This window comes from Hoplias malabaricus, chromosome 5, assembly GCF_029633855.1.
Source record: "Hoplias malabaricus isolate fHopMal1 chromosome 5, fHopMal1.hap1, whole genome shotgun sequence".
NCBI lineage: Eukaryota > Metazoa > Chordata > Actinopteri > Characiformes > Erythrinidae > Hoplias > Hoplias malabaricus.
Window position 1 is genome coordinate 50853567 of NC_089804.1, and position 60948 is coordinate 50914514.

At 38.7% G+C, this 60948-nt stretch overlaps 6 protein-coding genes across 7 annotated transcripts; 4 read left to right on the forward strand and 2 right to left on the reverse strand.

The window, feature by feature from the left end:
- Window positions 1–1048: 1048 nt before the first annotated feature.
- mxra8b (matrix-remodelling associated 8b) lies at window positions 1049–13744 on the reverse strand. Of its 2 annotated transcripts, none has more exons than XM_066671561.1 (10): window positions 13505–13744; window positions 9161–9187; window positions 7710–8012; window positions 7515–7616; window positions 5828–6340; window positions 3917–4075; window positions 3766–3787; window positions 2776–2852; window positions 2585–2662; window positions 1049–2453 (listed from the first exon to the last, which is right to left on the reverse strand). In XM_066671561.1, the coding sequence occupies exons 1-10, from the start codon at window positions 13521–13523 to the stop codon at window positions 2428–2430; spliced, it is 1326 nt and encodes a 441-aa protein (XP_066527658.1). In that variant the 5' UTR covers window positions 13524–13744; the 3' UTR covers window positions 1049–2427. The 2 variants fall into 2 exon arrangements, with proteins under 2 accessions (XP_066527658.1, XP_066527657.1); XM_066671560.1 differs by having other exon boundaries at window positions 3757–3787.
- Window positions 13745–15252: 1508 nt separating this feature from the next.
- Window positions 15253–17771, reverse strand: aurkaip1 (aurora kinase A interacting protein 1). The gene is made up of 4 exons (XM_066673009.1): window positions 17644–17771; window positions 16727–16807; window positions 15897–16360; window positions 15253–15380 (listed from the first exon to the last, which is right to left on the reverse strand). The coding sequence occupies exons 2-4, from the start codon at window positions 16776–16778 to the stop codon at window positions 15267–15269; spliced, it is 630 nt and encodes a 209-aa protein (XP_066529106.1). The 5' UTR covers window positions 16779–16807; window positions 17644–17771; the 3' UTR covers window positions 15253–15266.
- A 7025-nt stretch (window positions 17772–24796) lies between these two features.
- On the forward strand, window positions 24797–33606 carry slc25a33 (solute carrier family 25 member 33). Its single transcript, XM_066671882.1, has 7 exons — window positions 24797–25027; window positions 28959–29132; window positions 30490–30567; window positions 31263–31363; window positions 31506–31572; window positions 32088–32368; window positions 32701–33606. Exons 1-7 carry the CDS (start codon window positions 24987–24989, stop codon window positions 32901–32903), a joined length of 945 nt encoding a protein of 314 aa, XP_066527979.1. The 5' UTR covers window positions 24797–24986; the 3' UTR covers window positions 32904–33606.
- Window positions 33607–34799: 1193 nt separating this feature from the next.
- Window positions 34800–47975, forward strand: tmem201 (transmembrane protein 201). The gene is made up of 11 exons (XM_066672655.1): window positions 34800–34993; window positions 36315–36435; window positions 36656–36850; window positions 37758–37937; window positions 38631–38998; window positions 39087–39290; window positions 43047–43261; window positions 45299–45361; window positions 45638–45928; window positions 46399–46533; window positions 46705–47975. The coding sequence occupies exons 1-11, from the start codon at window positions 34884–34886 to the stop codon at window positions 46800–46802; spliced, it is 1980 nt and encodes a 659-aa protein (XP_066528752.1). The 5' UTR covers window positions 34800–34883; the 3' UTR covers window positions 46803–47975.
- A 4224-nt stretch (window positions 47976–52199) lies between these two features.
- Window positions 52200–53529, forward strand: LOC136697940 (forkhead box protein D3-like). The gene has a single exon (XM_066673301.1). The coding sequence runs from the start codon at window positions 52290–52292 to the stop codon at window positions 52683–52685; it is 396 nt and encodes a 131-aa protein (XP_066529398.1). The 5' UTR covers window positions 52200–52289; the 3' UTR covers window positions 52686–53529.
- Window positions 53530–54833: 1304 nt separating this feature from the next.
- On the forward strand, window positions 54834–56702 carry LOC136697785 (forkhead box protein L2-like). The gene has a single exon (XM_066673042.1). The coding sequence runs from the start codon at window positions 54915–54917 to the stop codon at window positions 55566–55568; it is 654 nt and encodes a 217-aa protein (XP_066529139.1). The 5' UTR covers window positions 54834–54914; the 3' UTR covers window positions 55569–56702.
- Window positions 56703–60948: the final 4246 nt, after the last annotated feature.

The window sequence follows — 60948 nt, forward strand, 5'->3', positions numbered from 1 at the left end:
ATTAATTATTAAAAAATATGAAAGTATATCCAGTGTATTTATTTCATTATGAACATTTTAACCTTACGTATCTGTGTTTCAGTTGTACTCTTCTAACAGCAGGTGGCAGCCTCACTTTACGACTATAATGTTGTTAAAGCTAAGCCCACACAGAAAAAACTTCCTTAAGCGGAAGTGTTATCCTGCAAAGTTCATTTAACAGTTTGACACTGTTCTTACACACTGCCTGTAGACGCTGTGGTGCGGTATTTAATAGCTGAATAAAAAAATGAAAACACAAGCTACACCCAGTAAACATTTAGCCGTTGATTCAACGTTGAAATAACGTAATGACTGCCGTCTAATCAACGTTCTCTTAAGGTTGAAAATGAAAGTTGAAAAGACGTCGAAACACAGACATTGAAAAGACGACTATTAGACGTATTTTGGACGTCCACTGACGTTATCGATTGGTCACTACTTGATAACTAACTTATTAAGATGGATTTTGGACATCCATTGACGTTTAAAATATGTCCTTGACGGACAGACTACTTTTAGACCTATTTTGAACGTCCAGGGACGTTCATTGTTTACTGGGCAGGCAAATAAACTTTAAAAAAATAAAAGAAAATAGCAAAGAAATAAATAAATGCAAACTAGGCTACACAGGGAGATTATACAGTCTGAAGTGGGTAGTAAATAGCTAGGTACATTGATTCAAAGTTCAAAGATATTTACGTAAAAGAACACACACGTAGTTCTGTAATTAAAGACTGTATTCAATCTGTTGCTCTGCATAGTTTGTTAGTCAGAGACAGCAGCTCATCTGTTGCTGCACAGACCTTCTCTAGCCCCTTCATCAGAGACCACAAGATCATGCCCACTGCAGATTGTTTGATATTATTGGTTGGTGGATGACTTTTAGTCCAGTGTTTAAATACCCCATAAGCATCTGACTGACAGAGATCAATAACAATACACAGGGGTCTATATAATAGTGCTTTAAATGAAAGAATACTGAGAAGATTATTTCAAAATATAGTTTATTTAGTTTGATTGTTCACTACAATTTGTAAAATGCCCATAAACCCCTCACAATCTCTGCTGCCTCTCCAGTCAATGATATTTCAAATCAATTCTTTTAAACTACTGCTGCTAAGAACGAAAAAAAAAGCCCAAGATGTGAATATTTAAGTCATTGTCGTTGTTTCCCAAAACCATTCCAGTCATTGTAATGCCATTGTCATTTACGGGCATCTTAAAAATGACCACTGCATCAGATCATCGTTTCTGGAAAACTGGGTCGCTGTAATATAAAATCAATGATATAAAGGAACAAGTACAAAACTACATACACATTGGATTTTCTCCAGTTTAAGCAACATACTCTATACATTTCTATACCTAAACATAAAATGATGGAGCATGAATGAATAGGAAATGATCAGTTACAAATGAAGCCAGTTGCAGTTCTATCAGTTTGTCCAGCTTATGTGGCAAGAAAGATAAAGTACATGGAGCTGTGTGCACATACAGACAGATATTACAATGTATATAGCGATAAAAACCAAGAAGTCCTGAAATACACAGAATAGATATGTACATATAGATGATGCGTGAGTAGCTCATACCACTAACATAATATTTAATAACAATAACTGACATGAATCTGCAGGTTGTTGAGGTTCATAGTCCTGGAATCATAAATAATTTTGAATTTCCTGAGTTCTTTGGGGTTGAATATAGTTATTTGATTTGATTTCAGCAAATAAGTAAATACCCAGAATAATTCAGTAAATCTGTACAAGAAAGTACCATTAGATAAGAATTATAGCAGGGTTATTGTTGGTTAAACTGCTATTCAAATTAAAATCTATATATGTACTAGCTAACAATCTGCATATTATCATTTTAATTTTTATTGGTTGCCCATATTCATGTTCCTCTAACTTATTTTTCAGTTTTATTGCTATTTTGAAAACACAACATTTATTCAGTACTGATTTACTACCAATGCTGATCCTAACATTATGTATCTCACCCAAAGCTTTGCAAGATGCCCTCCCACCTCCCACCTTCAAGATACATCAACAGAATGCTTCCCTAATCCTTAAACCTGAAAATCTGACTTTAGATCAGTGCAACACTACTGTGGGAGGTGAGTAGGCATGTTCACAAAGGTGTACCAAAGGATAATGGCTAGAGTGTCCCTTTAACAACTGACCTCCAAATGACACTACAAGTGTATTTCAAGGATTTTAAAAAGAAGTCACAAAATTAACAAACACTACAAATACCATTTAAAAATTCTCTGTTGATGAGCATTTGAGTTATGACAGTCTCTCATCATCCTTTGTGATAGCACAGTAAAGATTCCATGTGGACATCTGCAGTCTTCTTTATTGTATAAAGAACGCCCTGGACCAGCCAGCAGCTTGCATTCACTCATTTCTGTGACAGCTTCTCCATTTCTGACACAGAAAGAGACAGAGAAGGCAAGAAAGAGAAAATAGAAGAATCAGAAACAAACAGACAGATGTATTTTACCACCTTTCATTAACACCTGCAGTAATACTAATATGAATACTGAAAGTGTAATTACCTCTGTTAAGATCTATCATTTTTGGAGCAGAATAATTGTTCATCTCAGCCCTCTCTTTCATTATGTTGTTTTTATAATCTGAAAAAAAAGTTTATAAATTAACTCAATTTTATTATTTTAAAATAAAATTAAACATCAATTATTAAACAAAAAATCCCAGTTCTGACACAGGATGGAAATATTAATTTTACCAAGTTGAAGGTCTTCCTGAGTGTAGGGTCTCAGATCAGTGGCTTGCATCTCCAACTCAATTTCTACCCTCTGACTCCTGTTCAGCAGGGCAGAATTGGCACATCTTAGTAATGAAATTAGTGTCACTTATCCAAACAACATGTTTCTGCTGAGTTTTTAAATGGGCAAGATTCTATTTTATCGTAGTTTGTTTGTTCTTCTTCAAAGTTAGTATTTCTGCAGCCGCTTTAGTGGTTCTTCCATCAGCCATTGAACATTCATTCTTTCATTCATTCATTCATTATCTGTAAGCGCTTATCCAGTTCAGGGTCACGGTGGGTCCAGAGCCTACCTGGAATCATTGGGCGCAAGGTGGGGAATACACCCTGGAGGGGGCGCCATTCCTTCACAGGTCAACACACACACTCAGATATTCACTCACACACTCACACCTACGGACCCTTTTGAGTCACCAATCCACCTACCAACGTGTGTTTTTGGACTGTGGGAGGAAACCGGAGCCCCCAGAGGAAACACACGCGGACACAGGGAGAACACACCAACTCCTCACAGACAGTCACCCGGAGCGGGAATCGAACCCACAACCTCCAGGTCCCTGGAGCTGTGTGACTGGCCATTGAACATAATGGCACAAAATATATTTCTTTCTCCATCTAGTATCAAATCATACTAACTAGAAGAAATGTGTCACACACAGGCAAAACAAGCCCAGACTTTACCATTCTGCCTCATTAAACACACCTGATTCAACTCGTCACAAAATTGATCAGGGCTTTGTGAGTTCAGAGATTTAAATGAAAGAAAACATGAATCATGAATAAGTTTAACATATCTGAACTAGGACACTGTTGAGCTGTTAATGAGCAATGAGGGGTGAAACTCTTTTATCGTTGTTTTCCATGAGTTGTGCTCTAAGCAGCTGCATAATTAAATATTTCACCAATATTAAGAATAAAAGAAATATGCATCTCAGTTCTTACTGCACAGACCTCCGAATGTCAGACTCCATTCCTGAAAAACAGATTAGCATCTTGTTAAAAGACTGAAAATGAAATGATGCACCGATGCACTGTGTTGTCTAATTTGTCTGAGAATCTGTTTACACTAAGCATATTGAGATGAGTCACATTATGAAGATACCTTTCTTTCTGCACTGCTTTGTGGTCATGACTACTACTATAAGTACTAGCAGTAGCAGGAGGAAAATAGCCAGAATGTAGCCAGCTTGGTGTAGGAGGTGAGTTCGGTTCTCCGGCAGAATGACATTTAAAACGTGGGGCGCCTCAACCACATTGATATCTGCACCAGAGAGAAAGGAGAAAATTAGTACATTAATAAAAACTTTTCTATTAAAGGAAAACCAGGCTCTGAGAACATCTTCCCTAGTGCTCTTCTGGATGAAGGGAACAAAACAATTAGGTTGGCAATGGTTCAGTCACATTCTTCAAAGTGATACTGCATTATCCTATTGCTTTTTATGGATAAGAAGTGCAGGCGGTTTGGTTTACCCCTTACACATGCGCGCCAGCGAGAGGAACAGTGTTCCATGTCAAAATGGCTCAGACATAATGAGTTCCAGACCTGAAGTCATGCAGCTGCAATGGATAAAAACACACAAACCAGCACAGCAAGGGAAAGCAGGAGGAGGAACGTGTTGTTTGTGGTTAGACTGTCTGTAGACCTTTTCCACTTACTTCTTGCCACTAAAAACTGAAAAATCGTACTTGGTGTCAGATACGTTAAGTTTGGTCAGTTTCGTTTTCAGGCATGCACTAAACCGGGGTGGTTTTTGTTGAATTATGGATTGACTTTTCTCTTTAGTCCAAAACTATGAAAATAATGCAGAACTTAGCACCATATTATCGAGAAAAAAAAAATCTGTCCCTCAACAGCATTTAGCACTGTGTCAGCAAGTCTGTAAAGGGTAAATGGTGAGTGGGTTTATTGGCGAGTCATGAAAAGCTAGCTTTTGGAACCAATTATTACCATCAGTATCTGTAATGCTTTACACAGGAAACATACTATTACCATCACCCTGCTAGTCATCCAGATTTCAAGGGGCTTATTCACATCTGGACAAAGCAAAGGGAAAAATAATAATAATACAAAACACAATACTGTTACAATACTTAGCTACAATGCTATATCACCACTACTTTACTATATTCTAATATAGCTGCACTGTAATAGGACTGTAAGTAATAAGAGATTTGCTGTATGGTAGTATATATATATAACATATTTATAGACCTGAATAATATTCAAACATACATCTGAACAACCATTGGCCTTCAAACCTTCAAAAGGAATTCACCTTAAAGAGGAATGCTGTAAAACGTTAACAGACAAGAAAAGATGTGAATCTAACAAAAACAACCAGCTCCTGACACCACTTTTAATGTCACTGAGAGCCAGCTGTTGTACAGATGTACCAAACTTCCCTTTAACACCGAAAAACAGTCCAGACTGGCCACCGTCATAGGCCCAGAGGCTAAAACAGAAACCGTTACTTATTGCCTCACTTATCTGGAGCAAAGGTTTTGAGAGTGAGTTATTTCATTATTTATTTGAGGGAAAACAATTATTTGAAACAAATTTCTTCTAAAATGATCATTAAAACAGCTGTGTATTAAAAAATGCAGAAAAAAAACCCCAATACAGCCATGGTAATATTAAAGGGGAATACTATATATAAACCATCATTCTTAAGCTACATAACCCACCCCCAAAGCCAGGCCAGTTTGAGGGGAAAGCATTAATAGCATTGAGAAATGAAACACAGGAAATACTTTCAGCAAGGAGGCCAGGACACACTGAGTCTACATAATGAAAAATGTAACTTGCACCATAACACGCTGAAGCCATTTTGTTGTCTTTAGAGCTACAGTTTTTAAAAAAAGCTTATTTTAAAGATGTGTAGATTTTAAATAAAATATATATATGATAACAAACAATATTCAAAGTATCTTTAGTAAAATAACAGCCCTGGTTTTAGAAAAGAAGAACTAGTATCATATCCAGTGCTGAGTGAAATTATACAGAAAAAATTACCACGGTCATGGTCCTGGTCCTCTGGGAGTTGTCTGGAGGTTTGTGGATGAGTAGGAACAGTAGGCTGAGGTTCAGTAGGTGTGGCAGCCGGTGGCAGGCCTCGCCCAGCAGGCTCCACGATCAGGCGGTAGATACGTCTCTCATGCAGTCCACAGTAGTGGTGGTGCAGGTGACAGGAATACAAGCCTTTATCAGAAGGCTGGATATCAGCAATTGTGAGAGAGAAGTCCCCCATGTAGAAGGCACTGGCTGAGATGTTCATCTTATTGAGGAGGAAAAGTGGGCCATATTTCCTCTTCTCCCCAGAGGCATACAGGTCTATGAGGCGGTCAGCGCGGTCACGGGTCACTCCTGGAGCCTGAAAGTCCCAGTGGACAACCTGCTGCTGACCCTCCTCCCGAAGTCCTTCCCTCCAGAGAGGACGCCGGTTCACACAGGGCAAAACCACACTGCTGCCCACCAGCACCACAAAAACAGACTTCTCCCCATCCCAAACTCGCTTTTCCTTACGAGCTGCAAAGAAGACAAAACTATTCAATTTTGTATGCCAGCAATCATAATCATAATCATATGATGTCAAATATGGGTGGCATGGTGGCGCAGCAGGTAGTGTCGCAGTCACACAGCTCCAGGGACCTGGAGGTCATGGGTTCTGTGAGGAGGGTGGTGTGTTCTCCCTGTGTCCACGTGGGTTTCCTCCGGGGGCTCCGGTTTCCTCCCACAGTCCAAAAACACACGTTGGTAGGTGGATTGGCGACTTAAAAGTGTCCGAATGTGTGAGTGTGTGTTGCCCTGTGAAGGACTGGTGCCCCCTGCAGGGTGTATTCCCACCTTGCACCCATTGATTCCAGGTAGGCTCTGGACCCACCGCGACCCTGAACTGGATAAGCGCTTACAGATAATGAATGAATGAATGATGTCAAATCCTAATAGCATCACAGGAGAAAGCAAAAACATTCTTCATTTTTAATAAACCAGTGTAATACCAAGCTAACAAACTTGCACAATACAATGATTGCTTATGGGTTGTATACACCAACAATTAAAACTTCAGGATATTACAGTTTTTTTTGTTGTTTTTTTTTTGCCATGGAGTAAGTGGTGCTTTTCTAAAATGTATTTTATTTTTCTGATATTCAAAATGTGTATACATGTGTTCCTAATATGGACATAGGCCAACCTAAGAAGATTTTATATATATCATACATTCATTTAATGTCCAGTTCTGGGTGGCGGTGGGTCCGGAGCCTACATGGAATCAAGGTAGGAACACACCCTGGAGGGGGCGCCAGTCCTTCACACACAACTATGGAAAATTTTGAGCCGCCAACCCACCTACCAACGTGTGTTTTTGGACTATGAGAGTAAACCAGAGCACCCGGAGGAAACCCATGCAGACACAGGGAGAAGACCCTGGAGCTGTGTGACTGCGACACTACCCTAGCCACTTCGCCTGGGGAGCAGTTGGGGGTTAAGTGCCTTGCCCATCAGTTATGACCTACTGGTTCTGGGGATCGAACCGCCAACCTTCCGGTTCCCTAACCACCAGGCCCCCTTGTCTAATTGTGTGCTCATAAACTTTTTGCACATGAAAAATTACTAAATTTGAGATACAACTTGTTCTGAAAACAAATATGTTTTAAGATGACCTTTAGATCACAGGGGGAAAAAAATAACTATTTCTTACGTGATTTAGTCACATTCAGCTGTATTTGGATGGACTGATGAATCTTGCAGTAATGGTGGTGTAGATTGCAGGTATATGTACCTTTATCATTCATGTCCACATCTGCAGAAAACACAATGAATCAAAATGAACATTTTGATTTTTTTGAACCGTTTTTGTTCTTCAAAGCACAGGTCAGATTTGAGAAGATCTTACTGTGGATGATGAGAGAGAAGTTGCCATCACTGAAGGCGTCTTTGGAGACTGTAATGCGGCCTTTGTTGTAGGCATTGTACACACGTTCGGCTCCTCCTGAGTACATGTCTAGAATTCGTTCTGTTGTGTAATCTGGACGGTTCCTGTTCAGGTCCCAGTGCACCACACGCTGTCTGTCACGGAGGTGGTCCTGCCTCCACACCATGTGCTGGTTGTGACATGGCAGGACAGCCTTTGATCCAGCATAAAGCGAGAGGTTCCTTGCCTCTACCACAACACTCTGCCCACTGGCCTGAGCCCACACTGTAATCCAGAGATGCACAAACAGATTTTCAGATACTGATGCTAGTGTACATGTCTGACAATGTAGATACACAATATATATTGCCACTCCTCCCTCTCTTTATTCTGGTAGAATGCATTGATTATTAATCAAAAGAAATAACTGTTATTAAACATGTGTTTTTGTGTTTATTGCAACTGTAAAAGTAAAATCCTACAATCCAAACTCCAACCTGATGAGATTCAGGATGTTAAAAATCTGTTACCCTCTGCCCTCTAAAGTTGCAACTGACAAATCTAATCAAGGGCGTATATTGTGTCTCAGCCCTGATAGGGACACAACCACCTCTTTGCTACACCAGTAAGTACAATATTTTCTCTGATGTAATGTCATTTTTCCGATAGCCCCCTTTCCTTTCAGCCAGTCAAATGCTATCATGTCTTAAGGTTGTCTGAATTATCTGCTCTAAAGTCAATGATAAAGAGTTTGCTCAAATCTTTATTGGGAAAATTCTTGTCACCCAAAATTGTAGTAGGGAGACGTCTCTCCCAACCACATGCGAACCATTAAAAACATTACTCTCCAATGCCCCTAAAGGTCAGTCTGAAGTGAATTTTAATATTCATTCTTTCATTCATTATCTGTAACCCTTATCCAGTTCAGGGTCGCGTAGGGTCCAGAGCCTACCTGGAATCATTGGGCGCAAGGCGGGAACACACTCTGGAGGGGGCGCCAGTCCTTCACAGGGCAACACACACACACTCACTCACACCTACGGACACTTTTGAGTCACCAATCCACCTACCAACGTGTGTTTTTGGACTGTGGGAGGAAACCGGAGCACCCGGAGGAAACCCCAGCAGACACAGGGAGAACACACCAACTCCTCACAGACAGTCACCCGGAGCGGGAATTGAACCCACAACCTCCAGGTCCTGCTGCGCCACTGTGCTGCCTCATTTTTTATATTAATCAAGTATTTTTTTAAATAATTTTTGTATACTTCTGACCTATTTACATTTTATTTTTTCATTCTGTGAAGTTTTCATGCTGCATTATTAATAGAGTAATACTAATAGCAATAATACAACTAATAGGACTACTAATAATGTCAGATAAGTCAGACACAAACAGTTCATTTATAGTGATTTATTTTTAAATTACTTACCACATGATGTGAGAAGGGTGGCAGCAACTAAAATGCAAAGAAACGTCAGATGATTAGTGTGAATCTGTTGAAGCAGTCGATGCTGTAAAATCCAGCATAACACATGGGTTACATAATGTTTTTTTTCCTGACACCTTGAGAGAAAGGCTGCTTGAGAGAAAGCGAGATAAAAAAAAATCAGGACCATACATTGCCATGGCTTACGTACTTCTTGTGGCTTTGTGTGTGTTTAAGGTCTCAGGGGGTGCACTTGTTTCTGCTGTTCGCTGGTTTGCCAACATATTACACAGCACAGAGACTCTATTCATCCATTGCTTACTTTAGTCAAAGCCTATGACCCAGAACCTAAACACAGTCAACATTCACAAAGCTAAAGCTGAAGACTGTCTGCTTCAGAACAGCAGCTGAACCAGAACTGTAAAGATGACAAACTATTATCCACTCCAATTCAAGCACCGAGAGCAAATAACACCAACCAGCTTTACTCTGTCAGGGCTTTTTAACCAACTCTGTACAAGAAAAGTTTCATATTTAGCAATGAGCTAAATGCAGACAGGTCAAGAGAAGTATTTGACAGAGGAATAAGTCAAAACCCACCTACACTCAGATTCTTCTAGACCAGGTGGTTTTGCAATCACTTGACAGCTTCAAAACACTGCTCACAGCTGAAAGATATTATTCCTGAGGGAGGGACGCTTGCTCTAATTAAGGTCCAGTGTTTTGGACATTATATATATATATCCCATTCCATAGTCTCTTCCAATAACAGTACATGTTTTTGTTTTCTGACGTTTATGGAGTACACAGAAATAATACAAGTGACACTGCAACAAGGATGTTCTGCAGCAGTATAAGGTCACCATAAGGTCAGTGAGGGAGCTCCATTCAGTGCCTTTGGATGTTTTCGTAACATAATTTTATTTTTTTTTTGTTTTGAAAGTGTACCCGAAAGCGTTCCTAGAAGAACAGAGACTGCTACTGCAAAGAGTGACAAACAACCTCTCAATACCCTTGATTTCAGAAGAAGCATTTGGCAGGAGTGTGTTAACAAAGTTTTGTCCAAAGAGTGCAGATATCAGCCAAGATTTGACATGTTTATAATTTTTCTATTAGTCTTACAAATCCACCACAGAAATGAACAAGCGATCAGACATGGCTTGGCCAATCTAATAGGGCTAGGGTATGGATTTTTTTATAGCTCCCATTCCATATCTTCCACTACGAATATCATTTCTACATCTGTGGAGTTTACATGTCAAGCAACAATATAAAAACATCAAGTTAATTAAAAAGAAATTAATTAACTCATGAAGTGTACTTCACTCACACAAGGGAGTGCAAAGGGACACAATGAGGCGTTCAAACAATGACTACTGAAGGACAGAGAAATCCCCTTGTAAACTCCAGTGCCATGTTGTCAGGCAGAAAGAAAGTGTGGTTCTTATAAAAGAGGGGATCTTGGTAACCACTGGACCTCAGGACTGGACCAAGCAGAAAAGCAAAGCATGACCTCGCTGAGGAAGGGAAAAACCTGATATTTATACCCTGTAATTTTCTTTATAAGTATTCCACCATGAAGCAGTGCCTCACAGAGAAGACTTGGGCACTTAACAATGCATCTGAAAATTGTCACACAGAAGCATGGAATTAACACGGATGACTCAGAAACGTGGCGAAGAACCCACACAGATGTTTTTCCCCATGTGAATCAGTCTGGAATAATATCAAGGAGGGAGCAATTGCACTTCTCTGACACAGAAGTCATCAAATGCGCAGGGACATAATGACTCACTTTCAAATTTGATGGGATTTTCAATTCTGACATCAACATTTTAATTTTTAGTGACTTATGAATATTACATTTTATTATAAAGAGCTGTGCTCTTAACTATTTCCCACTCCGGGTGACTGTCTGTGAGGAGTGTGGTGTGTTCTCCCTGTGTCTGCGTGGGTTTCCTCCGGGTGACTGTCTGTGAGGAGTGTGGTGTGTTCTCCCTGTGTCTGCGTGGGTTTCCTCTGGGTGACTGTCTGTGAGGAGTGTGGTGTTTTCTGTCTGTGTCTGCGTGGGTTTCCTCCGGGTGACTGTCTGTGAAGAGTTGGTGTGTTCTCCCCTTGTCCGCGTGGGTTTCCTCCGGGTGCTCCGGTTTCTTCCCACAGTCCAAAAAAACACACATTGGTAGGTGGATTGGTGACTCAAAAGTGTCCGTAGGTGTGAGTGTGTGAGTGAATGTGTGTGTGTGTCGCCCTGTGAAGGACTGGCGCCCCCTCCAGGGTGTATTCCCACCTGCCCAATGATTGCAGGTACCCACCGCGACCCTGAACTGGATAAGGGTTACAGATAATGAATGAATGAATGAATTATAAAGAGCTCTGACTATATACTATACGGGTTAGTCTGGTTAATTAAAAATAAAATTTCCACTTTTTGGCATTCAGCACATTTGAATAACACTGTTTACAACTAGTGGAGCCTAAAGCAGTGTCTACAAATAAAAAAGCTTGTTGGTGGGAAAAAGTCAACAACTAAAGCAAATACTTGAAAACAAGTGCTCTTTGTCTCTTATTCAGATAAAACAGAACACAAGATCAGCAGTGAGACTGAGCAGAGACAGTGACCACTGGAGTGAGAGGACATACTTTCAAATGAAAAAAAAAAACATTATCAGGCTCAGTTTTCCACAGAAAACATCCGCTGTGATTAGCAAGCCCAGGCTCAGCCTGTCTCCTACTGTAAACTGAAAGCAGCAGAATCGCTGACTGCACACTTCTAAAAAACCCAGCAGTGTCTTAAAATGAGGTTGGATGAACTCCAGAGTCCACTAATGCCTGACGAATGCTGTGCCTCTCAGGGACGAGTCATATCTTATACTGTAGTGATTCACAGCACACACTGCGATGTTTTAATGAACAGGCTGTAAGTAGTACTTCTGACCAAAATCAGAGTCACACTTAGACATCCACTGAGGAACATTCACACAAAGAAGAAAAGAAACTGTTCGTAAACTTCCACACTCCTCAAACACAGTTTCTTCACAGTTCATGGAATTTATTAATGGACATGACTTCCAAACAAACAAGAACGTCAGTGTCTCAGAACAGTGCTCCATTATAATGTATATGTTTTTGTTTATGAATGTAACAAAAGTGTGTGCAACTTTAAGATGGGCCTTCTTCAAAGATTCTGCTATAAAGACACTAGCATCAGCATTTAAAGACCTTTAGTATTGAATGCTTAAACTTGTTTATGCCAATAGGAAATCTGGCAAAACAAAAAGGGTTCTTTGGCTCTTGATAATAGTAGAACATGCTTTGCTACATTTAGGCCTATCACCAAAGCCATTTACTGTGGTCAAAATCATTCATCATTCATTATCTGTAACCCTTATCCAGTTCAGGGCCGCGGTGGGTCCAGAGCCTACCTGGAATCATTGGGCACAAGGTGGGAATACACTCTGGAGGGGGCGCCAGTCATTCACAGGGCAACACACACACTCACACACACTTTTGAGGCACCAATCCACCTACCAACGTGTGTTTTTGGACTGTGGGAGGAAACCGGAGGAAACCCACACGGACACAGGGAGAACACACCAACTCCTCACAGACAGTCACCCGGAGCGGGAATCAAACCCACAACCTCCAGGCCCCTGGAGCTGTGTGACTGCGACACTACCTGCTGCACCACCGTGCCACCCTGTGGTCAAAATATTGTCCCAAAAATAATTGTGATGTATTTCCCAGGAATATAAAGAAATTATATTATTATTATTTTAAGGGGTGTTTATTAAGGATATACAGACATTGTAATGGGAATATAAAAATGTTTAAATATCCTAAATAATTAATTCTGTAATTTTATTTAACTTTTTTCGTATTTCAGAGTCCAAAGTGGAGATTGATTAAAAGGTCATTGGTACAGGGTCAAAAGTATTTTGACACCTGCTTGTCTTCTGGGAATACTGTACATTAGAGGTGGCAGAAAGGATTTGATTGCATTTGTGCATTAATAAGTGCTCTGAAGTTCATATGAAGCTGAGCTACAGCGTCCCCTTTCTTTTTATGCTTTGTGGGGTTTCTTGCTGCAACTGCAAACAGACATATTCTCTATTTTAAAAGCCTACTATAACAAGGTCCTGATGTCAATAATACAGTCAGCAGTCTCCAAAGAAAACAGTTCCAGATATTCGTTATTCACTGTTGAAAATAAGCTCAACAAAGCGTCTGCCAGACCGTTTGAAAACAAAAGGCTGGAAACCTGAGGGATAAGAAAAACAACCTCCATATTCGTGCTGGACTGTAACACACTTTAAAAAATGGTACAAGAGGCAAAAATGAGGCACTTACAAAAGAACATGAGACCCATCTCTCTCCAAATTCTCAAAGAAACGTTCTTTTCCACAGCAGCCGATGAAGCTACGACTTGTGAACGGAATTCATCACCTGAGGAGAACTTTGCCGACCGGCGACAACAGAAACTCAGCACTGCGTGGACCACATTACCTCCTCCTCCTGACCATGAAATATTAAACTTTCCCTGCCCCCTTTTTACTGTCTGTTTAACCGTCTCGGTATATTTCTCTAGCAGTCTGCCCTACAACACTGGTTCGCACGAAGGTACCATTTATTAGAACCAAAAAATATATATATAATTATACTTTTAACAAAATAAAAGTCTTCATTTTCATAATGTTATTAAGGTTCCCATTCGGTCAACATCTAAAGTATTTTAAAATACCTTCTTTGCCCATCATAACGACACTTTTACAAGGCTCTACATGCCTTAAAGTAGCTAAGATATATCTCTACTACACCATTGCCTTTATTTACTATACACAAATGTACAAAAATGCAATTAGTCCCCACCTCTGTCTCCGCTTACTTATCCACAGCTCACCTGCAGTTCACAAGTCCCCCTCCACTCATTGGTTACTTAGGTTCATGAGCTATGAAACCCTGGCTGTCTGAATTTGCTCTTTTCAGACTCTATGCACCACTGCAGTTTCTAAGTGGAAATATGAGCAATGGTATTGACTGCTTATTTCAAACGTGAATTGTCTTCTAGCATTTAAATAACACCACAGGGCCATGCTAACAGAACCTTGATTTTTCAGTGGACGGGGTCCATGATACCTATTCTTTTATACTCAGAAACCAGTCCTGTGCTGCCCCTTACTGGTGGCTCGAAAACATTTTATCTATCACTGCCTTCGTATTTCCTGTATCTATTTTTAGCCCTGAAGTCAATTTACAATATTGTTGTGGTTTTATGCACATCTTAGCATTTCCTTTGAAAGTAAACATGTTATTTTGTTACTGTGACTTTAAGGCAATCTAAACATCAGAAAGCAGTCTGAGCTGAAACGCTGTGAATGTGTGTTGCTAAATTTCAAAAGGCTGACTAGGTTGATATACACCATTCAACCATAACATTATGATCACCATCTTGTTTCTATAGATATCCTGTCCCAGGATCTTTTTTTTTTTTTTTTAAACAGTTACAGAACAGGCGGCATGGTGGTGCAGCAGGTAGTGTCGCAGTCACACAGCTCCAGGGACCTGGTGGTTGTGGGTTCGGTTCCCGCTCCAGGTGACTGTCTGTAAGGAGTTTGGAGTTTTCTCCCCGTGTCTGTGTGGGTTTCCTCCGGGTGATCTGGTTTCCTCCCACAGTCCAAAAACACACGTTGGTAGGTGGATTGGGGACTCAAAAAGTGTCCATAGGTGTGAGTGTGTGTTGCCCTGTGAAGGACTGGCGCCCCCTCCAGGGTGTATTCCCGCCTTGCGCCCAATGATTCCAGCTAGGCTCTGGACCCACCATGACCCTGAACTGGATAAGCGCTTACAGATAATGAATGAATGAATGAGTTACAGAACATCAGTCCATATGTTGCTTTGCAAAGCCCCCTTTCATCCTGCTCTAATATGTCTGATTATGTCATATGAAACAACTTTGCACCTCAGTGATGTAATCAGACCTGTTTATTTCTGTAATAACATTATATAAAGTGGGTACAGTTGATGAGTCCATTTACACACTTCTCCTTCAGATGCATCATGGGCAACTAAAGGCCTGAAAATGCCACACAATCTTGCTCCCTCCACCCAATGATCAACTCTTTGGTTGATGATGTTTGACATAGATTTTAGGTGTGGTCCATCCTTCTGGGGCCTTTTTCAGTCCAGCTCTTCTCCAGATACGTTTTAGATCCTTCTCAAACTTAACCTGAAGATGACAAATGACAAGTTAGAAAGATTCGGTTGCACTTGGTATAAAATATAACCAGTTACTAATGTTCATTTATTAAATCACTGCTGTGTTTTCAAAAAGACAAAGTAAAACCTAAATCTTAGGTTGCACTTTTCTGCCCTCTACTGGAAAAATATCTAATTGTTCAACTTTATTCATATTTAAAGGTCCACATCTTACATTTGGTTCCTCCAAGGTCAACTTATGACATCCTTATATGTACTACATACATGTATTAAAACATAATACATTTTACATTTTTACATGGCGTCTTTAACCACAGACTACAGTTCAGTCCAGTTTCTAAGGACTTCATCGACTGAGCAGTACATATTTAAACTCTAACAATGTTTACATTCTAAATAAAACTCTAAATAATAAATGGGCTTTAAGAGGCTTGACCAGAGCAAAGAACAATCAATACAGTAAATAAATTCAAGCTAATGTCATTATGAACATTATGCTTCAAGAATATTCCATAAAGCTTCTGACCTGTTTTTTCTTCCGCCTGCCTTCTTTCACTCTCCTCCTTAAAAACTTGGTTCGTTTCAACAGTTTCTTGTATTTGTGTCTGTTCATCTTTCTTCTGCGGATTTCAAGTACATTTTTACAGCTTAGCGGTGTGGAGCTCTCATCCTCCTCCAGCAAAGGAACAGCCAAAGGTGGCAATACCACAGCCTTCTCAATCAGCTCCACTTCCTCAAGAGGTACAGGGGCCTCCAGAAGTGGAGGCAGTGAATAACGCAGTGAAAGCCAGCTTTCAAGAGGTGAAACGGCTAATTTGCGTGGAATGAGGACCTCCTCCAATTCCGGGTCCAGCACTGTCCATACTTTAGGAGGCTGTTTATTGTCAGCAGCCGATGTAGAGTATGTGTGTGTGTGACTGGTCACAAAACTGGCAGAATGGCAATACTGCACAGCACTGCATAGCGACTTGCACTGGTACTGATGTGAACCTGATAAAAGAAAGACATGCTGACAGTTAAATGACAAGAAATTGTTTGTTTTGTCTAGGAAAATACAAATAACAATGTTATTTTATTTATTTTATTCATGGTATCCCTGTCCTCACAGTTCATTGCATTTTTGCTCTATGAAGAGCTGGTGTGAAAAGCAGAAATGTATTTGTTTATTTATTTATTTTAAATAACAAATTCTAAGATTCCAATCAAAAACATGCTTCCTGTCTTGTTATTGTACAGTCAATAAGTGTATAATTTGCATTTCTGGTTCTATCAGGCTTTTATTAAAGGCTTATTTTTAGCAGTGTTTTTCTTTAAAAAATATATTACTGATTTTAATCAAAACCATCAGTCACTTACCAGAAAACCTACAGAGTGCGCTGAGTCGGGGAATCACTCTCGAGACGATCATGACCAGGTCCTAAGGCTGGTGCGCTCCTCCTGGTAAGTTAATTAACAGGAAAATCTGTCAAATCAAGATTTCTGCATAATTAAAGCCCTGAATAATAAATAATATCCTGAGGGGGCTGGCATAAAAAGCTAAATTGTAGAACGGTTAAGCATTTGGAAATTCTTTATTAGTGGCAAGAGGAACCAGGAGTGGAAATGTCTATCAACCAAATGTAGCCATATAATTACACTTCAAAACTAACCTCGAGTTGTGCTACCTTGTCGAAATGTGCTACTTTGCAGCTCTGCGCATGCTCAGACCCAACATTTTAATGTTTTCATTTGTTTTTCGTGTTAAATGTGTTTTTTTCACCGGTGCATTACACAATATTAGTTTACTGTTATAATTTGTTAGAGTGTAACAAAACTGTAAACAACGAATATTAAAAGAACATTTGTTATTACCGTTAATCTTATAATTTCTTTAATAAAGATTTGAGCTGTGCATATCTCCGGTTTATATTTCTGTAGGCAGCATTTTCTGTTACACTACGTTTATCTCACCTAATGTTTTATTTAAACAACTGTATGTATAAAGTACTCTATGGCAGCACATTTCGACAAGGGAGCACAACCTTCAGCACAGCGGCAAATCAGACAAATAAACAAACAATTAATTATATGAACAAACAAATCCTCTCTGGTTACACAGGTAACCCCCGGTCAGCCGTTAGCTTAGCACTGACAGGCTTGTATACGATTAAAAACAAGAATATAAGGGTTAGATTTTGAACTCGGTCTCTGTTTATACTTGAGCCCAAAATACTATAATACCTCATGGGGATATGCTTATTATAGACGCGTTATTAAAATATTAATTCACTCACTAAACCGGCGCTATTCGGTCTTCAATGTGACTCCCTCCACTTCCTCCTGTCTCCTTTCTCCGCTCCCCTCTTTCTTCCCCCGGCTCTCTGACCCTGATGTGTGGTTCCTACAGCACTCTGCTATTCAGCTGAAAAAAAATACTCAAGTTAATACAATAGTCTGTGTGATTGCCCTGAACAGGAACTGAAGTTTTTTTAGCCACTAATCTTCTCATTTGAAAAAGTAATACATCAGTTAAAAACAGTATAAAATATTATATATAACGCTTCACAAACACACAGTCATCAAACCCACTTTTATTCATTCATTATCTGTAAACGCTTATCCAGTTCAGGGTCGCGGTGGGTCCAGAGCCTACCTAGAATCATTGGGCACACATCCTGGAGGGGGCGCCAGTCCTTCACAGGGTAATACACACACACACACACACACACACACACACACACATACATACTTTTGAGTCACCAATCCACCTACCAAAGTGTGTTTTTGGACTGTGGGAGGAAACCAACACGGACACGGGGAGAACACACCAACTCTTCACAGACAGTCACCCGGAGCTGGAATCGAACCCACAACCTCCAGGTCCCAAGAGCTGTGTGACTGCAACTACTAAAAATATAAAGGCTAAATTAATTTTAAGCTCCATATTCTTTTATATATCTAAACTGGTATTATCAAATTATGTGATTATTTGATTTTATTGCATTATATAAAATGTTTTAGATGTTTAAATTGACAATATTTTCATTATCCTGATTACCTTTTTTTAATCTAAAGTTGATAAAAATTGCCCTTTTTCATTATTTATATTAAGCAGTCCAGTTTCTTTAAGCAAGTAAAGTGTGTGTTGAGTAGTATATTTTAACTATCATAAAATGTCCCGGTATTGTTTAAATGTTTTCCCAGTGTATTATAAGCCTTACTTTTGATACAGCAACAGAACAAACATCAGTGTTTTTCTCTGACATTAATGACAATCCCACCAAACAGGAACAAGCATACTGCCAGCTGTAAAAGAAGTCAGACCGGTTTAACATTGTTATGAAACCTGAATAGAGAGGTGCTTTCATTAAAAAATAATAATAGCTATTAAATAATCATAATAATAATAATAATTAGCAGAGAAAAAATATAAATAATAATAATAATAATAAAAATCCTGACAATAACAATAGTGTCCCAACTAAACAAAACATAACCTACCTAAAAACCTGAAGTTTAACTCTATGAACCCTATCTATATAGTTATTTTGCTATTCCGTTTTTTTTTTTTTTTCAGTGCCTTCTTTCAGTTGCATTTATTATTATTATTATCGTTACACTTATATAGCGCCTTTCTAGACACCCAAGGACGCTTTACAATCTACACTGCTCAGAACGCTCAATTCACACACACTGGCGAGAAGCGGCAGCCAAACGCGCACAGCGTACTCTCAACCAGAAACGACCGTCCACCTGGAGGACTGCATCGGGCACTAGGGTTTAACCCAGGACTGAGCGCCAATCCATATCTGGGCTCACACATACAGAACATTCATTCACACACCAGGACAGTTATTAGAGAAGCCAATTCACCTACCCTCCATGTTTTTGGAATTTTAAACAGTAATTGTTTGACATAGCCATATTCAATATGTTGTTTTATTTTCTAAAGATCCTTGGCTACTCAATTATGTAATCAGTTGAGGTTTACTGACCGATAAATCATTTTTTCTTGAAATTGGTCATGTTTTGACCAAAATTTTACCTAGCGCCTGCTTTTTTTTTTCATATAGCTCAATGTACAGCCGTGAAATCATATTCCCGCCTCAGATATCTTGACACAGATTGTTAGTGTGAGGTGTCAGTTGAAAACATAAGCATTTCTGATGCTAATTTATTGCATGGCATATTACTGTGACAAAATAAATTTGTAGCATCAGACGGACTTATTTTTCTTGAGATGGTAAGCTCTGGGATGTATGAATGATAAAGTTCTGACAGTCACAGCAGACCCAGACTTTCAGGAATTTAGTTCAGGGCAAATATGGACAATATCCCAACAAATAAAAATGTTTTGGTACTTTGGTACTTTTACAGTTTTCTCAGCAACTGATAATAATAACAATTATTATTATTATTATTATTATTATTATTATTATTATCTTAACAAAAACGTAACTGAAAGTTAAGACCGTCGTTCTTGTCCTGTCCTCAGTTATGATTATAGTGTAATATGATTAGAATCCTTCATGACAGCAATATGGGCGGCACGGTGGTGCAGCAGATAGGTGTCGCAGTCACACAGGGACCTGGAGGTTGTGCGTTCAATTCCCGCTCCGGGTGTGGTGTTTTCTCCTCGTGTCCGTGTGGGTTTCCTCCGGGTGCTCCGGTTTGCTCCCACGGTCCAAAAACACATGTTGGTAGGTGGATTGGCGACTCAAAAGTGTCCAAATGTGTGAGTGTGTGTTGCCCTGTGAAGGACTGGTGCCCCCTCCAGGGTGTATTCCTGCCTTGCGCCCAATGATTCCAGGTAGGCTCTGGACCCACCGCGACCCTGAATTGGTTAAGCGGTTACAGATAATGAATGAATGACTGCAATATAAAACATAGTTTTTGAAAGTACCTTGTTTTTTAGGTGGTTTTTCACACTGAATTACTCCCAGAGGCTTCACAGCACCGCGATGAGAGTGCTATTTTTAGAAACGGTAGGATCTGCGGTTTCCAACGGTATGAGCTCACAGACGCATTCAAGCATTCAAGAATTATAAAGCTGATTATATAAGTTGTGCTTTTTACCCCGCAGACTGCGGAGTTAGAGTCCAAGAGCCATATGGGTCTGTTATAACCATAGGTTTCAGTGGACAGTGTTATTCGCGCTAACATCTAATCTTCATATTTAACTTCATTGCCAAAAGATGGTGCTCTTTCCTGATTTAAAGATTTCACGTGAAGCAGGAGTCAGATTAGTGGTAGTAACAAACGTCTATAAACCTTTTTCACCACGTAGCGGACATCCTGGAAAAACTGGTTGATATGAAATGAGAGGAGGGGAGGAATTCCTTATTTGATGAATGACTAAATACATTTTTACTATGCTCAGTTTCAGTGGAATATAATTATGCAAAGCCTTTTCACATTTCTTCATGAATTTCCTTGTAAGTGTGCATTTAAAGACCATACCTTTGGACAACAACAGTCAGTGTTAAAGAGAGGTTCAGCCAGTTTTTCTTCTGGATTTTTCTGTATAAATGAACTGTTACGATGAGAAGTCATTCAGAGCGTGTTGATGTAAAATGCTTATTTCTTTATTCAGTCAGAAATGTTCAGCATGGCAGTGACCTTAATCAAGCATTAAAAATGTTTAAAGTCTCTAAAGACCTTCTCAAAATAAAGTCACTCCTCAAAATGTTATGGTTATGAATATTTTTCCTGATACACAAGACTTTGTTTAATAATAGTTTTATAACAAGGTCATTTTAATCACTGTGTAAATGGTTGTGAATTAATACATTTAATTTTCAATGTTTATTTGATCATCAGTAATGAACTGGATAACAGAATGAATATATTTCAGAAATACAGACCAGTTAATTTGTGGCCTGTATATGAACAGTTATTATTTAATAGCAATTTTTGTTCCAAAAACAATTACAGCTCTGTACATTATTTTTAAATTTAAGAATCAGTTTTCAAGAATTGTGGAATGTACAATATTTAAATTAATAATATTCATTCATTCATTCATTCATTCATTCATTATCTGTAACCCTTATCCAGTTCAGGGTCGCGGTGGGTCCAGAGCCTACCTGGAATCATTGGGCGCAAGGCGGAAATACACCCTGGAGGGAGCACCAGTCCTTCACAGGGCAACACAGACACACACACACATTCACTCACACGTACTGACACTTTTGAGTCGCCAATCCACCTACCAACGTGTGTTTTTGGAATTAATTAATTAATAATATTTTGAGTGTAAATACCATGACAAATATTATTCTATTATACCTCAGACTGTACACTATGTATTATGGATTTGAGATTTCAGATCAGAATATTTGCAGCGTGTGCTTGATGCATCTTTTTCACCTTCAGGTAGAGCATAAAGTTATATAGAAACATGACCTCTGCTGTTGAGCAAAACACAAAACAATGACAATGCCAGGGGACAATTAATCACCCATATGCTTTTTGTTGCCTGGAGAAATCCCAAGAAACCCACCCAGCTGAGCCAACTAGCTATTTACATATTACCCAGGTTAGGGTGTAACAGTTAATACCCTACAGTGCCAACAGCAATATTACATAATATGCCTTACCAAGAACTTTTGTTTTTGAAACTCAATTTATTCAAACCTTGTCTATCTTTCTGTATAAAGAGGAACCTTCTGATTATAACCTATCCAACAACATTCAAACATTTTCCAGGTTTATCTACCGAACATTTGCATACATATTATTACACACATATTATTAAGCTTGTTTTATTATGATATTGCCATTTTTTTATTTTTTTGGCATTTCTTCCCTTTTCCTGGCATATGCCTGCTGCCTTTTGTGTACTTGGTTTTGGGAGTGTAGCTGTTTTGGAAGTTTAACACTGTATTTTTGATTTTAAAAAAAGTTTCACTAACACTTGATGTAATTCATCATCCATGAGGCTACATAAGAGGAGGCATAAACTGACATGACTTTAAAAAGCCTGATACCAGACGTGAATCAAAGCCAAGCTTTTATCAAACAAACAATTAACTACAGAAAAGCACTGATCAATATTCACTTTATATTATATATGTTAGGATATTTTTTAACCGTGACCCTGAAATGGATTTAGCAGTAAAGAAGGTGATGATGAGCATATTTTTTATATGTATATGATATGCAATTGACTTATTTTCTGCAGTTCTTCCAAGAAAAATTGGCTTGAGTGTTTTGTAATACATCACACATTGCTTTTCCTTAAGTAAAATATGCCTACTGGTTAAAATAAACATAAGCGTGTTTTCCTGATGCTCTGTTACTTGTTGCTCTGCATGATGTGATTTTCCACCATACCTACGTGAGAATATCAATAGACGATTTTCTTTAAAACAAATAAAGAAATGAGATAAAATTTACTTCTTATCTCTGTTGAAAAAAAACAAAAGCCTTGTATGTAGGGCTTCGCCTTTTATGTTTCCTTGTTGAATTGCCTCTGACCACGTTCAGTGAAGATTTTGGAGTAAACAAGTCAATAGCATGATTAAGTAGTCCCCTTATCAGCTCGTGGTTGCAGAATATGGAGCAATAGCATCTCAACTTTCAGCCCTTCCTCCAGCACACACCCCCTCCTCCCATAGGCTGCTGTTCCACTGATGTCTGTCTCTCTGCTGCACGTCTGAATAATTTGTGATTGTGTTACATTGTACCATTAACAGCAGAAACCCTGATGGAATTTACTGCTTATGTAACAGTGTGAAAAACAACATTTTTAATTTTACAAGATGTTTTGCTTTAATATTTTTATTTTCCAGAAAATAATAACTCTAATGCCAGAAACTTGGTGCTTCACATTTTACATTAAACCATTCCTGTCCAACAATGCCAAAGAAAATTTAAATTGTCTATGTTTAAAATAATCAACATTTAACACCACACATTTATTTCTATTTTTTTATCTAATAGTAAAATATTTAAATGTCTAATGTATTCAATATGAAACATTCTACATAAAATATGATACATTAAATGAAACTATATATATATATATATATATATATTTGTTTGTTTTAGCTTTAGATGACTTTAAAGTCCCAGATCAGTAAATGATGTAAACAAAAGCTATACCATTACCTTATATAGGCTCAGAATAAACTATATAAGCTAAGGATGGGGGTTTGAATGGGAGAAGGCATTGGCTAAACTTCTCAACAAGTAGTCCACTGGTGCTTGTTTATATGCTGTTCTTTTCATTGTGAAAAACATATTTATTTACAATGTACGAATGTTGTCGTCATGGAAATGTTCTTCATCATCTTCTTCACACCATTAAAAATAAACAACAAGTTCTCAGTGTATTAAATCACTTTTAAAATGACAAGTTAACATTTACTCTAAATAGTGTCCCAGGATGTTTTTAAAAATGCTAAACATGTCAATGAAATGACCTTATTCTTACTAAATCATGGCCGTGACTTAACTATAACAACTGGTACCCACTCCTTTTTAAGCTGTGGTCACTATTTATTATTTATATGGGATGCCACTTATGGAACTTTTATTCATTCATTATCTGTAAGCGCTTATCCAATTCAGGGTCGCAGTGGGTCCAGAGCCTACCTGGAATCATTGGGCGCAATGACACCCTGGAGGGGGCGCCAGTCCTTCACAGGGCAACACACACACACTTTTGAGTCACCAATCCACCTACCAATGTGTGTTTTTGGACTGTGGGAGGAAACCAGAGCACTCGGAGTAAACCCACGCGGAGCGGGAATCGAACCCACAACCTCCACAATCCTGAAGCTGTGTGACTGCGCCACCGTGCCGCCCCATTATGGAACTTGATTAAAGATAAATAACAGACACATATAGGTTGTGAAACAATGGGAAAACACTTTAAAGCACTTTGTTTGCTGTTGTACTTTAAAGGTGCACTAGTCCATTTCACCGTAATCTGTTTTTGTAGTTTAACTACAAAGCGACCTGAGGTTGTGCATCCTGAATTCTGACCAATACATTAGCACATTAGTCAAGACCACTTCAATTGGCTCATCCAGTGAACCACAATAAAGGCAGCGATTTTTGCCCAGAGTGGCAGGTCCCAGAAGTTTTCTGAGGCATATGCACTTGTGCAGAGGCCACTGCAAAAACAGGTGTATTCAAATCATGCCATTCATATTTTACAGTTTGTACTAGACCGAATAAAATGGAACAAAGTCACCTCATGTGCCTACCAATGCAACAGATACCAATATGACACCAAGAACTTACAAACTATTTAGCGCATGATGCTTGTGAGGGTTGTGTTGAATGTCAACAGTCTTCGGTTTAAAGCCGTTTGATAAAGTGCTGTTCTGCTCGGAGATGAGGGGTGGTTCCTACGTCACGGACAACACCCCCCTCCGGCCCACTGAAATCCGAGGCTTTCTTTTTATATGGGCTCGTTAAAGTCCGGGTGACGTCAAAGCTCCGGACTGCGTTCATTCAGAGCAGACAGAGCACGCGCTGCCCCCGTTGCTCCCGCCCGCCGCGGTTATAAAGCCGAAGCCGGCAGAGAGAGAACAGCGTGTGGGAGGCTAAAGCTAATAGCATTGTCTTGTCATTAGAGTTGTTTGTGTTTGAATACAACCGCTGAGGTATATGATGACGGTGTGAGATGGCACAGAAGGACACGCTTTTACATCTCTTCGCGGGGGGGTGAGCTTGCTGTTTTTTTCCTTTTATTTGTAACGTAGATGTCGTTTGTCCCTGGGATAGTTTATGAGTAACCTTAGCCGTCGCTATGAGCACAAGGTGATTCGTTGAATTAAATCAGACGGATTGGCGACGATAAGCGCTTGTTTCACTCTCAATCTAACAGGGTCAACAGCTAGTGATGTTAATGTTAATGGTCACCGTTAAACGGACAAGCCTACACTAAAGTTGTGCTTAGTCTGCGTTTGTGTTGCCGAAGTGGTTGCTAGGCAGCTATCTAGCTACCGTGCGTTCTGCGCTTTTTTGAGTCATTCAAACGACGCAGAGTATTGTGGCGTATTCTGGAATGGGTTATTCTTAATAATGAACTATCGGACATAGAATTTTGGCCTTGTGACGCCAACTATGACGTAATGGTTTTATGCTGGTTTTAAAGCCCAATATCTAGTTAACGTTAGCTAACTAGATTATGTCAAACCCTGCTTCTCAATGCGTGTACCCCGTAAATAAACCACTTTAAAGATGACAAGATAAAATGAACCGTTCCTCTAATATGTCCGCTGTCCGTCAGCATGTTGAAAATGCTAACCTAGTTGAGCCTAGGGCGACCCCTGTGTCTTGTGTTACATAAGCGTTCCTGTCTCCTCTGCTCGTCTTTCCTGTCGCATGATCGCAACACACGCCTCATGATGAAAGCCATGTCTGGCACGCTATTTTAACGTTATTGTAAGTGTTAATTTTGCTGGAGAAATTGCATAATACTTTTTGACTATGACGTGCCCGAGTAGTATACACTGTGTGACGTTACAGTTATAAGGCTCAAAATGTGTGTCATTGATGTGCTTGTCTATATCAGGGACACTCTGAACTTGGCTTAATGTACTTAAACATTACCAAAAGACCAAGGCACTCGAGCATCTTCACATAAACCTTTATGAAAGTGTTTTTTCAGAGCTACTGGAGACTTCACTTCAGAATAAATAAAAGCCTGTGAGCAGCTTAAGGCATAAAATTATGTACTATTTATAATAACGTTTAAATATATCCTTTCCGCCTTCCTAAATCATGTCTTATTTCACAAAATCATACCCACCAATCATTTTAATCCCATATCTTACTAATGTAGTCACATGCACTATTAAGAGAACTGGTTTTTCCATACGTCTTATTTTTGCATTTATTTACCTGTGTTAAACTATTCAGCCTTTCCATATAAAGGGTTTAAAATGAGACAAAACAGCACAAAAAAAGCACAAGCTTGATATTAGGTTAGATCCTCAATTTTTTTAGCAAGAAACAGATATTCATGATCAAGCGAGGAATTAGGTTTTCATAGCTCAGTTTCCAATGGTCTGTCTTTTATAATAGTAAAAATAACCTATTACTCTTTTAACACAACACTTGGATGCAAATGTTTGCCATGTGCTAATTTAGACCATTTTTGTGGCAGGATTCAAGCAATCATTAGCAAGCCAACGTTATTTAATTATGGCCAAAATCCACAATACTCAGGTGGCTTGTTTTGTGTAGCATCGTGGATCTGATCAGTGTTAAATGCCCAGCTCTGAGAGGTATGCCACGTTATGCCTAAAAAAAAGTCAACGCATATGCTATTTGATAAGTGATGACCTCACACTCTCTAGAAGTTGCATCAGAAAAAAAATTATCATTTGTTTTCTGGAAAAATGTCCTAAACCCCGTCTTGCAGTTTTTCAACATGCCAATCGGATGTTTTGTCAAAGTTTAACTTTTCAAAATAGTGAACAATAGTCATATTGGTCATTGGTTGCAGTGTTGCTTGTTTTGAGGAGCCTTTGTACGGAACACCTTTTAGTCAACAATCCACAGTTCCCAGAGAAATAAAAAAAAAGGAACGTCTGTTACTTGATTTGTTTAAAATTTTGTGTAAGTAGTGATGTTTATTACTTTCTTTACAGCTAATACATATGTTAAAGGGCATTGTCCTGATATCTCCACCCATTCATACATGTTATATATATATATACACACACACATACACTTTTAACATTGTTTAACTGCTATTGTAACATGCCTACTGAAAAATAAATTATGTAAATTAAGTCTACCTGTATATGGTGGGCCTTTAAAGTGGAATATCACATCAAAATGGATGCTTGAGAGTTGCAGTGCTTATAATAAGCCTTTAATCTCTTGTAAAGGTCTTTGACCCCGTTATAATTTCTGTCTGAGAGATTTGTTTAATCTGTACCTCACCTGAGGTGTGCCGTACAAAAGTTTGCTCTGAACTCCCATCTGAAAACATGAAACATCAATCAGGTGGCGGATGTGCCACATCCAGCAGTGAAGGCACAATTGAAAGGAAACACAAAAGAAAGGCAAATGGTGTTTTGTAAATGTGTGTATGTCATACCGTGGTACTGAGGACCCAGACATCCCTAATTAATCTCACATAGTCAATATCAGCATGCTCAAGGGAGTGCTGTCCAAAATAAGTTTGCAGCTTTATTTCTATTCAAAAGAGGTTTTGTTTTTGAAAATATTTCAAAACATTTCAAATGATCCTGGTTTTAATTCACCCATTTCACCCTACACAGCCTGCCAAAGTATTCCAAAAACTCTTCATCCAATTAGTGTGTTTAACTACGAATTTGACCAGTGCAGCATGAAACTCCCTGATATATTTAGTACCCTGGGCTTAGGCAAGATTTTACCGTGTATTCATCTTCAAAAATCCTTAATATACAAACACTGTTTTCCAGAAAAGTTGTGACATCACTTTTACCTTATTAAAAAAAAGTAATTTGTTAATTCTCTTTAATAAGCTTTAATAGACCAAAGCATAAAGACATTTCTTGTGTTTTCACTTATAAATTTTTTTATAAACATTAACACATTTAGAATTTGATGCCTGCAACACATCTGAGATGTTAGGACAGATTTTTTTCCAATGTGCTACACCTTGTGACCTTTTATTTAATAAAATAATGCGGAAAAGTTTGCAAGTGGAAATTTTTATTTAAATATGAAATTTCACCCATGCAATGGTCACGGCACATCCTGTGTTTTGCTCCCATTGCTGCTCTTATGTTGGATGTCTATTGTTTAATAAACTACTTGGTAGTTAGTCATACAACTGATATGACTTTCTCCTAGCATAAAAGTTTCAGATTGCAGATTTCAGATTTATTTAATACAGTGGTGGACTCTAAACTATTATTTATTTATTTTTATCCGTGTGACTATATTTATTACGGTGGTGTGACATTTTCTAATGTGTGTAGCAATCTGAGGGCTCAAAGGACATGCTCGTTCAACATTGGTGTCCAGCTTTACCCTACATGGACTGGTATTTTTCCGAATTTCTTGAATCATTTCACATTATTAAGTAAAATAGATGAGGCCTTTTGCAGTCTTGAACAGAATTGTTGTTTGAACTATGTGACAATTCTCTTATGAATTTTGGCATAAAGTAATGAAAAATGACTTCTTTGCTTGTTTCCTTTGTTTTAATTTCTTTGAAGAGAAAATACATTGTTACAAACCACAACCAAGTTGATCAAGGGAAAAGATTCTGGTTTAAATTCTTACTCTGTAGTCCAGGTTTTTGGTCTGCAGCTGTGCAATCAATACCACCTACGTCATATTTTGTCCTTTTGCCACTTGTCAGTTTGTTTTCCCTGACCTGTATGACTCTCAAAACAACAGAGATTGGAATGACGACAGAATGTGCAGTGGACCTCATACTGTAGACTTTTAAATTATTTTCTACCCTGAAGACACTATCTCTTAATATTACTCCAAATATTATTTATTAGCAAAGCAAGCTTTTCACTTATCATTATTTCATTGCCTTACTCTCTGTGAACAAAGGCCCTATGTTTTGTTTTATTTTTTATTAACTAGGGGTTTGACAAATGTGATGTGTAATGTTTTTGTTCTTGCATGATTACAGATGTGGTGGTACAGTGGGTGCCATTATGACCTGCCCGCTGGAGGTGTTGAAGACCAGGCTACAGTCCTCAGGCCTCACCCTCAGACCGGTCTTCCAGGTCCAGCTGGGCACACTCAATGGCGCTGGCGTTATTAGGCCAGGTCCGGTCACACCCAGTCTGCTGCAAGTTCTACGGTAAGTGGGATCTCATGAATGTGACTGACAGTTAAGAACATGAACACTACAGAACAGGTGACATCCTGCCCACCTCTGCCATAAATATACATGGACTATACTGAGATGGTATTGTTTAATATATAAAGTATTTTTTTTCTAGTAATATAAAAGGCAACTTCAGTTTCTTTTATCGAAGTGCTGTTTGTGGCTGCAGTGTGAATGAGTATTTAGAAGTCAGTGAGGTCCAGTTAGGGGACAAGACTGCTGTCTAACTATTTCTGGGAGGGCAGCCATGGCGTCCGTGCAGTCCGGCACAAACACTGTTACAGTGGAACCTGCTATCACATAGCTCCTCCTTGCCAGCTCATGTTACACATCATAAGCACCGGGTGCCCCTGTTAGTATCTATCAGAGTTAACTCCATTTTCAGTGCAGTCTTCCTCCTTGAGTTCCTTTTTATGAGGATAATGCGCATGTTGAAACATGTTTTGTTATGACCAGGCTATAATAGGAAACACAAACACTGTACAAGAGATAAAAGAATAACACTTCCTTCCTTGTGGTTTGATTGCTGTTAAAATTTGATCATGTTCTGGGTACTTTTTTAAAATGGATAACATCGTACTTGGTTGATTCTTTAGAGAGACATTATCTCTGTCATTGTTTAGCCTGTCTAACACATGGGGTGACTTTTTTTTCTGCCTCGTTGCTGTTGTACCAAGACACAATGTTTGTTCTGCCAAATAAAACAGTGACTTTACTCAATTTGTATAATGAATAAAGGCTAAGGCTTTTCTTGTCTGTGGACCTGAATTATGTAAAGGGTGGCATTTAGACTTTAATGATGCACAGGTAACCCGAATGAAAGATGTTTTCTTAACATGCTTGTAGTCTGAGAGTCCACTGAAACTTTATAACACCCTCAAGGATATATATTCGGTACTTTTAGTTGTGGAACAAAACTGTTCTATATTCTATGTTAATTGTAGATTATTAAGTTGTTGATTTCATACACCCTGTTTAATCTCCACTTATTTTGTTTTATTTTACAAATTCCTATTAAAGTGTACAAATATCCAGCTCTCCTGTTGAGAATGAAATGCACCTTTTTAGGGCACACAACTGGACTTTAAAACCACTTGTCACCCCTTGAAAAATGTTAAACCATTAAAGTAAACTGTGTCAAACAGTAAACTGGACTGGGGCAGTGTGCTAAAGGACCAATATCCATTGACCACTGTTCTAACAACAGATTCAACCAGGACAAACTCTGAAGACAAAACCATTTATAATGTATAACCTGAATGCCAAACATTGTTGCCATGTAATGTGAGCTGACTGAACCCTGGATTCTATTTTTGTTTTTCATGATCAGGTCAATTCTGGAGAAAGAAGGACCAAGTTCGCTGTTCCGAGGCCTGGGTCCAAACCTTGTTGGTGTTGCACCCTCAAGGTAATAATTTTAAAAACAATTCTTGTAGAATCTGGGGCATGGCCTTGACGTCAGCACTTTGTTCTCAAACCTAAACATCCATTATAATAGCCTTGACCTTGCTCTTGTTTTTGTGCTACCGTAAAGCTTTAAGAAAGTGTGATGTCTTAGCAGAACATTTAAAATTTATCTGTTGAACAAAATGGTAAATAAAACTGTATGAAATGTAACTAAACTGGAGAGGTTAGTTTAATCCAAAATATAATTTTGTAAGTTTTTGTTTTAATTCACAAAGCATTTGTCATTTAATTAATTTACCTATAGCACTGCTGTTTTATATTATCCTTAGAAATCTGGTTTCTGCTCTGTGGTTAGGGTTTTTAATTGTCCGGTGATCATATCCCTGGGATTCCACAGCCCAGTATCACTGAATAGGCAGCTGTAGTTTCAAGGACTTATTCGGTTTGTTGTAATGAGGGTGATCTGGCACAGTCTATTCCCAAAGTTCATCAAAGAGCAGAGCCAGCATGGAAACGGACAGTTCTGGACCTTGTCAGGAACGTGCACTGTAGGCTATGTGGCTATAGACATGGCAGATTGTCAGTATAACCCTTTCTTTCACATTAAACCAATTCACAAAGGGAAGCAGGGAGCCTGGGGGTCAGATGTAAGCCATGTTCTTTCTTTATCTAAAATGTTCTCTTTTGTTGTTTCAGGGCAATTTATTTTGCAGCTTACTCGAAGTCAAAAGAGACGTTCAATGGCTTTTTTGTGCCCAACAGTGGAGTGGTGCACATGTCTTCAGCAGGGTTTGCAGGTGAGGTGTAGACTATTATGCAGTGTAGTGATTTTGGTTGATACATGATTAGTGGTACTTAAAAAAAATAATAATAATAAATAAAATAAAAAGTGTATATAAATTTTGTCTTTAAAAAAAACATTTTTGTTTATATTTTCAGCTTTTGTAACAAATTCCTTGATGAACCCCATCTGGATGGTCAAGACCAGAATGCAGCTTGAAAAAAAGTAATTTTTTTTTAAATGATTATTAAAGATGTTCTCTCCAGCTCCATAAAATCTGTGTACCGACTATTCCCAGCCTAGCACCTGCAACTGTGTGAGAAGTACTGTGCACTGATAAAATGTTACACAACCATCACAGCAATTAACATGTGACCAAATAGGCCACAGTATAAATATCCACCTTGACACGCTAGCCTTGGCTTGAGGGGACCTGGTCTATAATTATCTCTGCAAAGAGCACAAACCAGTAGACACTCGAAGTCAGATGAGAAAAGTATGTCAGTTACTTGCATAGTCTTGCAGTAAAAACCTCCATTCACCCTATGCCCCGACCAAATTGCACAGTGACTAATTTGCAAAAAAATTAAATATCAGAGTGTCTACATGTACAATTTAACCTGTGTTGAGTGAACTGGCTTAATTTTTAAAAAAGAAACTATGCCTTGTATAAAATTCTTTAATGGTTATAACCTGTCTTGGCACCTACTAAATGCCTTATGTGATGGTTTTACTCGCAGGGCACGAGGAGAGAAGAAGATGAACGCACTACAATGTGCTCGCTATGTGTACAGGACAGAGGGGGTGCGGGGATTTTACCGGGGCCTTACAGCATCGTACGCTGGAATCTCAGAGACTATGATCTGCTTTCTCATCTACGAAACACTGAAAAAGCATCTTGTTGAAAGTCAACTTTCCACACATAACAATGGCAGGGAAAAAGGTGCTTCTGATTTCCTGAGCCTTATGGCTGTGGCGGCTTTTGCCAAAGGCTGTGCCTCCTGCATAGCGTATCCTCATGGTATGTATACTCTTCATATTAATAATAATGTACTCTGTTGGAACTAAAGTCCTCACCCCCTCCATGCACCCCAAAAAAAATGTTTTAAAAAATACATCTAAACTTGGAGAAGGCATTGTTCTAACAACAAAAATTACAACTTTGTTTTTTTTGCAATTTCATGAATGGATTAAAAAAAATTATTATTATTATTTTTAGTGAAGCACTCTGTCTCACTGACAATTTGATCTGCCATGAGTCATGCTTCCTACATGCTGAATTGAGCTTTATGCGAAAGTTTAAGGGTTTTTTTTTCCCCTCCCCCCTGACTGTCTCTCAATTTTTCCCTCCAGAGGTCATTCGCACAAGACTCAGAGAAGAGGGCAGCAAGTATAAGTACTTCTTCCAGACGGCTCGCCTGGTAGCAGTTGAGGAGGGTTATGCAGCTTTTTACAGAGGACTCATTCCACAGCTTATTCGGCAGATTCCCAACACAGCCATAGTGCTCTCTACTTATGAGCTCATTGTCTATCTGCTGGGTCAGCCCTCCAAATAAAGGCCAGAATAACAAGCACAAAGACTCTTGGGACTGTAGTTTAAATGGGAGACTAATAGTGTTACACTGTTTTTGCTTGAGGAATGGGATGCAGGTTTGCAACAATGTCCAAAGACAGAGGAAAGCCTATTTTTGTTTGGCTGTATACACAAACTCTCAGCTGTAATTATATTAAATTCATTCTGCATCCCAACTTTGCTTTTTAAATATCAAACATGAAGATGTGATTATACTTTTAAGGGTTACTGCCAAATGTTTGTTAATATTGCATCATTGTACAGAAAGCGGTCACCTGAAGACACAGTGATATTAAGTTAACTAAATTATTCTTTTTGTCTTTTTATTTTTAAAATTTTAGCATTCATTCAGTCATGGTTCTGTCAAATGCTGCTGTATGGTACTCATCCAAAGATGCTGATGCTAAAATTTCCAGTGAAGCTGTGTATAAATGGGCGAGGTATGGGTTCTGAAATGGAAATGGAAAGGGTAGCTCTTTGGGGACCTAATGTGTACATACTTGCTCCCACTGCATTATGTTGCAGTAGTTTTGAGTTCTGCATCATGTAGTGACCTGGAGTTTGACCAAGTCTGTATGTTTAGTTATTTTGTCTGTTTTACTGTTAGTGATGTCCTCTTTTATAGAAAAGGAATCCCAAATGCATATTCGACCAATGATTCAATAAAATGCATAGTTTTAAATAATGTTTTACTTGTTTTCTATACGCATGTTAATTTAATCCATGTTGAGTGCACAAGTGCAGATCGTCCATCACATCTTCCAGGTGGATGCTGCAAACTGGTGTTTAAGGTGACTCCCTAAAATATAAAGCATTTTTCTAGCCACCAAATCTCTTTACAAGTAACCCATCACTCAGTCGAGTTATTTCTTGCAGAGAAAGACTGGCACAAATTTGATCTGAACAAAAAGAGGAAAGGTTTTTTTTCTTCCTGACCAATCCTTGCAGCATTGCCTGTATTTCATACCAACATATGTTTGGTTTTAATTTGGCACATACTTGGTTTTTAATTTGGAGTGTATGAAGATAAAATCCAGAGACCTGCCCTCTTGAGTTTTAAACCTTTTTCCTCAGATTGAAGGATCACTACAAATGTAGGTGTGTAGATAGCCGTCTCTCACTTGGTTTTTTCTTTTTCTAAAATGATCATAATAAAAGCATTATATATAATTAATAGGACACTAACACTGCTATAGTTGTTCCACTTTTGGCTGCTCCTGCAGAGTAACATGACTAGCAACGCCCTTTCTGATGCAACTCTCCATTATGGGGCCAGCACCAGGTGTTCACATGCGCAACCCAAGTAACTCTGTAGTGGAAAGAACACTCAACTCCACTCCAGACAGTGATCCAAGGGGAGGCTTACACCCAGGCCATTCATGGCCTTGGAGATATGGGGTAGTGACAACAACAGTTGCCACCATGCTGCCTCTACAATGATGGCTAGAGATGTAGCTTATTCTATTCTTTCTCTCATATACTGTGTATATATATATATATATATATGTGTGTGTGTGTGTGTGTATATATATATATATATATATATATATATATATATATTCAGTCCTAGAATATAGAATTCATCCTATTTAACTACTTGGCCAGAAACGTAGAGAATTTCTGTAGACATGTTTTTTCTGTTGGTGCATTAATCCAAATGTTATTTTGACACATTGTAAAGGAATTTTCCAAGTACGTTAAAAAGTGTTCTACAAAATGGTAAAATTTGTATTTACCGTTTGTGGTGTGTAAGGTACTCCCTCTTGTGTTTTACTGGTGAAAAAACAGTTGTTTCGAAGACTCTTATTTTGACACTCGTTCCTCTCTTAACCCCCTCTTAGCTCATAGCCACTGATTGACGCGCGCTTCTGTTGCCCGCGTGCGCGCGCCAGATGTACTGCTAGCAAAACTATTAATAACATTAAAGTAAAATAAAGTGTAACACTAACTCCGCGGAGCGGTGATGGAGTTCATAGAGCAGGCCTTACTGCTGTGTCCGCAGCTGCTCTACGCCGGAGCCGGAGCGGCGGCCGTGTGCACGGGAGGAGCTCTGCTCTATAAACTAGCGAACAGGTATCGGGCCTCCACCGGTTCCGCAGCACACTCCTGACAAACTGTGCGTTTCACATTTTAAACGCGTTGATTTGTTTCCGTCCGTCGAATACAGTGTGTTACAAGCTAGTTTACCTAAAAGCAAATGACGGTTAAAATCCGGTGAGGCTAAAAAAGCTGAAAGCGGCTTGTTGTTGTAATATCCCGTTCCACCTTAAAAGCACCAGGCACCACAATAGAACTCCTGCATCATTTAAGGTGGAACGGAAAAATGTGGAACATAAACAGTGTAAGCGATAAGAAACATCGTGTTGCATTTTCTCAGATACGCGCGCACACACACACGCTGTCTGACCAGACCAAAAAGACATGGCGGTATTCCCCACAAACTGTCCATTTGATCAGCTCCTTGGACCATTATAGGTGCACATTGTAGTTCCACAATTATGCACTGTTGTTCTGCCCCCCTTCACCCTGTTCTTCAAAAGTCAGGTTCGCCAAATGGCGGGTGTTATTTGCTTTAAAGAATATTTTTATCGTCACAGTGGTGTCTTAGTGTGTGCTGGTGTGAATCAGACACAAAGGTGCTGCTGGAATTTTGAACACATCACTCAATGACAGCTCACAAACACCTTCCTTGGTCTTTCTTGTAATAGCTGGAAATATGCTGCTGCATTTTCTCATATTATACATGTAAGGTTTGCCCACTTTTATGTTAAGATGTGGACAGTAACAAAACTAAGTAACAATAAGTAGTCCAACATTGCTCAAGGCATCTATACTGCAAACAGCATCTAAGGCATCTCTACAGCAAACATCTATACTGATTTGCCATTATATGAATGCCCTTTAACTTGTGTTTCATACATGGAGCATCTGTTCCTTGTGCTTTGTATGGGGTGTTCTACAATGCATATGGTTGCAAACTGTTTAAAACTATTTATGTAACAGAAAATGACCAAAAAATCTATAGGTTTTTGTATGTGTACTAACTGTGTTGTTTTTATATAATTATATAGCTTTTCACTAATACAGCTACACAAAAATTCAAGTGAGGACAATGTAAATTAAATATGCACTCACTTTTAGAGGTTTATTGTTAATAAAACACAAGCCAAAAGTGCAGTGTGCATATAATAAATTCAAGTTTTGTTTTGTAATTTGTGAAAACTTAATGCAGTGCCGTTTGTGGAGCATATCTTAACCCTGAGAGAATGAATTGAGGTGCTTCCCATATTTAACAAAATGCAGTACTTCAGAATTCCTTTATAGAAGCATTTAGTTACAGAACAGTTTATGTCTTCCATTTGTGTTTGACTTTTGATTTGCTTCCTTTACATAGGAAGAAACCAACACATGTTAAAGTGAATTGCTGGTTCTGCAGTCAAGACACTGAGGTTCCTTATGGGAACAGAAACTGCTGGGACTGCCCGAACTGTGAGCAGTACAATGGCTTCCAGGAGGTATTGCCTTGTCTTGAAAATATAAACATTTATTACTGACTAACATATTCAGTTTAGTCCTAGGGCTTCATTTATACATTTGTAGGCACTAATGTGATCTTGACATGACTTTCATATTTAATTTTTTGTTTTAATACGCTGTCTGAAAAATGTAATTCAGGAATGATTAAAAATGTGACTGCTAATTTGTAATTTTTTGTTGATATGTTGTGTTTTGCAGAATGGTGATTACAACAAACCAATTCCAGCACAATACATGGAGCACCTCAATCATGGAGTATCAGCTGGTTTTCCTGTGTGTGAGGCACCCAAGACTCTTCAGTGGGTTAACTGTCAAATGCTGCTATGCAAAAAGTGCAATAATAACCAGACGATAAAGATAAAGCAGTTGGCATCGTTTACTCCAAGGGAGGAAGTAAGTTTTACATTTGATCTTCGTTCTTTTAGTTAAAACAAGGGACTACAATTATTAAAAGTGTGGTTTGATGATCATAAAGAGGCAGATTGTAGTACTCTTTCATTCATTCATTCATTCATTATCTGTAACCGCTTATCCAATTCAGGGTCGCGGTGGGTCCAGAGCCTACCTGGAATCATTGGGCACAAGGCGGGAATACACCCTGGAGGGGGCGCCAGTCCTTCACAGGGCAACACAGACACACATTCACTCACACACTCACACCTACGGACACTTTTGAGTCGCCAATCCACCTACCAACGTGTGTTTTTGGACTGTGGGAGGAAACCGGAGCACCCGGAGGAAACCCACGCGGACACAGGGAGAACACACCAACTCCTCACAGACAGTCACCCGGAGCGGGAAACGAACCCACAACCTCCAGGCCCCTGGAGCTGTGTGACTGCGACACTACCTGCTGCGCCACCGTGCCGCCCTGTAGTACTCTTTAACTATTATATTTCGAGCATTATTGTCTATTGTAAGGGGTTAAATTACTTGTGATTCTGCAATTAAAATAATTTTTGAGCCATAAGTCAAATTGCCCACTCTTTTCTGCCAACCACTGCAAAATATAACACACACAGCTGTAGGAATCAAGTCCAAACTCTTTTCAGCTTTTCTCTTTGACAGTTTGTTGTAGCTCAAAGTGGTCTTTCCAGAAATATAACATTTGCCCACACATGCTGACTGCCATGATGTAAAGTTAGACCGTTTGATAAAAATCAAGAATGTTATACATCAAGACTGACTGATTCACACTAAAGGGGAAAACCATGTATTTTTTTTTCATGTTATACATTTGCACCAAAACCTGATAGATTTTGAGAATGTCCAATTTTCTTTTTATGTACTTCCTTTGCAGGACAACTATGATGAAGAAATAGAGGTGTACAAGCATCATCTTGAGCAAACCTACAAGTTGTGCCGACCTTGTCAGACTGCAGTGGAATATTACATCAAGCATCAGAACCGGCAGCTGCGAGCTCTGCTTTTTAATCACCAACTCAGACGCAGTCGTGATGCAGACAAAGCCTTTGTTAAGGTGGTTATAATGTGCTATATAAATGTCAGCAGTAATTGGTGTTGAAGTACATATATAGTTTAACGTTTAAAAAGTAATTTCAGCAATGTCATATGTAGATGCCTTCACACACATCTACAACAGCAGTGTTGACTGTAGTCAGATTTCTAAGTATTTTTCCTCTTCCTTTAAAATGGAATGCTACCTAGTACCAAGTAGCTGTTGGGTCATCTACACAGAAATGTGCAGTTAACACTGATGTACATCTATATGTTGTTTTAACAGTACAGTGGAATAAACCATTTTATATGTATATTTGCAGATTCTTATCAAGCTGTTGGAAAAAAAATAGTCCCAGCTTAGCTTTCATTCTGTGAAGAGAATTTGAAATCAGATCTTTGGATGAATGTACATACTGTATGTCACTGGAGCACCCTGTTTTAGTCTCATGTTACTGACGTTGATAAATTTTCCGCTTCACCTATGTATCAGTTTTGTTCATCGTTACCACACTTGATTTTTTTGGCATGGATGTGTAAGCTTTAGTGAAATCCAAAGATATGAAAAGACCTGTTCCCTCTTGCTCCGTTTGTGTCAAATCAAGGAACACGTTTCTTGCTGTTTCAGACTTGCTGTACCAGCTCCAAGAATTCTGGCTCAGTACCCACCAACTAATCAGCTTCTTTTTTTTTTTCTTCTTCTTCTTTGTTACAGAGCTCCTACTCTCTCTCCACACCTGTGTGGCTCATAACACTCAGAGCCCTGGCCTTTCTTGTCTGTGCTTTTCTGGTCACAGTGGCAATATATGGATCTGGAGACTTGTCCTCTGTTCCTAACAGCTCTCAGACCCTGAGTGGAGGGGTCATCCCACCCAAACATGCCCTCCAAAATGAAACTGAAGACAAGGCCAACAACAGCAACAAAACAGTGCAAATGTGGAATGATCTGATGGGTCTTCTTCCAGAGCAGGCAGTGGAGAATGTCAAGCTGATCTGGCAGTCTGGAAGAAACCACCAGATGACTGTGGCTTCCATTGGCCTTTTGACTTGCGTAACTGGCGTGTTAATGGCTGGCCCTGTCAGGTGAAACATATAATCTATATTTGCATATATATATATAGTATATGTAGTTTATTATTATTATTTCACTATGTGCTATTCTGTTGTGAAGGTTGCGGAGAATTGATGCTGTCGCTTCATTCCTTTGGCTCCTGGTGGTATGCCTTTACTTGGTTGAGTGCTATCTGAAGGCTGACATCCCTGATTGGTTGGACACAGTCAAGTTCGGCATTACGTCTTTGTGCTGCTTGGTTGGATTTGCTGCTGCTGTGGCAACACGCAAGCCCACCAGTCCGAGAAGAACCAGAGGCCGCAGGTCAGAAACCGAACAGTGACACTTTTCTAAGCCATTTGTAAGGACTAGATGAGTAGGTCACAGATTAGGAGTATGCCTCATTTATGGGTGTGATTTCCATTTCATTTGCTTATTTCCTCTTCTCTCTTTGGTTGACACAAATTTGTTACCCATTTCCTAATCACTATTTGCATCATTTTTGTGGTTGTCATAATTTTGGTCCATACAGAATTTTTCAACATGCTCTAAATGGTGATGATTTTGGGCTCTTGGATTAAAGAAGGATTGCTAAAATCTCAAAAGCTGCTTTGATAGACACATAATTGCATGACAAAGTTGCATCTTTAGCTGCATTCTAGCAAGGAAAATGGAACCATAGTGTGTGATGTTAAAATGTACAGGTGGGAAGCAAATATGTTAAGCTAATGTTCACTTTATTACTACAGGTATTGTTTTGACAGATAATACTATTACTACTACTACTACTGTTACTACTGTACTGTACTACTAGTACATGTAACACGTACATTTTTTTCTTTTATGCAAATACGAAAACACTCTCATATTAGAGGTGTCAGCCATTAAAAAAAAAAGCTAAAACTCAAATCAACCCAGTGTATGGTTGGAAGCTGTTATGTTATATTGCCAAACTATGTATCCTCGATGTCCAATGAAATGCATGTATCTCCAAAATAGTAACTATAGAAACTATACTTTCAATGGAAGTTACTAAAAAGGTTTTATTCCAAATAAAATTTGCACATTTCTATTGGTTCATTTATCATGAAATTTTCACACAATGTGAAGGGCAGTTGCTGTACTCGGATAAGGTAGTAATCTAAAAATCAATAAAAATGGAGATGCATGTTTTTCTTTGGATAGTTACAAATACTGTGTGTGAGTTAAGTTATGCAGATAATGAGTGCACATATAAATTACATATATAATTTAGCATTCTTGACATACTAGAGAAAACAAGAAAGATTCTAGGAATATAGTCCTTTCATCTGCTTGAAATTGGTGGTGTCTGATACCAGTTTTTTTCTGATGTAGTTCTGGATTCTCTTGGTAAAATGATGCTACATTAGGAAAAAAAGACTGAACACTACAGTCATGGATTATATTTTCCTTTCAATGAAAAATGTACTTTCAAAACCTGATGGAGTCTAGAACTGAGATTTCTTAAATCATTTTGAAATCACTTGAAACTTGCGTATTTTTTGAAAAATCAAAATGATACAACTGCATAATATTAAAATGCACTACAGCACAGTATTGGTTTTGAGCAGATCAGTATGAAATAGTAATTAAGCGGTATATTTCCTTTGATTTAAGCCTTTTTTAATGGTTTAACAGGAAATAATTCAGTCTGCTTTTCTCTGCTTTTAAATTAATCAAATTCAGAGCTTTTGGACATTATCCTGTGTTGTCTGATAGCACAATGCATAAGTCTCATAATGTGCATCATGTGGAATGAGCATGCTATTAACTGAATAACTGCGCAAACAACAAGCACCAATCAACTCAATCCAGCATGTTCTTAAGAAAGCTGGGCAACAACATGAATACAGTTATTTTTAATGTTTTTTCCTCATACAGACTTTGTTAATATGAGACTGTCTAGTGAATTCAAAAGTGAATAGATTCTTGGGTTAAGCTGTGGGTGTTGATGCACCCAATTGTATTGTTACACCTAAATTTCTGACATCCCAGTAAGTACTAAAATAAAGCTTTGAGTAAAATCAAACTATTATATAAAGATAGTATCATGGGAGAGTAAATTTGTTCTTTTAATATAAACAATATGACTGTATTTAATGTATTTGTGCTGAATTCATGTTGAAGAAAACGTTGTAGCTGGGAAGGTATGAACTGTAGAACTGTATATTTTTGTAGCTTTATATTACTGTACGTTGCAAATAACTCATTTGAGCATTTGTAGTATGTTGCTGTGAAGTGAGAGGTCCAATAAGTAATAAAAGTGAAACGTCCTGATATTAAACTCTTCTCGTTAGTGTACTGAACAGGATGAAGCATGACTGATTCCCAGCACAGAATATGTAATTAGTCATTGATTAATACAAAATTCTGTTTTCCAAATGTGTTACTTATTGGACTTTTTATTGTTTTTAGGCTGATTTATTTAACTACAGTGTTAGACATAAGATATCTACTGTCCACAGATGTCTGGTGTAGATTTTATACATCACTTGTGAGAAAGAGCTTTCTAAAACTGTTGCTTGTTGCATCAAGTACATAACTGACGTACAACATTCTCAAATATAGGGGATTTTGTGTTATGGTAGCATTATTAATATTGTGATTTCTTTTTTTGTAGTCTTTTGCAGCTCTTATATACAAACGGTTTGATCCGTCCCTTTACTTGTAGTGAGATAACTTGAAATATAACTGGCTGCCTAATTTATTCTGATCATGCCTTTACCAGCGTAATGAAAGTTTTAGCATACTTGTGATTGTAATACCTTTATATATGTGACTCTGTAGATCCTCTATTTTTAGAAGTAAAATACTTTTTAGTTTCACTGGGCCATAATTTTTAGGGATGCACCAATATGGGAATATCTGACTGATACTTAAACAATTATGAAATTTAAACTAAATCCTTCTGTATTTGCATTAAAAACAACTGTAGCATTTTTATTTGATGACTACAGTAAAACATGTTATTAATGAATCAGTTTCAGTGTCACCTACACAAGCGTTTTTGGAGTAAGTATTAGTCATCAGTCAAATAACCCTTGTCATTGATGATTTAAATATTCACCAGTAACCATAAATCATCTTCTTATTATTGTGCGTCCCTAACACGTTTGCCATTGCAGTTCATTGATAAAAGGTTGTAATATTGTACTTAGTATCAATACTATTTATAATGGTTCTGTAATATGAATAATGTAATCTCAATAACTGACCAAAGATTTGAGTTGGTTTTAACACTACATGCCAATGTCCTTTGGTTTTTATAATCAAAGATGTTTGTGTTTTAATTTGCAGCTGTAATAAGCTGGTATTTTCATTGTTTCAGATTTCCAAAATAAAGGTTCAGTGATTTTAAGCTCAAACAAAAATGTGAAACACAGATTGACACTGATGCTGAAATGTATAAGTGTTTCATTGTGTGGGTAATGTGAAGAAAAATGTTTATCAAGGAAAAAATACCGTCCACTTTTATTTTGTTTTGTTTTTAAATTATAGTTATTACTGAACTCTTATTATGTATTTGCCTGTTGTGTGTTATATACATGGAGAAGCATGTTGGAATAAACCATAGTTGTATTCTTTTTTTGTTTTCTTTTTTATAATGCTCTTGTAAGTGTAACTGATATTGCTAATAAAGCACTGTAAAATGGGAATTGTGTATTTTATGCTTTTGTGTTAGATTTTCCTTATGAGATGCTTCCAATTAAGACGATCTTCAAGCAAGTTTCTTCTAACTTAATATGAAGCAAATGAGAACAGATCATTTTGGTGAAGCTATAACCTCAATGGTGTACACTGGTCTGCCAGAGTGATGTCAAATTCTACTCTATATATTTACAGTAGATTTTAATCTGTAAAACCTAGCTGTGTTTAACAGCAAACTACAAGCCTCTTATGAGCACTTCCTTGTTGTGTATTACTTGCAGCAAGTGATCTTTTCAGTTCAGGTTTATTACAATGTCATATTCAAAATCCAATATTTAATACTTTGATCAGAAAGAGACGTATGGATAGGATTTGTGGAAGGGACTCTACTCATGTCTTTGTCTTTTTCAGGTATCTTTCCGGAAGTTCTGTTGGGATGTTCTACAGTGGTCAGTGTTCTTTGCTCTCTGGGTCCTCCACTTTTATCCCCACACCTCCACCCAACTTGCCACAGCTCCTTGCCCATCAACAAAGCCAGAAAGTTCGAAAGGCCTCCCCTTCCTCACTGCCGGGGCGTCTCAACAGAGCTCTCTCATTGGGCACCATCCCATCTCTTGCCCGAACAGGTGAGACTGCCTTTTGTTTCATTTTTCCCTTGAATTTATGGATGTTTCCATTCATTTTTTTAGGTATGTGATGTCTTCTTTACCACTATAAGTCAACAGTAAATATCTGACAGACTTTATATCTTCTCCATTTGCCAGGAACCCTTCATTGATTTATTTAATCCAGGTAAAATGAGGCATAAATATGTTGCAATTCTTTTAAGCACTATGGTGTTACTTTTTAAGAGTCTTGTCGTTCGTGTCAGGTCTTGGAGAAGTAATTCCAGAAAAGTGGCTTGGACTTTCACAAATTATAAAAAGGAAAGGTGTTAGATGGCAAAGTGTACATCAGAGGTTTTGTACAATGTATTTTGTGGGCTTTGGGCTAAGCTGTGAGAACATAGGCCCGTGTGCTGTCATGCCGAACCTGTAAGATGATGTGAAAAAGTATGGGTCAATGAGAGTATGAAATGAACAGAGAACCTGCCTCAGTCGTCACATCCTCAGGTGTGGCCACACCTAGCAGAAGTATAAGAAGGATGAGAAATGCATTTTTACCACCAGTAATGAGTTGTTGGTTACAGGATTGGTTGTATATGATGTTGAAGAATAGCTTGTGTCCTTTAGCTTTGTTTGAACATAAACACCTATGGGTTGAATGATGGGTGAACTCTACTGATGTATTTGTTAAAAACTTTTTATTTATTTATTTTTTTTCTCTGCCAGTTGATTACATTGGTTGTATTTCACTTTGGCAGGAAAACTCAGCAGTGCATCCAGGCTTTTACAAGCCATTAAAAGCTGGATATAGGACTTGTCTTAGGGAGTGGAAATAACTATTATGCCTTGGTTGATAAAGTATAGCTTGTTTCATGTTGGGATCCTCACTTGAAACCTTGGCAAACAATGCCCTCCTGTAATCAGACTCAGCAGGTGTTAGAGGAAGCGGCTTTTAAACCATAATCGGTTAGGGCACAGTTGGTGTAGTCCATAATTGTCTGTCAAGGGTCTTAAATAAATAAACAGGTATTCTGAGTAGAAGAAACACAAGTAAAAGAAACTATTTTTAATTGAAATTTAAATGAATTCCCAGCCAATAAGATGGAAAAGGTAAATAGACTATGGAATTTAGCACTGGGGGACTCGGTGTATTTGTCAGTTATGTTATAGAGCTGCTCAGAGTGTGTTTACCACATGATTTGAACACAGCAGCTGTCGTTTACAACATTTCATGATGAATGGACAAATAGAAATGCTTCAAAATGACTTGGGGTGAGGGGGGGTTCTTTCTTTTAAGTGTATTATGTAGGATATACACATTCTCAAAAAATCTGGGTTTAGCTAGACACGGAAACAGATTACAGGTTGTTGGAACATTTCACTATCACTCATTTATGAGCTGGAGTCCATGTTTTTCAAGGTGAATCCTTTGTACATGTCTTGAGAGCTCTCATCATTTGCCACTATGTAGCTTGTCTCTCCTTTTTTTCTGCTGTGTGGTTGAAACACTGCTGGCACATGTCTGAGTGGAAATGGACAGATATCTATGGCATGAGAGCAAATCAACGGTACTTTCATAAGACTGCATAGTATCGCTTAAGTGGCTAATGTTACACAGCTGTGTCAATTGCTGGTTTTTATTTATTTTCTTTCTTTCTTTATTTTTGTCTTTAGACTAGTGGTAGGGTCCTGGGGCCCATAATAGACACAGTTATGTGATATTTCTTCACAGCCACATTTGATTCCAATCATCTGTTAATTGTCATATTTATAATTGGTGTTTTGAGTAGAGGAATCACCAAACTGCTAGACGTTGGACCTATAAGATCCGAATTGTGCACCCCTGGTTTAGAACATCACTTTGCTAAACTCAGAAACCACTCTGAGAGTGCTCTAGTTTTGGCTTGGAGCCATCCAGGTGTTACAAGGGATTATTTTCACACTGTTTGTGCAGCTGTGGTGACCCATTCAAGTGCTGCCATCTCCATTACATCACCAGAATTCCAGTATATCATCAAATGAACCGTTGGTTTATTGTGTGTACCACTGTGCTTACAGATTCTGGCTTCCTGTTCAGCGGAAGCAGGCCGTCCTCACAGTGCAAGGACTCTCCACCTTCAGGTAATTAGCAGTCATGGGCAGGCTGCAACAAATATACATTTTGAATAGAAATTGCATTTACGTTTACCGGATTTATCAGACGCTTTTATCAAGCGTGACTCACAAACATGCTCAGTGTTCAGACAGAATGTGTATCCTAGCTAGTACAAATAAGTTCATTGTATGTGATTGAGGGAGTGCATATTGGTATAGTGTATTTTTGACCTTATATAATTGCTATAATACATATGCTTTAGATTTTGTTTTTTGAATATAAATCTTTTGTTCATTGTTCAGATTACTTCTCACTGAAATCTGGAAGTCGACCTTCTTCCCCCGGCCCTTCCCCCACGCCGTCAGTGGCAGGTTCAGTCACATCCACCACCAGCTCTGTCAGGCAGCGTCGGCCTCTCATCAGTCCCGCTAGGCTTAACATCAGCGGGCAGAAACTCCAGCTTTTCTCCTCTCCCTTGGAGTCCATGAACCTGGTTTCATCTCCACCCTGTTTATCAGAATCAAGTCACTTCCACAGCAGAGCATCCATGCCTGATGTTCCTCATGTTCCTCCCTTCCCCGCTTGCAATTATGGTAGTTTTATGCTACATATTAAGAGTTTTGAATGAAGCTACCTAGAAATCTGCCTGTTTTAGATTGTGGTGTATATTTGGGAGATAGGTTTTAAGATTTTAAGTAGGCAATCCATATAGATCTCTGCTTTCATTTGGTCTTTTTTGCCTTAAAGACTGTAAAATGGAAAGCACGGTGTATTTTCTTTATGTAAATATTGTGGTGCTTATTGTGAATCCTAAAATATCTTTTGTATGTTCACATGTATTTTTCCATAGAGCTCAGCCTTGGTGAAGAATTAATTTTGTTTAAAATTTTAAAAAGTTGAACTTGAAAAAGTCCTTTAACATATTTTAGCCTAGTTTGGTAAATAACATTTCAACAGTATTTCAGCATGGCTTTTTAAGTTGTAATCTTATAACTGTACTAGAAGCATGTATTTTCTTTTGATTTATTTTGATGTTTTGTGGTTTTTTGTCCCCTACCCTCAGACATGGCTTCAGTGTTTGATGATAGTAGTGTTTTTGACCATGCTGAGAAAAAAATGAGCAGCTCTTCAGGGTCATCTAATTGCCGTGTAGACACAACTACAGGGAATGAAATTGATAGCAAATCTACCTTGAAAGGTAAGAACCCACTAATTATCACACACGTGCCGAATTGTGCAGTAGCACTATTATTTTTTTTTTTTTACTGTTGCCATTTTGATAGAAAACAACCCCCAAATCCCAATTCATCCCCCCTGGGGGTGTCTCATTATCATCCAGGTTTTCCACTCAGTTCTGTTCTGATTGCAGGTCGTTTCTTCCGCTCTCTATGGCCATGTCTTCTGTTTGCCAGCTTGACTGCCAATTTTACCTTCATGTCATTCTATCTTTATTACAATTGGAGATGAGAAGAGGTTTGAAGACAGAGTCGTCTTGGCTGGATGTTCACTTCTCTAGGCAGGAAATGGCTGGGGAGCATTTTGTGCTACAGGTAGTAGATTTTGCTGCTTGTCTTTGCAGATACTGTGATCCACAAGTCAATTTTTATGAACTCTTTCACAGTAACAGGCCGTCAATAACATGTCTGCTGTCGGATAGGATCAACCACCTGAACCTATCTGAAAACATTACAGATTTTGTAAACCTTGGTCTTATGTTTCTTTATGTGCTTTAAAATAAAGGAGCATGATCATGTTTAAGTGAAGAGAATTAAGGAATCTAATTTGTCTTTTATGTACTCATCTAACTGTTTGGTAGATTTCTGGTATGCTGTATTATAAGATCTATAAGCCTTTGACTGGAGTGTTATAATGTGAGATTACTTGGTGCTATGGTCTGTATGTTTTCAGCACTGTCCAAATGTAAACCTAAGACAAGATCTGTCCTTTGTTTCCTGTATCTGTGCCCTGTACCTCCACTCCCTTTGTTTAAACCAGTGAATGCACAGAGCAAGGCTATTTACATTTTGTAAATTACCTTTTGCATCTGGTTATAATATATACATACACTAATTACAAAAATTAATAGAAATACATAAATGGTGCATTTCAGTTTTCATCCGTTATAGGTGTTGTGAGATTTTGTGTCTTTTGTGGGTAGATGTTTCTGTTTCTGTGAAACAGACAATAATTTATCAAAGAGAATTACCAATTAGAGGGATGTTGGTGATTTATAGATACCGAAAACCCTTCAGTGCTCATTTTCTATTTAATAATGTGCATTCGTTGTCCCCTTTTGTTGAAATAATTACACTAAACTGAGAATATCATTAAGTATTTATGAAGTACTTAATGAGCAAATCAACCAACTTGATCATCTTAGTAAAAGCCATGAGCAGCAGATTAACAATAGGATATTTGGATGTAGATTGTTGTACTGTAGAAAATATTTTTCTAAAGAAAATGCTACTGTACTTTTAAAGTTGGCATTATAAACTATTATAAACTAGCTGGAACATCTCTGAACACCTTAAAAATAACGAGTGCATGTGTGTAATATGTGACTGTGTATTTATTAAAATGTATAGTGAAAACACTGGTAAAATAAGAATGAACACTAAAGGGTAATTTATAAAAATGTAAATACACTTCATTGATGTAAATAAAACATTCCCTTAAAAACCTGCATTGTTTGCTGGATTTGTTACAGAGATTTTTGCATGTAAGAAAAATAACTTTTAAATGTTTCTTTGCTGTAGTAATTTATTTTTAGGGGGTTGAGCACTGCTTTAAACCCAATTGCATCTTTTGGGGATTTTTAATATTATGGTGGAAATTTTTTCTGCCTTTAAACAAATCACTCAACCATGAGACCAATATGAGACAAGCCTTGATACCTCAAAAGGTAGAGGTCTCTCCCACTACACAGGTGCAAAAAAAATGTGCGCTACAGAGCCTCCTGCCATGTGAATAGTAAAGACCATCATTGTATCCTGACAAACAAAGTAGGTGCAAAACTTGTTTTTCCAAACTAGTCTGTGGAGTTTCTTCCAGTCGTCTTGACCTTGGTGTCAAACCGCTTGCAGGAGGCTGAAGATAAATAATTATCAAATGTTGAAGTTTTGATTCTAAAGGTCACCATATGCAAATTAACCTAACCTTGCATGTGACGTGTAATTTATTCACATATATCAAGTGCAGCGTTAAGAAATGTGTTGCTGTTCTTCGATCATACATATGTGTTATGTCTGCATGAGAATTAAGTATTTGGAGTAAGCATTCATTCATTATCTGTAACCGCTTATCCAGTTCAGGGTCGCAGTGGGTCCAGAGCCTACCTGGAATCATTGGGCACAAGGCAGGAACACACCCTGGAGAGCAGCACACACTCACTCACATATACAGACACTTTTGAGTCGCCAATCCACCTACCAATGTGTGTTTTTTGGACTGTGGGGGGAAACCGGAGCACCCGGAGGAAACCCACGCAGACACAGGGAGAACACATCAACTCCTCACAGACAGTCACCCGGAGCGGGAATCGAACCCAAAACCTCCAGGCCCCTGGAGCTGTGTGACTGCAACACTACCTGCTGTGCCACCTTGTCGTCCTTGGAGTAAGCAACGTTTCTGAAAGTTTCCTGAGAGAGCAGGAAGCATTAATTATTTTTCTTTCTCTCCTCAGTCCCAGAACAGGAGATGAAGTAAACAAAAGGCTGTACCATTCACTTTAGACAGAACCCAACCTATATAAATGAGCAGTTTTAGACTGAAGGGAGAGAGACGAATGGAATTGGCTGATTCTCTGCCAGCCCTTATGGGTTTAAGATACTGTTTTTTTTTGTGAAATAAAGAGATATTTAAAACTCTAGACAGTGTCTGACACAAAATCTTCATCACAACCACACCCCACCACCACGGATGAAATACACAACTGTATCTGTACCTCCTACATAATGCCTCAAATGGCCTCAAACGTCAGATTCTGCTACATAGTGCTCCTGTGTGGTCAGAGGGGATGATAAAATGGACGGTGACTAAAAGCAAGGTAATTTTAATCTTAAAGTTTCATGATGGACAAATGTAAGCCGTGGACTTTGAACACTGCGCGAAGGGACGATCACCAATTACGTGCGGTTTTCTCGTTATTTGTCTAATTAACGAGATTATTATTGCTACTACGGTCCCTTTGAAGTGTCCGGCATCAAAACCGGCTCGATATTAAACCGAGCTCGTGCTCCTGTGTGTGTGATGTCTGGTCAAGTCTCTTCAGTCAAAACACAGCGCTCCACGTGGAGAACTTTTGACCTCTGGACAAGGGGGCGTGTTTTATTGGGCGGTTTAACTACATACCAGAAAATAAAAATCTCTGTGCTCAATTACCCTTGAGTAATGTGCATTCATGCATTCATCCCTTATGACTGAGATACTCTAAGCTGATATTATCATTAAAAATGTATGACGCACTTAATGTGCACGTTAAGTAGTAAAAAGCAGCAGATAGGGATCTTTGGATTTGTTGCTGTCCTTCGTTGGATTTTTTTTATGATAAATTGCATCTATCAGTCTGGGTTTAGTCCTCTGCAGTCAAAAAGCACAAATGGACCCAAACATTTAGTGTAATGCTAGTTAAGGATTTATAAAACTGCAGTGTTATGCAGACTGTTAAAGATGGAAGCAGCTCTGCCTTAACTTTACAAATGAATAGAATGCTTTAGTGGCACAGTCTGAATATACTCTCTTAATTTCAGTGATTGTTCTTTTTTATTTATTTACTACTCTTGTATTTGACTCTTTTAACAAGCAGCCTTCAATACAGTAACTTTGTGTACAATATTAATCCAAAACTGAATGGACACATTTTTTAATATTTTTCTTTAATTGGTGCCTTTAAATGTACACGCTTTTTGGTGTTTGTACAAAATCACTGCAAATAGAAAAAAATCATCTGAAGCAGCAGGAGTGCATGAGGTCACCATGGCCACAATCAAGCGCTGACCTGAGGGGTATAAGAAGGCATTTGGGTGAGGAGCTAACTTTCTTAATATTGCTCACAAAACAGAAATAAAAAATCTTAAAAATGTAAGTTTATTTTTCTACATCATTTATACACAGATGGCTGTTACATTTTTTACTTGACTTCATAATTTCTCTGAGTAAAATCTCCCTACAGTAACTTCTGAACAGTTAAAGATGTATTGCCTGCTCTAGCAGCTGCACTACTGCAATAGTCTCCTTATTGGACTTCCCAAGTCCACAGTCAGGCAGCTGCAGCTTATTCAAAATGCAGCAGGTAGAACTCTTACCAGAACCAAGAGAACCGAGCACATCACTCCTGTCCTCAGGTCTCTGCACTGGCTCCCAATTAAACACAGGATTGATTTTAAAGTGATATTACTTATTGTCTATAAATCAATAAACTGTCTCAGAGCAAAATATATTTCAGATCTGCTAGAGGTGTATGAACCCAGTGGCCCCTCAGATCACTCAGGACTGGTCAGCTAGTGGTGCCCTGGGTCAGAACCACACAAGGGGAGGCAGCGTTCAGTCACTGTGCTGCCTGCACCTGGAACAGACTCCCGGAAGACATCAGATTTGCCCCAAATATTACATTCTTCAAATCTAGAGTAAAGACCTTCCTGTTCTTTTGTGCCTTTGAGTAGCGCTGCACTCAGATTGTAGATCAATAATGTACATGTAAGATGATGTACAATGAAGTACAAATTGATCTAGATGTAGATCAATTTATTTTATTTCTAGTACCATTTTAATAACGGCCCTTTTTAATTACTTTTTTTTTTTTTTTACTAGTTTTATTGTCTTTTATTTTGTTTTAAATTTTACTGAATGGCTTTTTAATCGTTTTTATTTTAGTTTTATTATATTTTCTGTTTTAAATATATTTAAATACTTTTTAATTGTTCTTATTTTCTTTAACTTTTTAAATTCTATAGTTATTTTTCTGGGCGGCACCGTGGGGCAGCAGGTAGAGTCACAGTCACACATCTCCAGGGACCTGGAGGTTGTGGGTTCGATTCCCGTTCCGGGTGACTGTCTGTGAGGAGTGTGGTGTGTTCTCCCTGTGTCCGCATGGGTTTCCTCCGGGTGCTCTGGTTTCTTCCCACAGTCCAAAAACACACGTTGGTAGGTGAATTGGCGACTCAAAAGGGTTTGTAGGTGTGAGTGAATGTGTGTGTTGCCCTGTGAAGGACTAGCGCCCCCTCCAGGGTGTATTCCTGCCATGCACCCAATGATTCCAGGTAGGCTCTGGATCCACCGCGACCCTGAACTGGATAAGGGTTACAGATAATGGATGAATAAATGTAATTTTTCTGTATCGCTCTGTAAAGCACTTTGAATTGCCATTGTGTACGAAAGGTGCTCTATAAATAAACTTGCCTTGCCTTGCTCATGTAAATTTATCATTTAAAATCATATACCTTGGTAGAACATTTGGTCCAGATGTGTTCCACACCTCACCTGATATCTGGCCCATATAAAGTGGCCCTTTGTCTGAGTCGAGGCAGCAAGACTCACCCTGAGTCAAGGCCGTTATTCAAGGCCAAATGTGGACAATAAGAGAACTGCTGATTTGCCACGTTTAGATCAAACCTTCACTGCAGCCTGGGTAGGTGATCAAACGAGTAAAATGAGTGCTGGACAAATTAAGTCCTTTTACTTTTGCTACTTCTGTCCTTATAAAGTGTCCGGAATCCACACCCCCAACACACACACACACCCTCATTCCCGAGCGTGATTAAAACCGAGCTGCGTTAATAGTGTATCGTCTCGAGTATTTGCTCGAGAACTTTTGAACCCGTGTTTTAGTGGGCGGGGATTAAAAACATCTCACACACCTGGAGAAGAGCTCGTTCTTCAAGCTCGCGTTTTCCAGTCTCATTACATTTCTTCTTTCTGGGATTACGCACCATTGTGAACATCCAGCTTTGAGGCACCATGGAAAGGTTAGACTCTAAAGAGCCCAGCGGATCTACGCAGGAGGGTTTTCTGGACTCTGTATCCACCACTAGCAGCAGTAAAGCGGAGAAGCCACGGTACACGTACGCGGCTTTGATCGCCATGGCCATCCGCGAAAGCGCGGAGAGGAAAGTGTCACTCAGCGGGATTTACCACTTCATCACGTCCAGGTTCCCGTATTATGAGAACAACAAGAAGGGCTGGCAGAACAGCATCCGCCACAATCTGAGCCTCAACGACTGCTTCATCAAGGTGCCTCGATACAGAGGAGGAAAAGGAGAAGGGAATGACACAAGGGGCAACTTTTGGACACTGGACCCAGCGTATGAGGAAATGTTTGAGCAGGGCAACTACAGGCGGAGAACAAGGGTGTAGAAGGTCCCGCGGAAGACGTGCGCGCTCCCGTCCTACAACCCCTACCTCCTACACCAGCCGCAACACATGAACGCGCACCCCTCTGAATCCGAGTCCCCACTCTGCTAACTTTCTTAATATTGCTCACAAAACAGAAAAAAAATCTTAAAAATTTAAGTTTATTTTTCTACATCATTTATACACAGATGGCTGTTACATTTTTTACTTGACTTCATAATTTCTCTGAGTAAAATCTCCCTACAGTAACTTCTGAACAGTTAAAGATGTATTGCCTGCTCTAGCAGCTGCACTACTGCAATAGTCTCCTTATTGGACTTCCCAAGTCCACAGTCAGGCAGCTGCAGCTTATTCAAAATGCAGCAGGTAGAACTCTTACCAGAACCAAGAGAACCGAGCACATCACTCCTGTCCTCAGGTCTCTGCACTGGCTCCCAATTAAACACAGGATTGATTTTAAAGTGATATTACTTATTGTCTATAAATCAATAAACTGTCTCAGAGCAAAATATATTTCAGATCTGCTAGAGGTGTATGAACCCAGTGGCCCCTCAGATCACTCAGGACTGGTCAGCTAGTGGTGCCCTGGGTCAGAACCACACAAGGGGAGGCAGCGTTCAGTCACTGTGCTGCCTGCACCTGGAACAGACTCCCGGAAGACATCAGATTTGCCCCAAATATTACATTCTTCAAATCTAGAGTAAAGACCTTCCTGTTCTTTTGTGCCTTTGAGTAGCGCTGCACTCAGATTGTAGATCAATAATGTACATGTAAGATGATGTACAATGATGTACAAATTGATCTAGATGTAGATCAATTTATTTTATTTCTAGTACCATTTTAATAACGGCCCTTTTTAATTACTTTTTTTTATTTTTTTACTAGTTTTATTGTCTTTTATTTTGTTTTAAATTTTACTGAATGGCTTTTTAATCGTTTTTATTTTAGTTTTATTATATTTTCTGTTTTAAATATATTTAAATACTTTTTAATTGTTCTTATTTTCTTTAACTTTTTAAATTCTATAGTTATTTTTCTGGGCGGCACCGTGGGGCAGCAGGTAGAGTCACAGTCACACATCTCCAGGGACCTGGAGGTTGTGGGATTGATTCCCGCTCTGGGTGACTGTCTGTGAGGAGTTTGGTGTGTTCTCTCTGTGTCCGCATGGGTTTCCTCCTGGTGATAATGAATGTAATTTTTCTGTATCGCTCTGTAAAGCACTTTGAATTGCCATTGTGTACGAAAGGTGCTCTATAAATAAACTTGCCTTGCCTTGCCTTGCTCATGTAAATTTATCATTTAAAATCATATACCTTGGTAGAACAATTGTCTTTATTAATAAACTCACCAGATTTATAGCATTTTTATATGGTTCTTCAGCTTGATGGAACAAAAATAACATGCCTCTATAGAACTCTCACTCTCTCTCTCTCTCTCTCTCTCTCTATATATATATATATATATATATATATATATATATATATATAAATTAAAGATTTCTAAATGCTTTTTAAGGGAATATCCAGATGACACACATACATTTGGACGTAACATGTGCTACTTTTGGCACTTCAATCCCAGTTACAGCACTGGTAGGTTTTGTGTGAACCAGATTGTCATGAGCTGGACTTGACTTGGGTTCCGACTGTGTTGTGTAGTTCAGATTTGGTCCAAAATATACATTTGGTCCAGATGTGTTCCACACCTCACCTGGTATCTGGCCCATATAAAGTGGCCCTTTGTCTGAGTCGAGGCAGCAAGACTCACCCTGAGTCAAGGCCGTTATTCAAGGCCAAATGTGGACAATAAGAGAACTGCTGATTTGCCACGTTTAGATAAACATTCACTGCAGCCTGGGTAGGTGATCAAACGAGTAAAATGAGTGCTGGACAAATTAAGTCGCAGACTTTGAAGCAAGCGCAGGGCCAAGGCCATCAGTTCTTTTACTTTTGCTACTTCTGACCTTTTAAAGTGTCCGGCATCCACCCCCCCCCCCCCCCACACACACACACACCCTCATTCCCGAGCGTGATTAAAACCGAGCTGCGTTAATAGTGTATCGTCTCGAGTATTTGCTCGAGAACTTTTGAACCCGTGTTTTAGTGGGCGGGGATTAAAAACATCTCACACACCTGGAGAAGAGCTCGTTCTTCAAGCTCGCGTTTTCCAGTCTCATTACATTTCTTCTTTCTGGGATTACGCACCATTGTGAACATCCAGCTTTGAGGCACCATGGAAAGGTTAGACTCTAAAGAGCCCAGCGGATCTACGCAGGAGGGTTTTCTGGACTCTGTATCCACCACTAGCAGCAGTAAAGCGGAGAAGCCACGGTACACGTACGCGGCTTTGATCGCCATGGCCATCCGCGAAAGCGCGGAGAGGAAAGTGTCACTCAGCGGGATTTACCACTTCATCACGTCCAGGTTCCCGTATTATGAGAACAACAAGAAGGGCTGGCAGAACAGCATCCGCCACAATCTGAGCCTCAACGACTGCTTCATCAAGGTGCCTCGAGACCGAAAAGGAAAAGGAGAAGGGAATGACACAAGGGGCAACTTTTGGACACTGGACCCAGCGTATGAGGAAATGTTTGAGCAGGGCAACTACAGGCGGAGAAAAAGGGATTGCAGGGTCTCGCGGAACACGTGCGCGCACCCGTCCCACGACCCCTACCTCCTACACCAGCCGCAACACATGAACGCGCACCCCTCTGAATCCGAGTCCCCACTCTGCTATTACCCCACCGGAGCCCCTCTCTACACCTTTTATCCCGTGCACTCTCTCCACCCTCTTCACGCGCCCTACGGACACTACCAGTGTGGCCCCGTGTTGGACAACACTCTTCACCACCAGCAGGATTACGCTCTGGAGCACTCCTTCCAGTAAAGACAGACTGAACTGTGGGAATGTGGAGGTCTCACAGTCCCGGGGTCTGTTGAGGGTAAAATGGACATATCATTGAGGTCCCTTCTTTAGTTAACACGGGTCTACTTTCCAAACACTAAGTAGGCTACACAACAACAATCTCTACATGAGGTGAGGATGCACTGTAGAGGCCTAGTTATGTGCAAAATGTTTGGATACACTTATCTAGACTGCAAATGTTTGTTACATATTAAAATATCACAGAAAAAGAAGCTGCATTCCTGCAACTCCAGAGCACAACATGGAGTTTAACATTGGCTACAGGGGGAAAAAAATCATACACGGTCAGATCAAAAGGTTTCTGTGTTGGTACATGTTTGTTCAGTAAAGGTACAGTTTGCCTTTAAAATCTGTGCTTGTTATAAATATCCACAATTTAAACAGAGTTAGTAGAATATGATAAGGGCCTAACATCAAAAGTGTGCCTTTGGCTTTATAGAGTTCTCCATGTTCTCCATGTTATCACATCAATCTGCTCAGTTCTACAAATATAACTATTTAGATGTGGGTTCTTTCAAAGGGTGATTTATAGGGGATTTATGCACATTCTTTCACTAAGAAAATAAAAATAAAAATGTTGCTTTTGTAGCAGGATGGTAATGGAACCATGCATCCTTCATTATGGCTTCATTGTGTGAAATTTAAAGGAACATTTGGTGAAGAATCATATTTACACTGATTACACTATTTTTCCCAATCATAGCTGATTATGGCAGGCTTTTTGTTAGTTTCAGCTAATGTTGCTAACAGCTAAAGACATAGAATAGGTTTTAATAATGTATTACTGTCAGTGCTGCTAAACTTTAAACACCAAACCTGTATTGGGGTATTTTCAGGATGAACGCATTAAATTTATTCACACACCAACTCTCCCTTAAAATATTGACTGAAGAGCTATTAAATTATTGGATGATTAATACCAGTGGGGGATAATAAAAAAAATACACAGAAGTTCAGCACATGTTCTGTTTTTCTTAGGTCTTTTAGACAGTTTTAAAAGACAATTATTTTTGTTATTTATTTTTATATATATGTTATGTTACAGGTTTGTACTTTGAGGGCATTTGCAGTTTGCTGGGTTTTGTTTTAACTGATGTTTTTGTACACTTTTACAATTGAAATGTTTAATTTTATGTACTGTTCAGAAGTATTTTGCAGTTAATAGGTTTTATACATTTTACAGGAAAACCGTTTGACCTGATAAACTTGTTAAAGGTGATAAATGTTGTCTGTGTTGTCCATTGAGTCTGCATTTCTTTATTCTTTAATCAGTGGGATGTAAAACGTAGTCATTCTAAAAGTTTTAATGTGGTCTGTGAAATTCTGTTTACAAATTTGCCTCAGCAAAAGTTCTCTGCAAAATAGCTAGAAGCTTCAGTTACTACTTCATCTCAAGTTGATCCCTATGTCACACGTAAAGCGCTATGTAGGGCATGAAATAACAGATAATACTCGTCAATAGTGGCGTGTATGTTGAATGGAAAGCCATTTATTAAAACCTGGTGCACTCTTTGGAGGTAGATACCCCAGTTTTGAAAGCTTTAAACTGCACTAAATAGGAGGTAGGGGGCGATATGGGATTCGGCCTTCAGTAGTTTGGGTATTCAGAGTTTGATTGCGAAAGCAATGTCATAGCAAAATGTAATGGCGCCCTCTTGTGGTTCCTTGGGGAAAGTGCTATGAAAATGAGCCTCATTAATTCAGATTGTACGTGTTCTGCGGTTGTGACCAGTGTATTCAAAGTTGTTGAATACACTCTAATCCACATAATCCACCCAGATATCACTCTTATTTAATGTCTTTTCACGAGGGAGCTGGGTTTGAACATGTGTTAGATGGGAATAACGCACATTTATAAACTGTTTAATCAAGCTTTTACAAATGCAGCCACAGCATTTAAATATGGTTTTACATAAACATGCAAAATATCAAGGTACAACAGAACATGAAAAAACTACATCACAGTTGTGTACAGAAGGATGGCAGTTAAAGTCATATTAATGCTCTGTACAAGGGGGTTTGCTGATTACAAATTACAAATGAACATTCACATTGAAGATATGAAATATTTACTGAGGAGTTCCACTGATTTTATAACAGCCCTTCATGATTCAGTTGTTATGATTATAAAAAGGCTAAGTCATTAATAGAAATATGATTTTCTGTTCTAGGTAAACATGCTGAGTCATAATTCTTGATAATTGTAGCGACTGTAACCAGGCTGCTGAAGACTTCAGTGACTTATGAAATGATTATGAATGTGTTACTTGATTAATGAGACATTACCTTACAATAGTTTTGGAATAATCTTGACCTTAAACACATATATTAAGAGCCTACCTCTTAATATACAAATACACAAGGTGTTTTAGAGCAAAATAATTGTCTGGAATTACTACTACATAATCAAAATCACCATTACATTTAAAAGATGTGCATGTTTACTTGCTGTTTTGCTTAAAAATAAGATGGCTGTTAGTGTTGTAGACTTGGTGACCCCTAGTTCCTATCGCCATCAGATCAGAGATGATTCATTTCTCTAAAATAAACACTTAACTTTAATTGAAAAATGTGTGGATCTAAGAAGTTTCATTTGATTTGGTTCCTAACACGTCCAAAAGAAATTAACAATACATTTTTGTTTTTAAAGATGTAGGCCTATCGACACCATTGTTTAGAGGGGAAGTTAAAACAATCTTTAATTTCAGTTTCAGTCATTGCAAAGGATAGAAAAGTGTGAAAAGTAAAAGATGAACACTTTAGAAAATTGCTTACAAGAATGAACCATAAGTTGTGTCTTTGAAATGGAGAACCCTTAACACAGTGCAAACAAAACAGCTTCAAGGACATAAGCCAATGCTGAAACTGTTGCCATGGTAAAAAATGACTGGAATTTCTCTTTCTTCGCAATAATATTAGGGGCACAGGTAAAACATCAACGTCATATTTTCTGGCAATAAAATTATTTGTTGAGTTGAGTGTTTTATTGAAAACGTACTATGGTATTGTTCCTGTGTAATTTAAATGAACTCGGTTAGCTCTTAAGCTACACTTCAGGCTAACATTTGCATTTTCTGTACAGGATGTACCCTTGTATAATATTTCTTCCGAAACCCCACCCTTGTTTTTTCTTTATTTATTTAGTTAAATCATGGTAAGTGTGTCAGACAGGACATATTTATCCATCCGGCACTCAGTAAATGGACTGGGCTCATTTCTCTGTGCTGTTTTGGCCATTTGCCTCAGTGCCCTGCAGTAACTGCTGAGGGGGTGGGAGGATGCAGGCAAGAGGGGTCTCGAGCTTTATTTGAATTGGAGTTTCTGTTCTGCACACACACTTCCTGTTTTCACCAGCTGCACACTGCTTTTTTCTTTTCTTTTTTTCTTTTTTGAAACACTGCTGCAACAGGGTCTTCAGTCTGCAGTGTGTCTCTTTGTTGTTTCTAGTCTACTGTCTGTGTGCGCTGGTTTGTGTGCACACAGGCTAAATCACCACTGGATCCAACAGACCATATACACCAGTCAGCCATAACATTATGGCCGCCTCCTTGTTTTACACTCTTTCTCGGGAATGAACTCCATGTGTTACTCTGCATAATTTTAGCCCCATTTCACCCTGTATTTCAGTGGACAGGTCACCCACAGGAACACAGAGAGCAGGTGTGATTTTGCTGGTGGATTATTCTCAGCACTGCAGTGATGTGGTTATTTGTTAATGTGTGTTGTGCTGTTATGACTGGACCAGACACAGCAGTGCTGCTGGAGTTTCTAAAAACCTCAGTGTCATAACCAGAATGAGAATGGTCCACCCACTAAAAATATCCAGCCAGCAGGAAAGAGGCTGTTCCCTCTGACTATACATCTAGAAGCTGGGCCACCAAGGTAGGTGAACCTAATAGGGTTGACACAGTGTTTAAAAACTTCAGTAGCACTGCTGTGCTACTGCAAAAATGTAGATATTTCACTACCTACCATACATGTTTCAACCTGCAGTGTCAGTTTTTGGGAAAAATGGGCATGGAGCCCTCTGTGTTAAAAATGAAAATGATCATCCAGTGTGTTATAAGCAAACGGTTCAAAAGCTGGCATCTGTCATGGAATGACACATCAGTGTCCGTAGCATGCGTGAATTGCAAATGTCTGAAAGTATCCGTCAGTTTGAGCCATAGAGTGGGATTTTAAAGAGACATCTGATGCCATCAAGGTGTCTTTTCCTGGAAAATCCTTGGTCCATTTCTTAACCACAGTTTTGAAACTATTAAACCTTGTAATCAAAAGCAAAGTTGATGCAACATGCCCCAACTTCTTGTGTGTGTGTGTGTGTGTGTATGTGTTTTTTTGTTGCAGGTGTCAAATTCCTCCTTTGTTTATATTTGCCAACTAAAACAGATTGCATTTCTCAGTTTAACAGAAGTTCAAGAAATAACAGATTTTTGATGTAATTGGATTTTACAAAAGTTTTCTGAAAACAGGTTTAGTACGTTATTTGTTATACGAGCATACATTGTTGCTATAAATGGCATCAAAATAGAGGTTCGAGTTATGTAATTAAATATATGATAATTTTATATTAAAACCATGTGGAAAATGATAACAAGCCCATTACTTTAAAAATGGATGAAAATAAATGCGCTTGTTTCACTTTAATATAGTAAACTAAACAAACTGCTTTTTAAACGTAGCTTATTTAACACTTAAACAGCGAATATTTGTGTATAATGTATGTAATTTTTTTATGGCAAAAGGCCATAAAGACAACACACAACACAAACACAGACGACAGATGGGGGTCAAACAGTCTTTTGGAGTCAAAACTGAGAACTTAACATTGCACCGTACATTATTACTGACATTGTCCTGAAACACAGTTTTAAGCCAAATAAGAAAGTAATTAGTTGTATAAAGTATGAAGGTTTTAATAGGAAGTGTGTCACACTTTGGCTAGCCCTACCCTAATAGATAACGCTGTGTCTGATCCAAGGTCCTTTTATGTTCTTTCTCTCAGAGTTTGATTTGTGAAGTACATTTCTAAATGCAATTGTGTCTAGACCAGAAGTGGGGTGTCAGTTTTATCTCCTTCATCATGTGATTCTTTGACCACACTTAGAAACCCATTGCTTGCCTCAGCTCTTAGTTTACTGGAATCCCACCACAAGAGCAAAAAATAGTCAGTGTTGTTTTTCTGAATGACAAGTGAACTAGGCTGACTTCCCTATGAGCCCATAATCGTAAAACTGCAAGCAGTGGCATCCTGAAATAGAGCTTCCTTTATTCACCCACAGGAACACACTCCTGTCCAATTTGTCATATAAACAGAGGAAATGTGTGAGATACATGAAAC

Excerpts from the sequence above, each read along its gene's own strand:
- mxra8b (XM_066671560.1), bottom strand. Across the intron at positions 8,013-9,160 it reads CACCCTTCTCACATCATGTG|TGTGGGCTCAGGCCAGTGGG; the intron begins GTAAGTAATTTA and ends TCTGGATTACAG. Across the intron at positions 6,341-7,514 it reads GCTGAATGTGACTAAATCAC|CTCGTAAGGAAAAGCGAGTT; the intron begins GTAAGAAATAGT and ends TCTTCTTTGCAG.
- aurkaip1 (XM_066673009.1), bottom strand. The coding sequence starts at position 16,778 with ATGATCGTCTCGAGAGTGATTCCCCGACTCAGCGCACTCTGTAGGTTT. Across the intron at positions 16,361-16,726 it reads CGCACTCTGTAGGTTTTCTG|GTTCACATCAGTACCAGTGC; the intron begins GTAAGTGACTGA and ends TTCTTTTATCAG. Across the intron at positions 15,381-15,896 it reads GCAGGCGGAAGAAAAAACAG|GTTAAGTTTGAGAAGGATCT; the intron begins GTCAGAAGCTTT and ends TGTCATCTTCAG.
- slc25a33 (XM_066671882.1), top strand. The coding sequence starts at position 24,987 with ATGGCACAGAAGGACACGCTTTTACATCTCTTCGCGGGGGG. Across the intron at positions 31,364-31,505 it reads GTCTTCAGCAGGGTTTGCAG|CTTTTGTAACAAATTCCTTG; the intron begins GTGAGGTGTAGA and ends TTATATTTTCAG. Across the intron at positions 31,573-32,087 it reads AGAATGCAGCTTGAAAAAAA|GGCACGAGGAGAGAAGAAGA; the intron begins GTAATTTTTTTT and ends TTTTACTCGCAG.
- tmem201 (XM_066672655.1), top strand. The coding sequence starts at position 34,884 with ATGGAGTTCATAGAGCAGGCCTTACTGCTGTGTCCGCAGCTGCTCTAC. Across the intron at positions 43,262-45,298 it reads CCCATCTCTTGCCCGAACAG|ATTCTGGCTTCCTGTTCAGC; the intron begins GTGAGACTGCCT and ends CTGTGCTTACAG. Across the intron at positions 45,929-46,398 it reads CTTCCCCGCTTGCAATTATG|ACATGGCTTCAGTGTTTGAT; the intron begins GTAGTTTTATGC and ends CCCTACCCTCAG.
- LOC136697940 (XM_066673301.1), top strand. The coding sequence starts at position 52,290 with ATGGAAAGGTTAGACTCTAAAGAGCCCAGCGGATCTACGCAGGAGGGT.
- LOC136697785 (XM_066673042.1), top strand. The coding sequence starts at position 54,915 with ATGGAAAGGTTAGACTCTAAAGAGCCCAGCGGATCTACGCAGGAGGGT.